The sequence below is a fragment of the Talpa europaea genome (genome assembly GCF_964194135.1).
Source record: "Talpa europaea genome assembly, chromosome: 15".
NCBI classification, from domain to species: domain Eukaryota; kingdom Metazoa; phylum Chordata; class Mammalia; order Eulipotyphla; family Talpidae; genus Talpa; species Talpa europaea.
This window is the reverse complement of record NC_140083.1, coordinates 6,172,844-6,241,072: the sequence shown is the minus strand read 5'-3', so window position 1 is coordinate 6,241,072 and position 68,229 is coordinate 6,172,844. Positions and strand designations below refer to the sequence as shown.

The 68,229-nt window shown below is 59.7% G+C and overlaps 4 protein-coding genes across 5 annotated transcripts in view; 2 read left to right on the top strand and 2 right to left on the bottom strand.

The window, feature by feature from the left end:
* Positions 1 to 595, top strand: part of MPST (mercaptopyruvate sulfurtransferase) — a 3,878-nt gene extending 3,283 nt beyond the window's left edge. Inside the window, exon 2 of the mRNA XM_084255780.1 lies at positions 194 to 595. Coding sequence (XP_084111906.1) covers positions 194 to 492 — 299 coding nt within the window. The 3' untranslated portion in view covers positions 493 to 595. The remainder of the gene's footprint in view (positions 1 to 193) is intronic.
* A 10,113-nt stretch (positions 596 to 10,708) lies between these two features.
* On the top strand, positions 10,709 to 18,779 carry KCTD17 (potassium channel tetramerization domain containing 17; the record flags this gene model as incomplete). Its single annotated transcript, XM_084254901.1, has 9 exons — positions 10,709 to 10,918; positions 12,047 to 12,155; positions 14,333 to 14,424; positions 15,142 to 15,237; positions 15,660 to 15,785; positions 17,006 to 17,102; positions 17,285 to 17,359; positions 17,713 to 17,803; positions 18,710 to 18,779. 9 exons carry the CDS (start codon positions 10,709 to 10,711, stop codon positions 18,777 to 18,779), a joined length of 966 nt encoding a protein of 321 aa, XP_084111027.1.
* Positions 18,780 to 21,940: 3,161 nt separating this feature from the next.
* Positions 21,941 to 45,048, bottom strand: TMPRSS6 (transmembrane serine protease 6; the record flags this gene model as incomplete). Of its 2 annotated transcripts, none has more annotated exons than XM_084254951.1 (17): positions 21,941 to 22,099; positions 22,592 to 22,728; positions 23,587 to 23,894; positions 25,165 to 25,333; positions 25,625 to 25,741; positions 26,925 to 27,038; positions 27,934 to 28,032; positions 28,274 to 28,419; positions 32,985 to 33,094; positions 33,404 to 33,516; positions 34,769 to 34,905; positions 37,443 to 37,647; positions 39,065 to 39,106; positions 39,345 to 39,529; positions 40,060 to 40,127; positions 41,190 to 41,323; positions 44,853 to 45,048. In XM_084254951.1, the coding sequence occupies 17 exons, from the start codon at positions 45,046 to 45,048 to the stop codon at positions 21,941 to 21,943; spliced, it is 2,439 nt and encodes an 812-aa protein (XP_084111077.1). The 2 variants fall into 2 exon arrangements, with proteins under 2 accessions (XP_084111077.1, XP_084111078.1); XM_084254952.1 differs by having other exon boundaries at positions 23,623 to 23,894.
* A 13,754-nt stretch (positions 45,049 to 58,802) lies between these two features.
* Positions 58,803 to 68,229, bottom strand: part of IL2RB (interleukin 2 receptor subunit beta) — a gene marked incomplete at both ends in the record, with an annotated part of 11,494 nt that continues 2,067 nt past the window's right edge. The window contains 6 exons of the mRNA XM_084254900.1: positions 58,803 to 59,549; positions 62,326 to 62,410; positions 63,741 to 63,864; positions 64,255 to 64,453; positions 65,447 to 65,595; positions 66,934 to 67,042. Coding sequence (XP_084111026.1) covers positions 58,803 to 59,549; positions 62,326 to 62,410; positions 63,741 to 63,864; positions 64,255 to 64,453; positions 65,447 to 65,595; positions 66,934 to 67,042 — 1,413 coding nt within the window. The remainder of the gene's footprint in view (positions 59,550 to 62,325; positions 62,411 to 63,740; positions 63,865 to 64,254; positions 64,454 to 65,446; positions 65,596 to 66,933; positions 67,043 to 68,229) is intronic.

The following is a 68,229-nucleotide window of genomic DNA, read 5'->3' as shown; positions in this document are numbered from 1 at the left end:
GAGCCTGAGGTCCAGATTCTGGCTGGCACAGCGTTGGCAGTGTTGGACCTCGGCCTCCCAGGCCTGGAGAAGGCAGGGGCCCGCGGCTGGGTGTGAGGACACCAGGCGGCGATGCAGAGAGGCTCGGCACCTCAGGGGAAGCGGGCCCTTCCTGCGGCCCTGGTATTTGTTCCTTCGTCTGTTCCTTCCGCAGGCATCGAACCTGGTCACATGCCCGGTGCCATCAACATCCCCTTCACGGACTTCATGACCCAGGATGGCCTGGAGAAGACCCCCGAGGAGCTCCAGCGCCTGTTCCAGGACAAGAAGGTGGACTTGTCCCGGCCCCTGGTGGCCACGTGCGGCTCCGGGGTCACTGCCTGCCACGTGGCGCTGGGGGCCTACCTCTGCGGCAAGCCTGACGTGGCCGTCTACGACGGCTCCTGGGTGGAGTGGTTCATGCGGGCCAGGCCGGAGCACGTCATCTCTGAGGGCCGCGGGAAGACAGAGTGAGGCAGGCAGGACACACCCCCCGCGCACTGGGCCCCGCCTGGGCTCTGACTCAGCATCATCAGACTCAGGTGGGGTGCGGGGTGACTTCCCAGAGGCCAGGAATTCCGAGGACTTGTGGGATCCCAGGGGAGGCTGGGCAGGTGGCCGGCCTGGAAGAGGGGAGCTGCCCACGTGCTGAGCTAGGGCCTCCCCTCCCGCCTGTTAGTACTGAGGAAATAAAACAGCCAAGTGCTAAATCCTTCTAAGCACGGGGCTGCCTCTATTTCCCTGGTGGTGCCAGGATGCCAGGCCAAGGGTGCTTCTAATGCCCAAGGGGGAGAGGGGACAATGGGGGTGGAGGTGGGGAAGGGCCTCTGAGCAATGCAGGGCCAGAGTCCTTCCATTCCTGTGACATCTCCCCCATCCCCCCAAACCCATCCTCCACACCATGATGCTGGACTCTCCTGGTTCCCTGGCCTTTAAGGTGACTTGTGACGGTCTGTCTGGAGGCCTGCACACAGCCCCCATAGGTAAGCAGTACATCTCATTTCAAGAGAATGACGGGTCCACAGCTTAATAAAAGGCTGTACTGTGCTGTGCTGGGGAGAGCTATCCCACCCTGCCAGAATATTCTAGAGGAGGGTCGAATCTAGTTTTGACTGTGGAAGCTTCCCTTGGAGGCTGATCCTCCCTGCACCAGGACCTCTTCCCCCGGTTGGCCCAAGGAGGGGCTCCGCTTCCTCCCTCTGTGTGGGTGCTGTGTGTGGAGTGGAGGGGGACAGAGGTGCCTTGAAGGCCCCGTGTCAGAAACTGGGACACCCCTCTGCATCTTAGACTCCCCAAGGAGCTGGCTCTGTGGCCGTGGGGCAGTGCTGTCTGGTGTGGAACCCAGGAAGTTACGTTGTCCAGAGAAGGACCTTGATTTTAACCAAGGTCACAGGGATTTACGACAGTCAGGACCAGACCCAGGTGTTCTGACCTGCGTTCACTCATCTTTTCACCTACAAGCCCCATCCCACTCTGATGCTGACGGGTCTCCCAAGCCCGAAGGGGTGGGGGGAACCCACAGGAATCCTGGCTTTTCCGTTTAAGAGCTCCAAAGTCCCGGCCTCTCCAAGCCTGTTTCTTCAATAAAAATGGGAGTCATACGCGCTGGAGAAGGAGGGGATTCCGCGAGGAGCTAGCTGAAAGCCCACTGCAGAGCCCCGTCTTCCTAGCTCAGCTCTCAAGTTCAGCACCCCAACCCAGCTGCTTCATGCCCCCTGGCCTGGGCTGCCCTGTGCATTGCAGGGGTGTAGCTGCAGTTCTGGCCTCTCACCACTAGGTGTCAGCAGCACCGCCCAATTGTGACCAGAGCAACAAAGCCACCTGCAGACAAGACCAAAAGTCACCCCCATGGAGAACCAAAGCTCTAAACGCAACACAACGCACTTGGACACAGAATTCAGGAACAGTGGGAACAGTGTAGAGGGGTCCCAATGTGGAGGGGGTCTCTCTCTCCCTGTCAGGGAGGCTTTCCGCGGAGGCTGAATTTAGCCTTTTGGAAGCCTGCCTGGCCAGCTGCTCTCAGACAGTCTCCTGTTCCCTCTGTGGACACCCCTGGCTCCCGGTGGTCAGGGCGTGTCTGCAAGCGTGACACCCGACCCCATCCAAGGCCGCCTGACCTCAGACGCACTCCCCAGGCTCCATTTCTTCATCTTTAAAAGGGGAGAAATAGCACCTCTCTTGCGCACTTTGGGGTTACGTGAGATAATCCATAGGAAGGTAGGAATCCGCATGAAGTGTCACTGTTCTTTCAAGCGTTATTGTCACGCCGTGTGTCCAGTGCCGCCCGCATTTCCCCCATTGAGAGAGAGAACAACGGATAGGAGTTGTGAGCCCACCCTGGAAAGCTTCCCAGCGGAGAAGGAAAACCAGCGGTGGCATCTTATTTCCAGAAGAAGGGAGTCCAGTGAAGCGATGCTTTACAGGTGGCTCATTTCACAAGCGAGGAAACAGGTCCAGAGAGGTCGAGGGATGTGTCTAAGGGCACGCAGCTAGCTGAGAGGAGTCTAAAGGGGTTGGAATTCTCCAGGGGTCTTGCCTGCGGTGGTTTTGCAGATTTTGGGATCAAGGGGAGGGTGGGGTTTGGAGACTTACGTGACAAGCCCTTGGATGGTGACCAAGTGTCTCCCCAGCTCCATGAGGAGACCCCTTGGTTGTGGGATTTAAGCACCCCCACCCCGCTCCGTCCCCCAGGGAAGAACCCAGGCTGGTCTGAGCGGGGACTCTTTCCTCCTGGGAAATGCCTTTGAAGCTGACAGCATCAGAGGAGACCTGCCCACAGGTGGGACAAAGGAGATGGAGCCATGCCTTCTAGAATTCTTGGAGCTGGGGCTTAACTTTGCAGGAGCTGGCTAGGGATCACCCTGGGCAGCCTTGGGCTCCACCCTCTCTCCCTTGCAGCAGGAACTCCCAGAATAATTAACCACTCACTACAGGGTCCCAGCCAGCCCCTGTCCCACCCACCCCTATCCCTCCCACCCCGTGTGATCCAGGCAGGAGCTGGCAGCAATGGCAAGAATGATGAAATCCTCTTCCACTCACCAAATATTTGCTGTGCAGCTCCTGTGTCAGGGACAGTTGAAGGTTTCCCAACCTCATCTTACCAGCTGCGTGTGCTCCCTGAAATGCTGGAATGCGTGTGCTCCCTGAAATGCTGCCTCCAGAGTCATAGTCCAAAGCCCCCACCCCACACAGAGGACTGAGTCACAAATCCCTGAGCTGAGCTGATCCTGGTGCTGTGGAATCCACTCTGCACGGAGGCCCCAGAAGGTCTGTGTTCCGGACTCTTCTGGTTGGGAGCCTCAGTCTTCTCATCTGAAAAATAGGAGCCAACTGCCCTGCCAGGCACAGGGTGGGGGGTGAGGGCAAATAAGGTAAAGCTCACGACATAAGATGTCACACTTCCTGGAATAACCCAGCTCTGTAGGCATAATGCAGCCTTATTATCCTTAGCAAATCATTTGGGAAGAGATGAAATTTTCAGGTTTGCTAAAGCTTTGTCATTTTAAGCACCCACACCTTTAGCACATTAATAAATATCATAGACAAAAATTCTCCAAAGTGGAGGTAATAAAAGACAAAAATCTAATAGCTCATAAAAGAATTGAATGAACAATACACACGATTTTTCAAATGGCCCCCAAGCATGGGGAAAGGTGTTCAGCATCACAATTGGGATCTCACAACTTCAGTGAGATAAGCAAATAAGTAAAATCAGAAAAGATAGAGCAATGCTGACACTGACTCCTTGGGAGAGGGAAGAACGAATTTGGGACGGGAGACAGTTAAATGAACTCTGCGGGGCTTGGAGATTTCCATGTGAACTCAGGGTTTCTAAGAAAGAGTGTGTGTGTGTGTATGTGTGTGTGTGTTTGTGAGTGTGTGTGTGTGCACGTACGCCCATGCTTCTGCTCTGTTCTTTGGAAAGGCTTGGAAGCAATGAACCGTGGAAGATCCTGGAAGCAATGAACCGTGGAAGATCCTGGAAGCAATGAACCGTGGAAAGTCCTGGAAGCAATGAGCCTCCCTCGCCTGAGATCTTGGCTCTGAAGCCACTGTCCATCAGAGGGAAGCGGGGCTGCCAGGGAAGAACAAGTGGCAGGCGAACCACTTGCTGTTCCAGAAACTAGGGAAGGGCTCCAAGAGAGAGGGGAACATGGCAAAAAGGGGCAGGAGCCAGGGAGGGAGGGGGATGGTATTTCAAGGGTACAGGCTTCAGTTTTTCTAAATGAAAGAGATGGTGCTGGCACAGCAATGTGAACGCGCCCAACACTGCTGACTACACTTCCAAATGGTTAAATGGGGAGTAGCAGGAAAGGCTTTTTCTCTACCTCTTAGATCCACTGTTTGGGGGGCTGCAAATTAAATGGATATTAAAGGCAAATTAGCCAGAAAAAGAGGAATTTAATTGCAAAGGTACATGCATACGGGATTCAAAGACGTATCTCAGAGAGGGAATCTGGGGTTTCTACCCCAGTTAACGGAGAAAGGGAGGAGGGCGAAGGGCATTTAGAGGAAAACACATGATTTCTTAATTAGGGGGAGCAGAGCAAGAGCACTTACGGGAAAACAAATTACTTTTAGGAAAAATAAATGGGTCTTCAGGAGCATGGATGGGAGCCGGGAGAGTTTGTGTGAATTGGTTCGGCCATCTTGTCTCCAGTGATCAAAGCCAATCTTCTAGTCTCCGGTGATAAGAATCACTCTTCCCTGATTGCTACTGGGCTGCACATTGATGGCAGTTAGGATCTTCTGAGTTTTTCTGGGAGACTCTGCTTTCAGGATGATAAGGAGCTTCTGGAACAAAGCCTCTCCTCAAATGCCTTCAGAACAAAACAGGTTTTGTTGCCACAGTGGTGATTCTGGACCATGTCAATGGTAGATACTATGGTAGGTGTATTTTACCACAATTTAAAAAAATAACTAGTTTCATTAATAAGAACCTGTTTTTCTAAAGAATACAGGCGGTGGTGTGGAGGGGTTCCCATAAACCCAACCTTAAGACAATGTGAGCATCAAAATACATAGTAACAGATTATAACCTACTGAATAAAATAAGAACCCAACACTGCAGTCTGAGATGAATGAGTGAGTGAGAAGGGAACAGGCTCCCTGAAAATAGAAGGCCACCTAATAAATCCAGAAGTAAAGATGGAATTGTAAAAGGCACAATCTGGCTATCACAGCAATAATTATTTTCAGCAAGAATCATCAGTGTATATTAAAAATGTATGATGAAATAAGCTTGTTGGATGGAAAACAGGATATTAACATGGTTTCAGTGTCTCCCACAAGACCCTGATTAATTCAAGGAGGGGAGATGTCAGCAGCCAGCAGATACCACCTTCACGAAGTGAGCCGAGGTAACCGCAGCGGTGACAGAGCGAGCTGACAGGGCCCCCCGATGACACACTGAGAGTACAGCACCACTATTCGGTGTTTATTTGTAGGATGGGTCACACAGGCATCCCCCAGATGTCCAGAGCTGGCTTTTTCCAATAGGGGTCACCTTTGCATGTGGGGCTGAGGTCGCTGATGGCCCTGTGGGCCTTGGGAGAAAGTGTTCCTGTTACCTAAAGAATGCAGGTTACCTAGACTTAACCTCCAAAAAGAAGATTTTTATCAGAGAAGCCTCTCAAGGCAGGACACATATCTAAAGACAAGGTTTTGTCATAAGAAAATCATCTCCTCATGCGAGGCCCCTTTCTCTCTCGTTGACACCCCGGGCCCCTATCCCGTTCCTTAGCTTGGGATATAACCACCCATCCCCTTTGGCCCATTCACTTTAGAGTTGACAGCTCTGTAAATTCTCCATAGGCAGGTCACTGCATTTGGTCTTTTTCTCCTACTAATCTGTTTGATGTTGATTTGCTCAGTCAAGTCCAGGAAGAACGCAGGTGGGGTGAATGTTCTCCTGCACCCGACAAATTCCCGATAAAAATGCATACAATGAAGCTAATCCTGGGGCCTGTCAGACCCAAAGTGAGGACCATTCTACAAAATCAACAGCCTCCATTCTTCAAAAGTGGGAGAAAATGGGGCCTCCCTGGTGACGCAGGGGTTAAAGTCACAGCACTATGAAGCTATCACCAGCCACTGCAGCACAAGTTTGATTCCTGGAGCCTCCCTGGTGGCACAAGGGGTTAAGACACAACCTATGGGGGCCTCCCTGGTGGCGCAGGTGGTTGAGCTCAGCGCTGTGAGGCTGTCTGCAGCTTCTGCAGTGCCGGTTTGATCCCTGGCGGCCTCGGAGCAACCCACATGGCCAGCAGACCTCTCCTGCTGCTCCCCTCAGCAGCATATTTCAGTCAGTCTGCCAGTTCTGTTTCCTACTCTGTCTCTGGTGAATCCTCTCACCCTCCCGTACATCTGGCCTGTACACCGGTTCTTGTATAAATAAATAAAAATCTTTTGAAAAAAAAAAAAAGACACAACCTATGAAGCTGTCTGCAGCCACTGCAGCATGAGTTCAATCCCTGACCAGGGAGCTGACCCACATGGCGCAGCAGACCTCTCCTGTCTTGCCTGCTGCTCCCCTCAGCAGTGGATTTCAGTGGATCTGCCTGTTCTGCTCCCCACTCTGTCTCTGGTGAATCCTCTCACCCCACACACACCTCTGGCCTGCACCCCAGCTCTTGTGTGCATAATTAAATAAAAATATTTTTAAAATGGGAGACGGCAGAAGACTGGGAAGCAGATCCACTTGGAAGGAGGCTACAGAGAGACAAATTAATTCACTGTCCCCTAGACTGGATCCTAAACCAGAAGATTTTGTTTCTTTTGCAAGAGTGGATGTTTAGTGGGACAGTCAGAGATCTGAGGACATCTGTAGATAAGCTGACGGAATTGTCTCAGTGGGCATGTCCTGACTAGGGTTGCTGTTTTGTGGGTGTATAAAAGCAGGCCCTTATTTTCAGATCACTGGAGAGTTAAGGAGAAAAGTTCACTAACTGCAGCTCACTCGTCAACAGAGGGGGGATGAGGCAGGAATCCTCAGAGGCTGAGCTGGACCCGCACCTGGAGTTGCCTGCAGGCAGGCTGCTGACCTGCTGGTGGTGGACTCCAAGCACAGGACCAGGCTGTCAGTGGGGGGCCCTCCCAGCTAAGGCCCTGGGCTGGGCTGGGGTAGGGCTGGGGGCTGCCGGCATGGGACGGAGTTCCCGAAGCCTGTGGGCAGGGCGGGAGGGGAATGGGCAGTGTGGCCCTGGTGGGGTGCTCCAGGCAGCCGACTGGGGAAGGAAACTGCAGCATGAGCTGCTCTCAGCAACTGGAGCTCCAAAGAGCCCCCCAAACAATCCACCAGAAAAGAAAAGAGAGCAACATAATTCATCTGTCCCGCCAGGCGAAGGCCACAGCAGAGGGCATGGGCACCAGATGAGGAAACCGTGTTCTTTAGCCCCATCCCCCTGCCCGCCCTCCCCCCTTGGAGGAGGCATGGAGAGTCGGGGGAGGAGGAGCAGGAGAAAGTGGGGGGCCCTGCGGTTCCTCTGTACATGGCGATTACAGTCGCATCGCCCCACTGGGTTAGGATTAAAATAATCCCCGCCGGCGCTCGGCGCGCAGCGGGGCCCGGGGAACGCCCCGTGACGCCCCAGGGACAGCCGGGGTCGGGGGACGGTCCGCGGGGCTCAGGATGGGCCACAGATTCCCGACTGCCATCACAGGGGCGCAGGGGCGTTCGCGAGCAGAGAGGGGTGCCTGCAGATGGCCACTGCCGGGGCCTCCGCGCCGGGGGGCTGAGCTTCTGCAAAGGAAACCAAACCGCCCGCGTGGGCTGCGGGGGTCGGGGTGCCGCGCCCGAGGCGCACCCCCCAGGCTCGGGGAAGACTGGTGCGCCCCCCTCTCGGTGCGATGCGCCGGGCACCCCGCGGGCGGGCGAGGATCTGGGGTCGCTGCGCCCGGCCCGCTGTGTAGGAGCAGCGCCCGGGCTGGGGGTGCCGCGGGGCGCCGCTGGGGGAGCCTCTCGGCGGCCGCCCTTTGGAGCAAACCGGAGAGAGGCACCTCCCTCCCCCAGACCCTGGGCTGCCATTTCACGAGGCGAACGGTGCGCCCTGGAGTCTGCAGAGAGGAGGGGCCCTCTCCGAGCGTTCCTGGGGAGGGGGTTTCTGAACCCAAGCCCGCACTTGGGGTGCGCGTGGCGAATGTTTGTTGACACTGGAGGAAGATTAGGCCAAAGCCCCCCGGCTTACGTGTCATAAACATTCAAGTCTGTGATCCAGCGAGTGCTGCGTGCAGAACGGAAAGCGGGAGGCAGAACATTATGATTTAATGTTGCAGGTGGCGGGACAAGAGGGCTGCAGAGTCCAGGCTCCCCCCCAGCCAGGGTCTCACGGCCGGGAGCAGGTTCCAGCCCTGCTCCGAGGGCCTCCCCGCGCCTCTTCGCCTGGATGTGCCTCTTTCTCGCCTCAGGTGACCCCGCACAGTGCAGCAAAGAGCCAGCGAGGTCAGGACTGACAGGAGGAACTGACAGGCAAGACAGTGACGCGATCAGATTTGATGCAAAGAACAGCAACAAACCAAAAGAGAGCCAAGATGAACGAGAACGTTCTGACATGCTGACTGGGGAAGAGCAGGACTGAATCCCCAAAAAACCCTGCGGGATGAATGACGTCTTAGTCATGGAACTGACAGCAGGAGGGAAACAAGCCACACAGATGTGGGAGCTGCTGCTCAGGGGGTTCAAGGCAGGTCGCTGGGCTCCGGGTGGACCTGGAACTTCGGGCGTATTTTATGTTCCTTCAGCTCCATCTGGTTGTAGAGGGGCTCCTGGGTCACTTTAGGTCCCCGGGGTTTCGCTGGAAGAAATGGCAGCTGCTCTGCTCTGGAGGCTGGGGACTTGGGGTGACCTTCCTTCTGCCTCCCCTCCAATCCCAAGCCAAGGGGAAACGGTTGCTACCGGGCAGCCTTTGGCTCAGGCGCTGATATAGGGTCCAAGTTCAACAGAGAGTGGCCGGATGGGTTTCATGAAAGTCAGAATTCACTGAGGTTTTCTCAGGCAGTGTGCCGAGAGCTCCCGGGGCCTCACAACTGCATGAATTAAGAACTATTATTGGGCCTCCCTGGTGGTGCAGACGGTTGAGCGCAGCGCTGTGAAGCTGCCCACAGCCTCTACAGCATGGGTTCAATCCCGGCCAGCCTCAGAGCAACCCACATGGCGAGCAGACCTCTCCTGTCTCGCCCGCTGCTCCCCTCAGCAGTGTATTTCGTCAGTCTGCCTGTTCTGTTCCCCACTCTGTCTCTGGAGAGTCCTCTCACCCTCCCGCACAACTGGCCTGTACCCCACTTCTTGTATAAATAAAGTAAATCTTTAAAAAAAAGAACTATTATTATTATTACCCCCAGTTTAGATATGGGGAAACTGAGTTTCAGAGAGGTTAAGTGAATTTCCCAAGGGCGTGCCGCCGGGGCGCCGCTTGCTGACTTCAACCAGCAAGAAGTCAGCAAGCTCAGGCTGGCATCTTTATCGGGAGCCTGTATCCTTCCCCACCTTTCTGCCAGTTCTTGTCCTGTCCAAGCCCAATTCAGAATCATTTAAAAGCAACCCAGACTGCTCTTCCCAGGAGGGACAGCGGAGGGCAGTGTAACCAGCAAACATCTAGAGTTCCTTCCACCCTCCTCCAGGGTAACCACCACCACCCAGAAAATGTCTAAGGAATGTTTGTTTCCGCTAAACGGAGAGGATATGAGAAAAACCCACTGTGACACCAGGCCTGGCACCACCTCCACACAAGTAGCTGAGGAAGTGGCCGCTCCTGCTGTGGCTGTCCTGGCCGGGCACACCGGCACACTCGGCTTTACACTCAGGAAGCCCTCGAGCAGCTGAAGAAGATGCAGGGTCGCTGGCCTAAAGGCGGTCCCAGTGTCTTGGGGTCTTGTTCCAGTAACCGGGTTCAGCAGGGGGCCCAATGCCTCCTCCCTGCTCCTGGATTGCACACAGGAAACCTGACTCCCCTCTCACCACCTCATCTGCAAAAGTCAGGCTGACGAGCTAGTCCTGCTGACTTGGGTGCAGTGCCCTCTCCAATCTTTCTAGGGCACCGACACCCTCGCAGGGGAGCAGGCAAGGGGCCCTGGCAGTGGACATGCACGTGGAAGGACTGGGCGGGAACTGCCGGCCACCAGCGCTGGGGAGGCCAGCGGTCACTGCAGCGCCCGCCTCTGCACAACGGGTGGTAACACCCACTCTCAGGGCCGCGGAGGGCGCCCTTCAATATTGCAGATGCACAAAACATCTGGAAATCAGAAGGTGCCCATCAGCGGGACACCCCAGCCCCCTGGCCCCCCAAAGGGCAGCATGCAAGAATGAGAACGTCGGGAAACATTAGTTTCCCACCAGATGCTATGGAATTCCGGAAGGAAACATTTCTTTCCCATTTCGGCTGTTTGAGAACTCACATTGGGAAAACGATAATGCAGAACAAATGGGGTGATGGCCGTTTCGGGGTGTCACTCACTACTTTCCCTGGACCGCAAGCTTGACCTTCCCTACCAGCCCAGGGACTGAGTCAAGGGGCTTCTTTGGGATCCGGGTGTGGGGGCCTCCCGGGACGCGCCAAGCAGGGCGGGGCGCGGGGGCGGGGCGGGGGCGCCCGCGCGAGCCCCCCCCCCGCCGCGCCGCCCGGCCCCGCCCCGCGGACTACAACTCCCGGCAGGCCCCGCGCGGCCCCGCCCGCGCCGCCGGCGCGCCCGGAGGATGCAGAAGCCGCGGCGGGCGCTGAGGATGGAGGCCGCGGAGCCAGCGCCGCCGGCGGGGGCGGGCGGCCGCGCCGCGGGCGGCTGGGGCAAGTGGGTGCGGCTCAACGTGGGGGGCACGGTGTTCCTCACCACCCGGCAGACGCTGTGCCGCGAGCAGAAGTCCTTCCTCAGCCGCCTGTGCCAGGGCGAGGAGCTGCAGTCCGACCGGGTGCGGCCCGCGGCGGGCGGGGGGGCCCGGGGTCCGCGGGGTCCGCGGGGTCGCGGCTGGCGGGGGTCGCGCCGCGCGGCCGCGGGCGGGGGTTCCGCTTCGTTTCCGAAGCCCCGGAGGCGGGAGGAACGGGCCGGAGACGGGGAGGAGGAAGTGGACCTGAGAGGGAGGGATGTGCCCATCGCCGTGGCAACCGGACAACGCCAGGCCCGGGCCGCGGGGCTGCTGAGCGCTGCGCTGAGGGCTCGCGGGCCTGGGGGCTGGTGCGTCGGGGGTCCCTTGGGGGCGCGGGGGTAGACGTGCCGGGTCTTCCCTCCGGCCCAAATGGGGATCTGGATCAGAGGGAAGGAGTTGCAGCGGCTGCTGCTTCTGCCCGTTGGGGACTGGGTGACACGGGGCGTAGGGGGTCCTGGTGGAGGAGGCCCGGGGTGCCTTCGGCCCCGGCTTCATCAGGGACCTGTGCTGGCCTAGCGGGCACATTTCAGGGTTCCCCTCTGGTTTTGCTGCAAACTGCCTGGGTGACCTTGGGTGGGACCCTCCCCTGTTCCAGGCTCAGCCTCCTCTCGGGAACCCCCGAGGGCTCCCTCTCTTCCATCCCGCGTGACCCTCTGGAGCTGTGACCTTGGGCAAGTGCCTTCTCCTCTTCGTGTCTGTTTTCCCTCTGTAGCTTTGTGCTGATGCCCGCCCTGCCTCCCTGCAGGCTGCCAGTGTCCAATGAGATAGCAACTCCTTTGGAAACTTGTAAACATCCCCAGAATGACTGGGGCTCTGGCAGAGACACTGTGGGGCTGGCTGGCTTCAGGGGAACAAACTCCCAGGGGCACGTTCCCTGAGCCCTACTCTAGACCCCCCCCCCTCACTACATGCTCACAGTGACCCCTAGTTATGGGGGAGAGGAGTGAGGCCCAGAGAGACCAAATCATTGGCCCAAGGTCACACAGCCGGAAAAAACAGAGGCAGGATTGTAACTCAGATGTATCTGACCCCAGAGCCTTTTCGCTCCATCACGCCACTTCTTTTCAGGGAGGAACCGTCTCTCCACTGTGTTTCCTTTCCCCCAGTCATTGACTGCACCCCAGGTAACGGGTTGGCACGGGAGGCCTCACACTTCCACTCTCACCTCCACAGGATGAGACTGGGGCCTACCTCATTGACCGTGACCCCACCTACTTCGGGCCCATCCTGAACTTCCTCCGGCATGGCAAGCTGGTGCTGGACAAGGACATGGCTGAGGAGGGTGAGTTGGCCCACGTCCTGGACCCCACGGGGTCCTCCATGGAGCTCCAAAGCTATCCCTCCTGTAGAAGGGACATATGCTGGCGCCCATGCTCCCTGTCCCTCCTCATCCCTGGCAGAGCTAATCCCAGAGCATCTGCTTGGGCTGAACTGAGGGTTCTACCAAGCGAACAGGCCCAGGTTTTCCCTGGGCACCGTTGGGGCAGTGACAGAGCACATGGGCAGATACTAAAGGAGCCAATGAGGGCCGCAGTATGGGCAGGGCTGCCCTTTCTCCCCAGCCTCCTGGCAAGCCAGGTATGAAGAGGCAGAGATGGTCATGGCCAGAGCTATGGCTCTTTCTCTTTGTGAGATACTAGGTGAGATACTGGGTCACCCAGTATCTCACAGTCCCCGTGAAGGCTTGCACTGAGCAGGTGGGTGGAGAGGGTGCCTGTTCCCCAGATCTGGCAACCTCTGCACACAGAACTGGCTGTGGGTGGAGATGGGGAGGAGGGACCTGTTCTTCAGTGGTGATTTGGTTCCTCCCAAGTCTGGGTGGTGACCCGGCAGATGGGGAAGCTGTGCCCGGGGCATGGCCTCTTGGCAGATCTCCAGCCAGGGGCAAGGACTTCACTGGGTTCCAAGTCCACCTTCCCGGGACACAGGGTGTGGCTCTGGGTCAGCTAACCCGGCCAGGCCAGCTTTCTGACACTTATCCTCCCCAAGTCTCCACTCATGCGTAAAGTGGGGCTGGGGAGCCAATCGGGAAAGCATGTTTGGGAACAACAGATGTCGTGCGTCTCCATGGGCATCTCCCACTGCCTGTCCCTCCTCACTCTGGTACATGGTCTCCCCTCCCTCACCCCCAGGGGAGACCAAGTGACTCCCCAGCGAATCAGAGCTTCCACATCAGCCCACTGTAGACGCCCGGCTTGACAGAGCCCCACAGCTTTCAGCTTTCTGGCAGCCCCTGGGGAGCACAGATACCAGGGCGTGGCCAGGGCCCAGGAGCCTGTCCCATAGGGAGGGGAGGTAAACACCGGCTGCGTCACAGCCAACACCTGTTTACAGGCTCAGGGGTTCTCAAAGTACTGCTAGTCCCAGCACCTTCAGGCAGGGCTGTGGGAATGTGGGGTCTGGGAGGGGACTCACTAGCTGTGTGACACTAGCAAAGTCATTTAACCCCTCTGTGCCCACATCTGTGGCATGGGGGACAATAGCACCCACCTTACTAAGCTGCTGTGAGGATAAAAGGAGCTACCAGTGGCCCTTTAGCATAGAGTCGGCCAGTGACGCCACGTTAGTTTTCTGTCGTTTGCAGGACTGCGTGGGGCACTCTGGCAATGACTGTCACTGACTGCTTACTCAGTGTTAGGTCCCTCTGGGCATCTGCCAGTGAAGGGTGGGTCACACATTGGCCTTGTCCCCAGGGAGTGCAGAGGCCAGTCATGGAAAGAACCAGAAAAGTTCCTGTCCTGCAGGAGCTTAGGCCCAGGGCCCTTCCACTTCACTGGAGAGAGGCAACTTGCTGAGACTCTCAGTCCTTTTAAATGGCGGGGACAGTAGTGCCAGCTTTGCACTGTCCCGGGGCTCACGATGAGCAGGGGTGCTTTGAGATCGGGAAGCATGATAGCTGGGACATGGAGCTGCCAGAGACCGCCTCTGCGCGAGGCTTTAAGCTCTGCCGCTGAGGGGCTTTGTGACTTGGGACAAGCTGCTGCCCTTCCTGAGCCTCAGTTTCCCCATATTTTTCAGTGGGGGCAATGGAAGTACCAACTTCTAACTCAGAATTAAATGCAGGCAAAGATGAGCTGTGGCCGGTGCAGTGCCTGGCACTTAGTGTGTGCGTCACAAATGGGGGCCTGGACTGAAGGTTCATGGCCTCTCCCATTGTGGCATTCTAGGGTTCAGTCCCTGCGATCCCGCCCTCTCTGGACAGCCTTGGCGCAGCCCCAGGGCCTGGACTGGAGGACTCAGCACAGTGGAGATACTGGGCCTGCTGAGTGGCAGCATCCGGCCCTCCCATGGGGAATGTGGGGTCCAAGGATTGTCCCTCTTTCTTGACCTCCAAACTCAGGGATGCTTGGGTCATCCACCTTTGTGTGACTGGGTCGGGAGGTGGGCTTGCGGTGGGGGCTTGCAGGGGCCTGGGGCCACGGGCTGCGGCAGCAGGAATGACAGCCGTCCCTGCACCAGGGGTCCTGGAGGAGGCGGAGTTCTACAACATCGGCCCACTGATCCGCATCATCAAAGACCGCATGGAGGAGAAGGACTATACCGTCACCCAGGTGGGGGAGCACTGGGGGCCTGGCAGGCCAGAGCTGGGGGTGCCGGGGAGGGAGGGAGGCAGGCAGGAGAAAGATCAGGAGAGCTGAAATTAGCGGATTCTTTGGGGTGGCCCAGCTAGCCTGTTCCTGCCTTGACTGGACTCGCTGTGTGACCTTGGCTGAGTTCCCCCGCCCCTCTGGAATATAGAGGTGCTGAGAGCTGCCCACACCCCAACCTCACAGGCAAGGTGGGGTCAGTGTGGAGGTGCAGGGCCCCTGAGGGCGGGGGGTAGAACAGGAAAATAAATTATCCATTTCATAGGATCAGCCCGGCCCCTGAGGGGCCCCCGCACAGGTTGTAGCAGCTGGGCCCTCGGCTTCGGGCATCAGTGGTAGGAAGGGCTGGAGAGTATCTCTGCCCACCTTGGGGGAGCGGGGATTGTGGTGCTCAGGGAAGAACCTGCCGGCGTGAGTGACTCTGAATGCACCCCTTACCTCTTGTATCACCTGTACAATTCTGGCGCGCTCACCCTTTAGCTGGGTGACCTTGTGCCAGTAGCTGACCCTCTGTGAGCCTTAGTGACTCACAGGGGTTGGGGAAGGAGCGAGAGAGGCCATGTGTGTGGCACGCCCCTCCCCTCTCTGGCCTGCCTCTCCAGGGCATGTGTGGGGAGGAGTGGTGTGGGCACGGGGTGCCGGTGTTCCCACGGTGCCCTCCACGTGGCACTCTGCCCGCAGGTCCCGCCCAAGCACGTGTACCGCGTGCTGCAGTGCCAGGAGGAGGAGCTTACGCAGATGGTCTCCACCATGTCCGACGGCTGGCGCTTCGAGCAGGTGAGCGGGGGACATGGGCGCCGCATCCAGACCCCCGGCTTCTGGACAAAGCAGGCCCCTCAAACTAAACACGATGAGGGAAGGCCACGCTTGGCTGCAGGTGGGCCAGAAAAGGGGAGAGGCTGCGGCCTGGGTCTGGGGCTGCTTCAGCACCACGGCATGCCTGGGACGGAGTGGCCAGCCTGCCATCCCAGGCTTCCGCCTGCTTTTGGAAAGCGGCCTGCCGAGCCCGGGGCTGTACACCTTCCCGCAGGGGTCAGCCCAGGCACGCCGGGGGCAGCTGGTCCTGGGAAGGATGGGCACGAGGGTTGGGGTCCTCAGGGATGGGCCTGAGCAACAGCAAGATCAGGACATCAGTTGGTACCTTGTTGGGGGCGGTTGCCCCCTCAACCCTACCCGTTGTCCCTACTTTGTCCCTCCAGCTGGTGAACATCGGCTCCTCCTACAACTACGGCAGCGAGGACCAGGCCGAGTTCCTGTGCGTGGTGTCTAAGGAGCTGTACAGCTCCCCACACGGGCTGAGCTCCGAGTCCAGCCGCAAAACCAAGGTGAGGGCCCCAGCCTCAGCCCCCCCACCCCCTCCCCGCCGTCCATCCAGCCATCCCTGCTTCTTCTTTCTCCTCCCCGCTGCTCACGCATAGCCCCATCACAGCCCATGCCATCCATCCCATGCCCCGCGGTCCTGTCTGCTCATGCAGCTACCCAGGCCCAGGCTGGGGGGCAGTGAGGTGGGCCATGCAGGGGCGCTGAGAGCATGGACTGGGTGTTGCCTATGTGGTGGCCACATGGTGGCACCAGGGGTGGGGGATGCCTGGAACTGGGAGTCTGGGCACGGTGTGCCATGCTCTATGTGACGCTGGACTTGTCCCCACCCCTCCCTGTCTTCGCTGTGGCCTTGTCCTCTGTGGTGCTGTCAAGCTTGGAACTTCTGGGCTCCAACTCACCACTTTATTTCCCAGGGACCTGGCTGGGGCAGGAAGGCCACACTGAATCCTGCCCCCGTCCCAGGCCCCCTCCTGGGGCGCTCTGCAGGAGAGGGGTCAGGACCCCCCCGGGGTCATCCTGGCCTGGGAGGCCATCGTGGGAGTGGGCTGAGCAAAGCCCTGGGTCCCAGGCCCAGAGCTGACCAGGAGCGTCAAGGCCTTGGGTAGGACCAGTGGGGCAGGCAACCAGCCAGGCCGGGAAGAGGGGGAGCCGTTTCCTCTGGGGCTTTTCCCTGCCCAGTGGAGGCATGAATTCCTGCTTCCTGTCTGTCTGTCTGCCTCTCTGTCCTGTGACTCCCCCTGCCCACCCCACCCCTGTCAGCGCCAGCGTCTGGCACTGCCTCGCCAGGGTGCAGAGAGCACACTGTTCCACCAAAGCCCCGGGACCTGGGCAGCCAGAGCCCGCTGCTGGCACCCCAGATCTAGGCGGCGGTGGCCCTGGGCCTTCCCCAGCCTCATGTCTGTTTGGGGTCAGTCTTCAAATGAGGCCTTTCCAGGTGGCCCTGGAGGATTCCCCAGCCATTCCCCCACCCTGTGCTGCCCCTCGCCACAGCCCCGCTCCATGTACAGCAGCACACCAGCCATGAGCACGCCCAGCGGGGCCCTCAGACCTGCCCATGGGACAGGACACACTGCCCCAGGGGCTGTCGCCCTCCCCCTGCCTGGAGACCCCAGAGCCACCTGCCTGCCCCGAGAGGGGGCCCGTGGGGACCGCTGCCAGCAGGCCTTGGTCCCCCGGTTAGCTCTCCACTCTTTCTTCCCTGGGTCCGCCGGCTGGTTCACAGAGCGCGGAGGAGCAGCTGGAGGAGGAGCAGCAGCAGGAGGAGGAGGTGGAGGTGGAGGTGGAACAGGTGCAGGTGGAGGCAGATACCCAGGAGAAAGGTGCAGCCCACCCCCAGGACAATGATTGCTAATAAAAGCGGAGCCGCCCGCCCACTCCCGCTGGAGCCAGCTGCAAAGCCCTGGGGCCCTGGCCGAGGGGGGCGGGCCCCCCAGGGTTAGCTCAGCCGCCCGCCTGGCGCCTCACCTGCATAACCATCCCCTCTCTCACTTTCTCTTTGCAGCCCAGTCATCTCAGGATCCCGCTAACCTTTTCTCCCTCCCACCACCGCCTCCTCCTCCTCCGCTTCCCGCTGGAGGTCCTGCCTCATCTTCATCCACCTCCTCTTCCTCCTGGATCTCATCTGCACCCTGTCTCCTCCCTCTCTGCCCCTGTCCGGGTTTTCTCTCCACCTGCTCGCACCTCCATCCCGGGGCTGCCCTGGCCCCCGCCTCCCACGCCCTCCACCCAGGCGCCCCGGCCCTGCATCCCAGAGCCTCCTGCCTGCCGCCTCCTGCACCCCTTCTGGCACCTCCTGCCTCCCGGCCCGGGGAGGAGGGGCACAGCGGCACCTCCTCTGTGCCCACCCACCCCGCCGGGCACCTCTGAGGCCAGGCCGGCCTGCCCCCGAGCCTCGCCGCGGTGCCTCCTCCTCACGTTTCCTCCTTGCAGGTCCCCGTCTGCGCCCTCTCAGACCTGAGGCTGCGCCCGCAGTGAGGGCTTCTCCTTGGCCCCTCGCCCGCCCCCAGAGCTGCCATCCTTGGTTTGTAGCTTGGCGGAGCTGGAGGGAGGGGCGGAAGCCAGGAGGGTGCTCGTCTCTCGTCCTTACCCTTGAGCCAAACTCGTGGCTGATTTTTCTCCCCTCGCCACAGTTTCTCAGCCTGTCTTGGCCTTGGGTGTGAGGCTCTTTGAGAAGAAGATATTTAAGGGGTGGCGGCTCTTCCCCACTTGCTGGTCCACGGTCACGGCCAGAGGCAGGCTGGGAAGGCGGGCAAGGGGACCGAAGCCAGGCGCCCTGGCCTCATCCCGAACACCCAGAGCCCCCGCACCACAGCCTCGTGGTGCCGGGCGCCCTGTCTCTGCGGGGTGGGAGGACAGGCCACGCTGCTCTCCCCTGGCCTGTGAAGAGTCGGCCAGAGCCGGCCCAGGATTGGGGCAGGTGCCCACAAGCCCTCGCTCGGTCTTACCTGCCTGCTGTGACTTTGGGCAGGTCACTGGGAAACCGTTCGGGGGCACGGTTTCCTCTACAGTGGGGTCAGACAGCTGCTCTTCGTGACCCTTTCTGTCTGAGCTGGTGGTGACCTGCTTCTCTCAGCCCTGACCTCCCCAGCCAGGGTCTGGGCAAATCTGGCCTCCTGGGGAGCCAGCACCCAGCCCAGGATGGGCATGGGGCAGATGGGCGAGCTGGGGCTCCCTCCTGCTCCCCTCTCCTCCTAGGCTCTGAATCACCTTCTCTGGGCCTCAGCCCCCTCCCTCCTCCGAGGGACCCTGTGACTCACCTGCCTCTCTCTCTCTCTCCCTCTCTTCCCCTCCCCCCCTCCATTTCAATCTCCTCTCCCCCCTCGGCCCTGCATCTTCCTCCTCACTGGCCCCACCCTCTCATCTCCCTCCTGGTTTTCTGACCACCCCCCACCCCATCCTTCTGCCCCTTCCCTCTCTTATTTTCTAGCTGTTACAAGCCAGAGGCGCCCGGATGTGAGGCCCCAGATCACCTCCAGGGACTTGGGGTTCCGATCTGAAATCCTTTATTTTTGTACCATGGGGTGGGCCCCCGACCCCAGGGGGAGGAAGCTCTCTCCCTCCTGCCACCTCTGTCTACACCTGCCTCTGGGGGCCCAGTGGGGACCCGCTGGGACTGCTCAAAGCCTAAGGTGCCGGGCCCTGGGACCCCTGGACAGGGGCTCCTGCCCGTGGCCAACGTGCGGCACCTCCCAGCTGTGTCTCCCGGGCCCCTTTGTCCCCTCCCCCCAGGACCCCCGCTGCATGGTGGATGCACCTCCTCCCGCCCCGGTCACATCACCTCCTTGAGCCTTAGTCTCCCTGTCTGTCGAATGGGTCGACTCTTCCCACCCCACCCCACCTACCTCACAGGGTTGTTGTGAGGTTACTAAGAGGAGCAGGGCCCCAGAAAGCCCCAGGGGGCGTATAAGTGCCAGACACAGGGCGACCCTCCTCTGGAGGGAGGACCCACCTAGCCCCGGGTGGAGATTCAGGTATTGGTGCGGGGTGGAAGATATGGGGGGGCTGGCCCTGTGGGAAGGAGGGGTGGCAGACAGTGGGGCCACTCAGGAACTTGTGGCGAGAGAGGGGACACTCTCCCTCTGCCCTGGGGAGAGTCTGGGGCGTCGGGCCGAGCGAGGGACCCTGCTGCGTCGTCACCTCTGGGACGGGAACTTGCTTCTCGGCTGTGTCTGCTGCCCCCATGTAATAAAACCCGAAGAAACAGCCCGCTGAGCTGCCTCCCTCTTTCTCTGGGTCACTTTTGGGGACCGGCTAAACGCAAGGCGATGTGCAAGACCCACAGGTAACAGCACTTCTTCCAAAAGCCCAGGGACCGCCACTCTCCTGTGCATGTTAGGGCGCTGGGGCTGGGGGTGGGGCAAACAAGCCTTCGGGGCTCTAGCAAGTGCCCGTCCCTCTGCGCTGCCCTGCCGTATCCTCATCTGGCCCAGAGGGTGTCTAAGGCCCAGCCCGGGAGTCTTGTCTTTCTCTCGGCAGCCCGGACCGAGTGGAGACACTGGCTCCCTGTCCTCCAATTCCCAGCCTCACCCCACCCTTTCCTGGGCCCCATCAGCTCCCTCGTATCGTTGCTCCCCCCTGTCCCAGGACACCCTGCTTTCTGTGATGACCCCACTCCGTGACCTTCACCTCCCCCCCCCCATTGTTGCCTCCCTCTGACCCCCAAGTCCTGGAAAGTGAACCTCAGGGTCCTGCTCCACCTTCACTCGGGGCCTGCTGGACCCTGGGGCTTCTCTTTCCTGCCCAGACAGGGCCCTGACCCCCACCCACCAGCCGCTGCCCTGCCTCCCGAGCCCTGCTGGGCCTGCCCTGCCAAGCAGTACCCCTCAGGCAGAGGTTCCCAGAGGGCCAGGTGAGGCTCAGCAGTCCTGCCTCTGGCTGCACCCCTCTGCCTCCAGCCCTGGGCCCGCTTTGCAATTCCCTGCTCTTGAGTCTCCCCCACGCACTTCCTTGGGTAGTGGCTCTGAAATCCCTGCCGACTGGTCAAGCTCTGCCTGCCTCTTGGACATCTCAAAGATCCCAAGGGCACCCCAAGTTCATGACCTTCCCAGAGTTTTTGGCTCCCGAGGTCTTCCAGTCAGGCAGTGGGTCTCCACCTCCCAGCTGCTCAAGCCAGTTCCCGAGGAATGTTCCCGGGAGACCCCTCCCTCATCCCACGCGACCTACTGAGGCACCTGGAGGACACTGAGGGGCCTTTAAAAGACCCACCAGCTCATCCCCACTGCCCCTCTGGGTCAAGGGCCCCCATGGTCCTCCCTCCTGGTCTGCAGCAGCCTCCTCGCTGGCCTCCCTGCCTCCCACTCCCTCCACCGTGGTGCCAATGGTAGTTCTAAAATGTGAAGCCACTCGGGTGTCACTCCCCTGCTGTAGAACCCTGAGTAGCCCCCAGGGCCCCTAGTCTTTAGCTCCACCCTCAGCTCTGGAACCTGACCTCAGCTTGCTCCTCTGCTCTTCTGGCCTCTTCCTCGCAACCTCTGTTCAACTAATAAACAGCTACTCTTACTAATATGCATGTTCTTTTGGGACTCTATGCCTTTGCACATGCTGTTCCCCTGCCTGGCTGCTCTTCCCCACCTTGGCAACCTCTGAGCCCCTGCTCAAATCTTCCCTCCTCCCGCTGTCTTTCCTGACTTCTTGAGTTTCACGTTACTCCATAGCCCCTTCAACCCCACCCCTTTTGAGATCAGGAGCCACATTCCGTTCATCCCTGTGACCCAAGGCAGTACCTTGCACACAGTAGGGCCTGCGGGATGCTCGCTCAGTAGTGCCTTAGAGAATGCAAAGGGAGCAGGGGACAAGGCCTTTGCGCTGTCTGCTGTGATCATGCAACTGACTCTGCCCTTCCCTCTCCGAGCCTGTTTCTCCCCACAGTTCCAGAAGGAGACGGTCACTTGCCCTGTCCCCCGCTCTGGCCCGAGGGTCACCACACTGTTGCCTTCCTGCGACTCTTTCTCCACTTGGCAGGCAGGCTGGGTGGGAAGCAGAGTCTGCTTAGTCGGGGCGTGAGGTTGGTTGCCCGAGTCCCCATTCACACTCCAGCGCAGGGCCTTGGGTCAGACGGCTTTATTCCGTAGGGCGGGCGAGGTGGGCAGTGGATGCCCTGGGCAGAAGGGGCGGGGCGAGGACCCTGGAACTGGGGCTCCCCCACCCTTTGGCTTACGATGGCAGCTGGCCCACTTGGCTGTGTCGGGGGCTCCGAGGGTCCCTCCTGTGGGGCACCTTCTACCCCCACCCCTCAGGTTGGGCCAGGTGGCGGGGGGCTTCACAGGCTGGAATCTTGAGTAGAGGTGTCCTGGCAGCCTCTGACTTGGGGGGTGTTGTCTCAGACACTCCTACTAGGACCTGGGGGCTGCATTATTGATGCTGAGCTATTTCCCCCCAAAGTCAGCCTTGGAGGAAGTTTGGAAAAGGGAAGAATCCAGAGGTGACACATTGGATGCCAACTCCCTGGCCACGTCAGGTGACCAGCCAGGCCCCGAGGAAGTCTTGACCACCAGCTTGTGACCCTCTGCCCTCCCCTGCCCGCTCCGGGGCGATGGGGGGATGGGCTGCTGCTTCTGCCTCCTCAGGTCCTGTCACCCCCAAAATACTTGCTCTCTGCCAGGTGGAGGCCCTGGGCTGAAGCCAGGAGGTAGGCCACAGTTCTTCAGGGGGCAGCGCCTCAAGTCAACACCTGCTGGATCCAGCCAATCACACCCGTGATTCGAGTGTAGACACCAAAGTAGTTGGGCCGGCCACAGCCCAGGCCCCAGCTGACCAGCCCTGCCAGGAACCAGCGGCCACTGGGCGCCTTGCACACCAGGGGGCCTCCCGAGTCACCCTGAGAGGAGAGAGGAGCGTCAGGGTCAACTTGGGATGAGGCACCCCCAGGGGTTCAAGTCCTGACTGCTGGGGATTTTCTGAGTGACCCCAAGAAAGTCACATCCCACTTGAAGCCTGTCTCCCCCACGCCTGACGGGAGAAAGGGCAAACCGGCCCTGCCTGGCCCCGGCCGCTGTCCTGCACTGTGGGTGTGTGCCCGTGCCCCGCCCTCCCTCCGCCCCCTCCTCAGGCTCCCTCTGCGTGCCCTTGGGCACAGTGCCTGGAGGTGGGCGAGGAGTGAACTGGAGCCTGAGAGCTGCTGCCCCAAGGTCTCTTCTGACCCGCTGTCTGTGACGGGGACGGGTCACTCCCCACCCCCCAGCCTGGGCGGCGTCTGTGAAGTGGGGACAGCCACCCCTGCTCACTGGGGCGTCCTGAGGCTGGTGTGAGCAGGGGGCCAGGCCTGGGGCAGTGTGCGGGGGGGGCCTCCCTCCTCAGCCCAGGGAGTCACCTGGCAGGCGTCCTTCCTGCCCTTGCGGTAGCCGGCGCACAGCATGCGGGGTGTCACCTGGTAGCGATAGGCCTCGCTGCACAGGTCCTGGGGGATCAGCTGCACGTCCACCTTCTGCAGACCGTTGCTGGTGGGGCCTGCCGGTGGGCAGAGGGCGGAGGTGGGAGGATCGGAGGCGCTCGGGAGCCTCGTGCTCCCTCCACCATCCCCCTTGCGTCTCGGGGCTCCCCCCAGCTCGCCTGCTCTCCCCACTCTTGCCTCACCAGCACTGTTTTGGCTCATTCTCTGTGGGGACAGAACCCTCCCCGCCAAAGCCTGTGTGGAATGGTGTCTTCCTCCAGCTTCTCCCCCACCCGTCTGCCCTGCGACAGTCCAGGCTCTCCAGAGCACACGCACGACCCCTCCTTCCTGCCCCTAAACCCTTCAGCCTCTGTCCGGCCCAGCGCTCCCTCAAACCGACCTGCAGGCGGTGCACCTGCCCTCCCTGGGGCGGGGCCCTCCCTGGGGCTTGGGGCCGGGGCACCCAGGCTCCAGGTCTTCCTGGACGCCTCAGGTGGGTGTGAAGTGCAGGGGAAGAGAACTCCGTCCCAGATCCTTCGAGGCTGCCTGTCCTCCCCGCCGACCCCCGCCAGCCCCACGCCTGCAGCCTGTGGCGCTGCCCTCATCCCCCTCTCAGCTTAGCCTCCTGAGTCCTTCACCCCCGAGGACACCTCCCCATCACGTCTGCTCCCAGCACCCTCCCTCCCCCCAACTGTTCTCTTTTCATCTTTCTCTCCTATTTGCCTGTCACTGTCCGGCACATAGTAGGTGCTCGTAAGTGTGTGGAGGGAGTGGAGGAGGGAAGAAGAACCGACCCCGGCTTGGCCACTGTCCTCCATCATCCTCTGGGGGCTCACTTTCCTCTCAGCCTGGGCCGGGTCTTTCACTGATCTCAGTCCTGCCCACCTCCAGATTGGGGGTGGGGGTGAGGGGTAGTGCCTTTGCCTGAGGCAGACCGCAGGGGTCTCCCCCCCCCACCCCAGGCTGCTCACCTCCCTCACGCTGGGCGCCCCAGCCCGTGATCCAGCAGTGCAGGCCGGGCTCGAAGGAGTGGGAGCGCGCGGGCAGGCAGACGGGGCGCACGGTGGCCGAGCGCACCACCGGGTGGTCGAGCTGCAGCAGGGCCACGTCGTAGTCGTGACTGTCCTCCTCGTGGTACGGGTGCAGGAGCAAGCGGCTCACCTTGAAGGACACCTCCCCCGGCCAGCGCGAGCTCTGCCACACCTTGCCCAGGAACACGGTCCACAGCGCGGGGGAGGCCATGCTGGGGGCGGGAGGGTGGCCTCCTCAGCAAGGCGCCCCCCCCAGGGGAGCCAGCTTCCCCAGCCGGACTCCCCCGCTGGCACGCCCTGTCCCCGCCGCCCTGCTCTGCCAGGCCAGTGGCCAGCGGGTGACAGTGCCCAGTGTGTCGACGCTGGAGTCTGCGCCTGGAACCCCCAGCCTCCCCGTGTGCGCCTCTCTAGCCTGCGGGCAGCTCATCTGGGAAACGGGAATTGTCTCTCTCTCTCTCTCTCTCTCTCTCTCTCTCTCTCTCTCTCTCTCTCTCTCTCAACTCACATATTCCTGGGGAACTCCTAAGAACAGCAGGTGACACACGTGGCTCTGTGCCAGGCCCAGATGGTGTCTCCTTTATACCCGAGCACCTGCTAGACTTTGTGGCTGGCTGGGGCTGGCAGACCCCACCAGGAGGGGCGGGAATGGAGTGGGGGGGCTGCTCAGCTGGGCTTCGGGTGCCAAGAGCCCCGCATGCCGCGTCAGCGTCCAGCTCCGGGGTAGTGGGAGCCGGGGACGGGTGAGAGAGCGGCGTGGACAGACCGTGCCCAGAGCTCCTGGGCTTGGGGCACAGGCCCCAGAGAGGACCTGCTGGGTCACCAGGGGTGCGGACCGCCTGGGTGGGGAGTGCTGAGGCTCCATCTGCCCAGGGAGGAGCTGCCGCCGGCTTCTGGGTGTGAGGGTGGTTTGCTCTGGTGGCTCCAGGTCTTTGGCTGGGCTCGGTGGAGGCCCAGGGCCAAAAAGAGAGGTGTGGGGAAGGGAGTGGGGGGGCCATGCCGGGGGCGGGACCTGAGGCAGGGCGGGCCCAGCCGAGCAGGGAGGGGCATGGTCAGCCCACCAAAGATGGGGAAGGTGCGTGGATCTGGGGGAGATTGGGGGAGATGCCCCTCCAGGAGGCTGTTCTGGGGCTCCACCCCCACAGAGGTACACCTGCAGGGGGCACAGCCTCTGGGCGGGAGGGGGCAGTCTGTTCTTTGCTGTGGCCCGTGTCTAGCGCAGCCCCGGCTCCAGCAAGCACGGTGAATGTTGCTGGGTGGACGAGGAGTGAGTCACTGACCCAGCCGACAGCAAGATATCCAAGGCGGAGCTCCCGTCTCGGCCCAGAGCAGGCTCATGGTGGAGCCTGGACCGCATCCACAGGAAAAGCCGGTCTCGGGGGCTCCCCACCACCCTTCCCGTTGTCGCCTAGAGCTCAGACACCTGCACCTCCCTTCCACCCCCCTGCCCCCATCTCTTCGGGTCTGGGCCCTTGCCCGCCTCACCTGTCCTCTTGGAAGCAGTGGGCAGCCGTGATCACCCAGCGGTCAGCGATGAGGGCTCCCCCACAGATGTGGTGACCCCGAACCTGGAGACTGGCCTGCCAGGGCCACTCGCCCTCTGAGGACACGGCCCCACCCACGATGCGGCCCGAGGGGCCCTGGAGGCCACAGTCTGGGGGTGGGGGATGCAGAGTAAGAAGGGGTGATGCCGGAGAGGGGCCAGTGGGAAACAGACGCAGAAAGAAACAGGAGGGGAGACTTGGAGCCAGAAGAGAGGGCAGGGGGCGTGGGGGGGGAATGAAGGGGAAGGAGGCGGGCAGAGGCCCGGCCCAGTTCCGGATGGCAGAGACTCGCAGAGTGTGGTGGCTCCCTTGCCCTCTGGGCTTTTCCCCGCCGCCCTCCCCGCGTCAGGGCCCAGCGGGCTGAGGGGGTCTGCCCACGTGCCCGGGCCAGGCGGGCTCACCGCAGTCCAGCTCGTCGGAGCCGTCCCTGCAGTCGGGCCGCCCGTCACACTGCGGGTTGGGCTTCTTCACGCAGCTGCGGTCCTCACAGCGGAAGGTGAAGGTCCCACAGGGCACCCCTGGGGTGGAGAAGGTGGGGGCAGGGCACCAGGGTGGGTTCCTACACTCAAGGGAGCCTCCAAAACAAAACCAGGGAAGGTGGCGCCCCGAAGCCAGGAGGTGGCCGGGAGGGATCTCCCTTGACACGAAATAGTCCCCCGAGGGTCCTCAGTCCCCTCCCCCCACCGTCTCCCCTCTCACACTGGGGCTCCTGACCAGGTGTGGCACCTGATGACCAAGCGGTGCCGCGGCTCTCAGGCTGGACTCCAAGAGCAGGGCAGTGCCTCTGCTGCCAGACGAAGGCTTCCCACCTGGCCGGGCAGTGCCCCCCGGCCTGGCCCCACCTGGCTGCCCTCCTGCCTCGCCCTCAGCCCTTCACTGGCCTCCTACTCAAATTCCACCCCTCCTCCAGGCCCGGTTCAAGGCCTGCCTCCCCTAGGACGTTCCCCTGCCTGATCTCCCCACCACAGCAGTCTCCCCACGCTACCAGACGTGACGTCGCAAAGGCTCTGGGTCAAAAGGAGTCGCCCAGCACGTCTTCCTGCTCTCGGATGACCTCCGAGCCCAGGGCCCACATCTCTGGTGCCTTCTGCGCCCAGTGCCTCACTGCCCTGCCTACCACCAAGTTGTCTGCGGATGTTGGATGGACGAGGGGGTGGGCGGGTGGGTGGAGTAATGGACACAGACGAGAGTTACGCAGACTAGCGCTTGAGTGCATGGGTGGCCCGGTAGGGACACTGACGTAGCTGGAAGGTCAGATAAATGAATGAATGTGAGGACCGATGGGCAGGTGAGAAGTTAGGGAGATCAGCGGCTGCATGGGCCCCCGTGGGCACTCACGGGGTGCATGGATGGAGGAGTGAGCAAGGGGTGCACAGACAGGCGGTTGGGAGAACCAACACATGGTCAGGCTGATGGCCCAGGGGCTATGGAGGTAGGCGGTTGGGCACGACGGGATGGTGGGATGAGTGGCCGTGTGAGCCAACCGCAGACGGGTGGTTGCAGAGACTGCAGGAGGGAGGGCTGGGTGGGTGGGGGGATGGATGGACGGGCAGAGAGATGGACGCATGGACAAATGGACATACAGAGGAGTTGTGGGTGTTTGGGCGAGAGGGAGGAAGCCTTTGCTGAAGAAGCATGCAGAGGGGCTGGACTCTGGCTGAGGCCCCTGCTTTGGTTCCCCTGGTGTTCACGCCGCCTCACCTTCCTGGCACTGCTCTTCGTCACTGCCGTTGAGGCAGTCGGGCTGCCGGTCACAGACCCTGTCCAGGGGGATGCACGTGCTGTCCTCTTGACACTGGAATGTGGCTCTGCACACTACAAAGACACAGAGGGGGGCTGTGGGAGGAGGCCGGGCACCAGGCTGGACTTGGCGACGCTGTGGCACGCATTGAAGCGCACGCACGGCACCATCACAAGTCTTCCTTGGCTGCGTCATGCCTGAGTCTTCACAGGGGCCACTTCACTGGTGGAAGCAGGTGAAGTGGCTCGTCCAAGCGAACTTGTCCTGCCTGAGGCAGACCTTGGCGCTAGAGGGGTTCCAAGCACGGGCACCTTCCCCAGGCCCGAGGCTTCTCCAGAGGTCAGCACACCTCTCCTCCTGCCTGCTGCTCACCCCACATGGTTGCTGAGATGGGGAGCAGGAAGGTGTCAGTCGATCAGACCGGAAGAGTCGGCCCTAAGGGTGAGTCAGGCCCAGAACCCAGGATTCGGGGAGAGGGATTGTTCTGAGAGCCCAGGCCGGGGGACCGGGACACTGTGCCCCTTCTGCCAGGACTGGGCAGCATGAGTACAACCTCAGTAAAGACTGGAAGTTCCAGTCTGAACCCCTGCAGTGGAGGGGTGAGGACCCCACTCAAGGGAGGGAGATGAAGGTTTTTCTCTTTGGCCGGGAGAAAGGACCAGGGCCAGCCTGTCCTTGCTTAACAGCCCTCCTGGTCCTGCTCTGGTCCTGCCTCTCTTTCTCAGTTCCTTCCGGGATGCCACACTGGGGGTGATGGCCTGGTGGGGAGATGCCCTGGGCTGGGGTCAGGCGACCGCTCCCAGGCTGCCCCATGAGCCTGGCCCATGGGCTTGCCCTGCAGAGGTCACAGAGGTCGCATGTCCGCTCTGCACTCCCACTTGCCCCGAGTCCCAGACACAGGGACCCGAACCACACGTGGGGGCCCAGCTGGAAAGTGTGGGTGGGGGCAGGGGCGGGTGGGCGGCTCACCACAGTTCCTCTCGTCCAGGCCGTTGGGGCAGTCCTTGACCCCGTCGCAGGCGGGCACGCAGAGTCCGTTCACGGAGCAGAGGAACTCTCCGGGGCAGGCTGCACGGGACACTGGCGTCATGGGTGCAGCACGCACACGGCACCTGCGTGCCCACACGCATGCCCGGTGCAGCACACGTCCACATGCAGACATGCAACCGCACACACATGGGCAGGCAGGCATGCTCCTGCCTAGGGAGCACTCTTGGGTGCCTCACACACGGCACCACACTCACTCCTGGGCCAGCTCCCAGGCACGGCCGGGGCAGGGCACGCGCGGGCGCCTGGGCCCCGTACTCACGGTCCGACTGGTTGTACAGGCTGTAGTGTGCCTGCACGCCCGGGCCGGTCAGAAAAGTCTGGGAGGTGAAGTTGATGGTGATGCCGGCGGAGGCCACCACGGGGATCCTCTCTGCGTAGGGCTGCAGGGTGCGCAGGCCGCACAGCCTGGGGGACAGAGACACATGGGCTGTCCAGGGAAGGGAAAGCCAGGGTCCTGGCCTGCAGACAGCCAGTTGAGGGGCCAGGGGAGTCGCACACCCACTCCCCTCCTCTGTCTTGAGCTCTCCCTTGCGTGAGCGCTCACCCCAGGGTCATCTGGAAAGCAGCCTGCCTATCTCACTTGCCTGCCCCCAAACCTCCAGTGGCTCCCCATGGCCTGTAGGACGAATGCAAAGTCCAGAATCTAGCCCCAGCCACCCAGGAGCTGTGAGCCCCCGCCCTGGCCGAGCCTCCTTGCCTCCCTTGTAAGACAAGGGGACTGTCGTCTGTTGGCCTGAGAGCTGACAAGCAGCTCACTGCGTCCTAGAGGCTGAAGTCCTTGACTGGTCTATTCTGTGTGCATGGAAGTCGAGCCCCTTGCCTGGGGCTGGGGTGACAGACAACCCCCTCCCCACTCAGCCCTGTCCCTCCCACAGACACGCAGCCACCACCAGTGGGCTCCCCACACCCTCCAGCTCCCAGGACCATAGCCAGTGCTGTGGCAACCTCGTCTCTGCCCATGGCCACATCCAGTGGGGGGCAGTTCAGGGATTTTGGGGTTCTTGCAGCCACTCCAGCCTGAGGGGGGAGTTATTCTCACCCCATTTTACAGCTAAGGCTCATAAAGAGAAGAGCCACACGGGGCGAGTCCGGCCTCCTCAGGAGAACCCACCCAGCTTGCTCGACTCCCTGCAAGATGAGCTCCAGGGCCGAGCTCTCCAGTCCTGGCCTCGGCTGTAGCCTCCCTACACTCTCTGGCCATATTCTCACCCTCAGACCAAGAAAAAGTCTTCAAAATGTGGTCCAGGGAATCCGGGAGGGTCCAAAGTACAAATGACTTTCATAAAAACGCATAGATGTCGCCTGCCTTTTCACAGGACACTGGAATTTTCCAGAGACCTTGAGGTTTGGAAAGGGAAGTAGGTGCGGGGGCATCTGGCGGTCGTCTGCTATTCCAGCCGTTTAAGAATGTGGCGAAAATGTAAAGCAATGATTACTTTTCTCATCAAATGCTAATTTTTCATAAAATACGTTATTTATGTTAAAATGTAATGGGTTTTTTATGATTTTGAATGAATTGATTTTTTTAAAACTTTCTCAGTTTTTGTTGCTAACACTGCAAACATAAATCATAGACTCTGTAGCACACATTCCTAGGGCGTATGGTCCTTTCAGAGGGTGTCAAGGGTGCTAGGATGGAAAATTTTGAGAATCTCTTCTTGAAGTTGCCCGCTGTCCCCCGGGGACCACACTGTACCGCGGGCCCCGCCAGGGGGCGCCCGGGTGCAAGCCTGGTCTCTGGTCCTTTCGAAACAAAGTCAACAAGGGTGGTTGTTTTTAAAGTGGATAAGCCGATGTCATAGTGGTCACTATCCCCAGAGAATTGCCCTGGGAAGCAGACACGGACCTGAGCCTGGGAAGTGCTGGGCAGGGGGAAGAAGTCAAGCACACTGGACATCCTTACAGGTCAGGGAATGGACTGTCCCCAGGCGGCCACAGGGAGATTGTGGAGACACTGGGAGTCACAGGGATGCTGGTGGGGATGTACTTCCATTTAGAAGAACCTGAAAGCTGTGCGGTCACCCAGAGTGATGGCCAGGGGTGGTCAAGACTGCACACATGATATTTTCTCTACCGGAGACCCAGAGAGAATTCCAGAATCAGCCATAGTTCAGCCTGGCACCTCAGGAAACTGCCCTGCTGGTGGTTGGGTGGGTGGGTGGGTGGGAGGGTGGGTGGGTGGATGGATGGATGGATGGATGGATGGATGGATGGATGGATGGATGGAAGGAAAGTTGGGTGGGTAGATGGATGGCAGGATGGGTAGATGGAGGGGTGGGTGGATGGCTGCCTGCATGCATTCCCTTTCCCAAGGACAGGGTAAGTGGAAAGAAGAAGGTGAGCACTGAAGAAGGGAAGGTTTCAGCATGTGCCATGGTGGCAGAGCCCTGGGCCTGGAGCTGCAGAGCTGAAATTCAGGTACAGCTTTTCCCCATGAGCCAGCTGTGTACCTTGGGCATAGGGCTCAACCTCAGCAAGCTGAATTTTCACACCTGTGAAGTGGTAGTACTAACATCTCACTTGCGGGTGTTTGAAGGAATATGTGAGAAATGACTTCCGTGAAAGTGGCAGCTGGCATTGCCAAGCCATGAGCTCATCTAGGGCAGCAGCTGGGCTGTGCCTTCCGCAGGACCAGCGTGTGCACAGGCTCTGGCGCTCAGCAGCACCCAGGGAGCCTCCGTGGCTGCAGGAGCGCCGGCCGCCCAGGGGCTCCGAGAGCTGAAGGGCTGCCCCTTAATCAAACCGGGCTGGGGGTCTCTGGGAAGGCTCAGGAGCCCAGAGGGGAGATGGCCTGGGAGGGCAGAGCACAAGAAAAGTGACGTCACAGGAGAGGAAGCTGGCAGGAGGCAGGTTCTCAGAAAGGGGGAAGCCAGAGTGGGTTCTGTGAAACAGCAGCCAGTGGCCGGATCTCACAAAGCCAAGTTCCCAAAACGCTTTCAGGGCACTCAAAGGGCATGAGTTCTTGGCCAGGTCAGATGGGCACAGAAGAAGCTGAGCAGGAGACCGGGAGGTAGGGGTTGTTCCTAGGAGTGAGGTTTGATGGCCAAGAAGGCCCAGGAGGTGAAGGGAGCCTGCCTTCCTCATCACTGCGCTGGCACCTGAGGGCTCAGACACCTCTCTCCTAAACCATCCCCCGGGGTTCCCACCTGTCGTGTTCTGGACCCAAGATTAGTGCCCCCTCCCCCCACCGACACACACACCCTGTGCTGGAAATTGACACTCCTCTTCAGACCTCTCACGTCTCTGCCACCCACTCATCTAGATTTTCCAACAAATGCTCATTCAAAGAATTTCCCAGCATCTGCATAAGATGATCATTATCAGGCCAGCCCTAGAGGAAGCGGCCCGCCGGGGCATCCGCTGCGGGGCACCTCCGCCCTCCCTCCCACAGCCAGACCCCGCAGAGGCTGCAGAGCCTGGGGCGGTCACCTGGCACCCTGGACCCTCAACCAAGTCTTGAGAGATGGAGCTGGGGACCGCCCCCCATCCCCACCCAGTGCTCTCAGAGCTGGTCAGCCCTCGCCCAGGATGGAGAAGCCTCGGCCCTCACACAAGCATGTGCGCCCACACACAGCCGCGGTGTTAGCACGCTGGGTGACAGCTGACCTTTCCAGTTACAACCTGGGTGACGGTCACTGACTGCTGCTCTCTGCGCCCCTGGCTCCTCAGTGGTCCATGAAGGCAGGACAGGCACCTGCTCCTCCAGGCCTTAACTCACATGATGCCAGGGGCCAGCCAGCCCAGGCTGCAGCGGCAGATGTGCCCTCTCTTTATTCCATCCAGGCCTCCCCAGGACCCGGGGAGTGGGGCTCATGTCTGGTTTTTTCCATTTCTCAGATGAGTTACCTGAGGCAGTTTTCCTACCTGTACAGTGGGTGGGGTTGGGCTCCATGGACTGCCCAGCCCACACGTCTGAGAACTTGAATGTGCTTTGTGACTCTGGGCAGGGAGAGCTCCTCCAGCCCTGTTAGAATCTGTCACTGTGCCTGAAACGCCACCCTGGCAGCGATATCCTTTGCAGCTAGGCTCTGCCCACTGGTGACCCCTATTAGAAGCACACGAGGTCCCCAGCCCAGCACCCAGTGCCCAAACCTTGCGATCCCGCAGCTATGCTGGGGAGGAAGAAGGCCCTGCTTGGGGAGCATGGGTGGGAACGCTGTCTGACCGCTGCTGGTAGTGGCTGGCGGGAGTATGGGGTGGCCCTGGCTGTGGCCCTGCACCCCTAATCCTGCTGAGCCTCAACTCCCCTGCTGGGAAATAGAACTATGATGCCATTGACATCACAGGCTGCTGGGCCAGTGAGCTGAATGCCTTGAACCGAGCCCAGCTAGGAGCCGCCCTGCCCCATGCCAGGACCCTGCCTCAGCCAATGGCAGAGCCAGGGGCCTGGGGGTGAGGTCAGGTGTCTAACTTTGCACTCCCCCCCAGCTCCTCTCTGGGATACTAGCTTCAGCTCAGGATGGAGAGAGCAGGAAAACGCATCCCATCACCCCAAGTGTGAGTTGTTGGCCACGCTCAGGCGCCCTGTGTAGTCCTGGTGCCAAGGCAAGACCAACACCCGGCCCACCCAGCACCCTCCGCCTGGGCAGGCCCAGGAGGCAGCAAGGGCCTGAGGGAGCCCTGAGGCACATCAAGGAGCGTGGTCAATCTGCCCCACTTTGGCTGATGGGTCAACCAATAAACCAATTGCAAGCGCTGGTGAATGTGGGCACAAATCCCAGGATCCAAGCACCCTCCAATTTTAGTGCATTGGAACCAAGAAGTCTAGAATCTTGCACATTGGAACTCCAGAATCCTGGGCTCCACCAGGATGGAGTTATCTGTTGGGGGCCTGGGGGCTCGGAGTGGGGGGCAGGTCCAGCACAGGGTCAGCCCTGTCCTAGTCCTGCCTCTGCTCCTTTCCTATGCTTCCCCTGAGGTCTGGGATCTGGGGGATACCAGTGGGAGGATGGGGTTCAGAGGGTGGGTACCTCCTGTTCTGGATGGTCCACTGGCCCTGGGTGCAGGGCAGGTCGTACTTCTGCCTCCGCAGTGCGTATGCATCAAACCAGAGGGCCAAGCCATAGTCCAGGGAAGGGACCTGGGAGGGAGGAGTTGGTTACCAGGTGGCGTTCAGGCACAGCAGGGCTGGTGGGCCACCTCCCACGGCAGCCCTGGGAGGAGGCTTGCCATAGCGCGCTGCTGGGCTGAGGTCTGTCAGTCAATCAACAAATAGGCCAGACCTTGGCCACACTCACCATCTGCCTAGTACTGGCGGGATTTGCACCCTGGGCTCAGCCTGTGGGCGCTTCAGCCAAGGCAGGACAGCCCTCCCCTCCCAGCCGGGGGTCCCCGAGCCCTGGGGGTGCTCTGGGCACAAGCAGGTGGACAGGAGGGGAGTGGGGCTCACCGTCAGGTGCCAGGAGCAGTGGGTGGTGGGCGGGTAGTAGCTGGGGAAGTACGGTGTGCTGAGGACGCCCTGCGACTCCAGCCGGCCCTCCAGGGTCAGGTTCACCTCACAGGCTGTCCCGGAGAACGGCCATTACACAGGGTCCCCCCGACCCTGCCCCGATGCACCGCCCTGCAGGTGTCACCTCGGGGGCAGCTGTCACCCCACCACGCCTACTGCCAAGAACAGGGTTGAGTGTGACTTTGTGGCCTTGGACCTTTGTTTTCTCCTCAGTAAAATGGCAGCAACAGTGCACAGCAGCCGATGGGATTAAGCGGACACAAAGCACTCACAGTGTCAATAGGTGTTGCTGCTGACATCTGTGGTGCCGCACATGGCTGTTTACTGGGTGTTTTCAAAACTGCAGGAGAATTGGGGGGACACGGGGGTCGGGGAAGGAACAATGACCCCCTTTTCAAAGATGAGGTTCACAGAAGAGCAGCCACTTGACTGAGGGTCACGCAGTGAGAAGGGGAGGGATCAGGAGTGCCCCCGGCTGCCCGCACCGCCCCACGAAGTCAGGGTCTCTGAAGCCCCTCACCCCTCTCGCCCCGGAGCTGTCACTGACCCTCCTGGGACTCAGCCAGCACAGCGGCCTCATTGGCCCCAGGGGCCCTGGGAGGGCAGCTGGCACCCCAGGTCACGATCAGCTGGGGACCAGGGTCACAGCCAGCTGACCTCAGGAGTCACCCCCAGGAGAAGGGGGGAAGCTACCGCGAGGGGAAGGGGCAGGAGGAGAAGCAGCAGCGCCCCCTCCCATGAGCTCTGCAAACTGCAAGGTTTGCTTTGCCTGCCTAGGGGTGGGGCTGATCCAGGCTCAAGGATAACATGAAAGGTGAGGTGTGGTTACCCTGAGAAGGGGTGCAGGAGGGAGATAGGGGAGCAGGAGGAGAGTGGGGGCAGCGGATGGTCGGTGCAGTGTGCATAGGCGTGCTGGCCTGAGCACCAGAAGACCTCAGGGAGACCTGGGCTCCAGTGGGTCCACAGGCCTGCTGACAACAGACCCGCCCCAGATTCAGTCACCAGCTGGGCAGAGAGAAGGGGGTGGAAGCTGGGGTGGGGAGTAGAGACAGATCCGGATGGGGAGAGAAGGAGGGAGTGAGAGTTGAGGGGAGAGGAGAGTGAAGAAGGAGGGAATGGAGTAAGAGTGGAGGAAGGAAGAGAAGGGTCCGGGATGAGACAGCAGGAGCAGAGGTGCTTCCAGAACCTTCCCTCTCCCCCAGCCCATCCCCGACCAGAGCAAAGGAGGGGACCGGCATGTCCAGGCCAACACCCCGCTTCTGCCTCCGTGGCCCTCCCCTGCCCTCAGGACCCTGAGCCCCTCACCCTGGAAGGCCACAGGCTGCACAGAGAGCAGGAAGGGGTCGTAGTAGCTGTGCAGGCCCTTCTTCCACACCACCGCCATGACGGCGCCTGACGCGAGCACCTCCACCACTGGCTCCTGGCGACTGCAGCCGTACACCCTGCGGGCAGAGAGAGGTAGGAGCGGGCCGGGCCTGGGAGGGGCCTGGAGGGCGTCCCGTAAGAGTCTGTACATCCAGGCCTTCGGCCAGCCAGCCTGCTGTGTGTCCACGGGCAGGTTTCTGACCCTCTCTGGCCCAGAGAACCAACCGGAGGCCCTGTAAGGGTCAGGCAGGCATCTCAAGAGAGAGCGGCCAGGAAGTCGTCCACACTTCTGAGGCTGAGAGTTTGACTATGGCAGCTGACTGCAGCCCCTTGGCCCTGTCCCCTCAGAATCCCTGAGACCCTGTGTGCCTCAGTCGCACCCCCCAGGACGACCATGGCACCAGTGGGGACCTGGCTCCGGCAGGTCACACTCCGCCCCCAGCCTTGTTCTGGCCTAAGACCGGCCCCTGCCTTACCCCAGGACTCCACCCGAGCCTGCGCCTGGCGGGCTCAGAAAAATACCAGTACCTTAGGATCCGGGACTCTTAGAGATCTGGGATGAGTCCTGAGGAGGCTTTTCAGAGATTGGCAGGGTCAACTGCCTGCCTGGGCAGGGCCGCTGAGGCTCAGGGACGTGTCCAGGCCCCACCCGTGGCCACAGCAGAGCACACTTGGCAGAGCACACTGCCTGCGGCCGGCACCCTCCTCCCTGCAGTGTCTCTGGCCTGCCCATCGCGGGTCGCGGCGGGTGGTGGGGGGCTGGCTTCCCCTTTACCCTCTCGCCAACCCCTGCCCAAAATCCCCTTCCCTCCGATGGAATTCTCCGGAGTCCCTGCTAATAGACCAGTGCCAGCAACAGTCCTGTTCCCGCTCCCCCAGCAGACACCCCAGAATCTGGCAGCCGCGGATGGGGCCTGAGGGGGCTGCGCTCCTGCAGGTGATGAGGGAGAGCCAAACATGGCCCCCAGCCCTGCCAGCTATGGCGCCCCTGGAGCCCCACAGGAGTGGGGTCAATAAATCCAAGGGCTTCTCCAGGAGGGTCCTGGTGTCTTAGGTTCCTGGGGTGCAGCATTTCTCAGCTGCTCCCCCAGCACTCCCTTCCTCCTGCGTATACCAGTGGGACTGCTCTCACTGTCTTGCTCCCCAACCTCCACATAGCCCTCCTCGGCCCCGGCTTATCTCCCCAGAAAGCAGAGTTAGGGTTCAGGGAGAGGGAGGTCCCCTTTAATGGTGGCTTCAATTTTCAACTTGAAGGTTTTCTTTTCTTTTGTTTACTTAGTAGGGGGGTCTTTGTTGTAACAAAAATGTCCCCCAGGCAACCAGGATGTGTGACACAGGAAACAAACCCAGAGATTGAAGGTGGGCCAGGGTCTCTCGGGTTTTTTAGTCCCCCACTCATGGCTCTGGGGTGCAAGTTTGAGGATCCCAATCTGGTCTGAGCCATCATTTGAAAGCTTCTCCAAGCACGGTGTTGGAATAGTGCTGAGTTGGCAGCCAGCCTCCCCCCCAAAAAAGCAGACGGGTTGGGGGGGGCACTCAGAAGCCCCAGGGAAAGCCCGTGAGCACCTTGACCCTCATCAGTCTAAGAATCAGATGATATCTGGCTCTTTGCCTTCCAAGGAACTCAGCCCACGCACTCTCCAAATTGAGGTCACAGAGCCTGGCAGCAGGCACACAGTGGGGAGCATGGGTGCAGCCCAGAGCAGGGTGGAGATTCAGGGACGGGCTGGGGAGGAGCTCACCCTCAAGGGCTGCCCCTGAACTCAACACCCAGGTTGCCCCCACCCCTGACCCCTGCCTAGAAGCTGCTGGAACCCAAGCAAGCCCACCAATCTGCCAGTCCCCCACCTCCTACAGTGCCCTATGGGCCCCATTAGCTGTCCCCACCCTATGGGGAGGTAACCAGGCTCCAAGGTCATTGCCAGCCCCTTTATGGCATCCTCACCCCACTCCTTGCCCTCTGACCCTGTCACTCCCCGATAGAGCTCGTGCTCTCACTCCCTACCCGTCTCCTCAAGAACTCTCAGCATTTCCCTCTTTACCAAAGAGGCAATGTGCCCTTTGTGACCCATCCCCTGGCACACCCTGCGCAATGAGAGCCGTCGTGGGTAGCAGCTCCTGAGTTTCTAGTGGATAAAATTCCCGAATAGGAATAATGATGAGGGAGGATCTTGGCACAGAGGATTTCATTTCCAGCCTCACAATAACTCTGCAAAGGAAGCACGATTGTGCACCCATTTCATGGGTGAGGAATCTGAGGCTCAGAGAGGCCCAGTAACCTGCCGTGGGGCACCCAGCTAGGGAGCAGCAGAGATGGAATTAGAAGTCAGGGCTGCCAGACGCGAAATATTCTACTAAGCCATGCTGTCCCTTGCAGCTGATCTTGGGGGTCCTCTAGTACAACTGTTTTGTTACAAATGGGGAACCTGAGGTAGGGGAAGGGGACTGGCCCTTCCCCAGGATGCAGCCATGTCCAGCCTCCTCTCCCTGCGTCCCTTTGGGTCAGCTGTCTCCCGGATCCCGGGGCCCAAGGTCAACCAAACCTCCGCGCGGGATGCTGGTGGTGGCCTGGATCCCATACTCACCCCTCCCGCCCCCCTTCCCAGGCACTCACGAGGTGATGAGCCTCCTCTCCAGGGGCCCAGCCGCGTCGTACATGGCCAGGCGGTCCCGGCAGTCGGCCCGCGTCCACTCGAGCCGAAGCTTGAGCATGAGGTCCGCGGGGCCCTGCAGGTGCCACAGGCAGCTGGTGGCCAGCTGGTCGGGCCCCTTCAGCCGGAGGACCTGGCCCTGGCCCACGTAGCTGTAGCGGTAGCAGCCTGGAGGGGCCGGGGAGATGATTTGTTTCAATCGTTTAGAAATGTCAAAGCCGTTCTCGATTCATGGCTACAAAATCAGGGGCGGACTAGGTGGCCTGCTGTTGGCTGGCCTTGTACTAGACACCCCACGGGGCCCCCGAGCCCCTCGGGAATAATAACACTGATTGACTGTTGACTGTTGATGAGGTCCCAGACTCAGAAGACTGAGAAGCAGTGAAGGATTTTGGCTCTGTAGGAGGGTAACCCCCAAGGTGATGGTGGGACATCAACCAGCTGTGGTCTAACTTGACAATCTCACCCCAATGCTCTTTGTGTCCACTGAGGACAGCCAGATGCTAAGTAGCTAGGCAGATGCCACATAGATGATGAGCAGATGACAGAGAGAGAAAGATGCTAGAAGGTAGGTAGATGATAGATCAATTGATTGATTGATCGATCGATCCAGCAGTTTCTTGTGCTGTCTTTTGAAGCAGCTTTACCATCCTACGGGGTCCCTCATTCATAAGTTAAATAAATCTCTGCTAGGTGCTCCCTGCATCATTGTATAAGAATCACCACTTTAAACTATCTGAAACTTCACTTGGACCATATCACCTCCACCCACCCAGGAAGGAAACATCTCACCAGTGAGATAGAAGGAGAGGAAGTCAGAGAAGGTGTGACCAGGATTTAAACTGTCTCCCTGAGAGGAGGCTGAAGCTCTGAGCTCTGAGTAGAAACTCTAGACCGATTAGGAGAAATCAGGGTATTCAGGGGTTTGCTCAGGGCCGGAGCACAGTTGTGCACGTGGTGCACTGCACAACTCCAGGAGCGGCCAGCCCCACGGACCACAGCTCAGACAGAACTCCTTGTGTGGTGCGGTCTAGTGGCCTCTGTCCTTTACGCCCCAGGGCTGACCAGGAAGACTGCAGCCCTCTCAGACAGACGCAGAGATCAGCAATACGGCAGCGGCTGGGGGAGAGGGCACATTAGCCTGGCTGGCTGGGACAGGGAAGGAACAGGTGGCGGGAAAATCCTTGAATGTCACGGCCATGTTATCTCCCAGAGGCCAAGCCAAAGTGACTGGCTACACCTTGAATTAGCCAGACTGTTTTCTACCGTCAGTGGAAAGGGGACTCACAGGCAAATTGATGGAAAACAGAGTCTTATTTAAGTGCAATTACACTTGCTACTCACACTCAGCCCACACAGACCACACACACACTCGTGTGCAAGATACGCACACCTGCTCACAAACGCACACCTCCCCCACAGCCCCACTTGGGAGCCCTCCCGAGTCCTCCCTGGCATCCCCTGGGTAGGTCTAGGTCTGCACTCTCGTGCTGCCACGGAAGCCACCTGCCCACCCCACCACTCAGCCAAGTCAGGAAAAACACAACTCAAACAGAAAGCAGAGAGGAAAACAAAAATAGCGTACCCAGCGTGGAATTCAGGGCAACTATCTCTTTCACGCTGGCTTCTGTTAAAAGGAAACGAACAAACAAATGAAGACAAAAATAAATAAATAAGTAAAATGAAAGAAAATGAAAATAAAAATCGAGGAGACCATCAGAGCCAACCTGTCTGAGATGGACCCTGAATGCTGACCCTCCCCCTGCCTGGGCCACCTCGGTCCTGGCTCCTGGGACACTGGGGGCTGGGGCCCCGGCCCACCCTGAGTGCACCCCAGCCCTGGCGGGCATCATTCCTATACTGACCCAGGATCACCAGGCCCTCGGGGTCCACCTCATACTCAGCCCTGTAGGGAGCAGGGTCCGAGCTATTGACGGAAGACAGCAGCTCCTCCACCAGCAGCGCCTGCACCACCTCAGGGCTCAGCGACGGCCGGCGGTGCTCAGGGATTTGGAGAATGAACCAGAAGAAGCAGGTGAAGGGCCCCTCCCTGAGGCAGGCAGAGGAGAGTGGGACTGGGGAGGGTGGACAGTCCACCTGCGCCCAGTCCCTGCTCCCCTGGGGGAGAAAACCCAATGCTGCACCTACACTGAGCGCTAACTACCTCCCAGGTGGTGGGCTCCATCTTGGCGGGGAGGCCTCCTACCTGGCTCTGAGGGAAGTGCTCTCATCACCCCCATCTTGCAGTTGAGGAGCTGAGGCAAGAGAGGCTGGGTTGTGTGCCACAGACCACATGTGAGTGGGGCAGCTGGACCCCTGCCTTGGCCTCCTGGATTCACCAGGGCCTGGATATGCCTGTCATGCCCTGGTCCAGTACCCCCTCCATTGCGCAGGCCCAGCCCCCAGGTGCAGAGACCCCGCTCAGCAAGGGAGGCCACACACCAGCCAAGTGGCCTCTCCGTGCCTCAGTTTCCCCATTTTAAAAAATTGAGGGCTTTATAGCAGAAATTGACAGTGACCCCAACCCCCAATCTTGAGTGTGAGGTGCTAGCACGGGCTGGGAGGGGCAGGGTAACTCACCCAAAGGAGTAGACCGAGCTGGAGTTGTAGTAAGTGCCCAGGCGGGTGCTGGCAATGAGCTCCTTGAGCTAAAAGGAGGGGGAAAATAGCCCCTGGTGACCCCCTGGGGGTACATAGCCCCACTGTCTCCCAAACCCCCTCCCACCCCGGGATGCCCTCCAGCCCTTGCGGCCCTGCCTGAAGAGGAGCCCCTGGGCCGCGGGTAGACAGGCTGGCCCAGGCCAAAGTCACACCCGTTCCCACCCTCAGGCTCTGCCCACCCTAGCACTCACCCCCCAGACCACAAGTGACCTCTCTCCCAGTCAAAAGTCACTCCTCAACCCTGAGGAGCCCCAGGGGACTCCCAGACCCCTGCTGGGTCTATAGCTCAGGCAGTGGGTCTGCGCCCGTGACTGCTCTTCACAGTCCTGAGGGTGGACCCCGGCAGGCCTCCTGTCCCCAGGCACTTAGAGTGGCACAGAGAGCTTCCCCCATCCTGCCCTTGCACAACCTGGCTCTGCTATCACCCCCCTGACGAGGCAGGAGAGAGACTTGGCTTGGTCCCCAGAGGCAGGTCCTGAGCCAGGGACGGGAGGCCAGGGGCTTATTTGGAGGTGATCCAGGGGAACGCGGGCACGGGGGTGGGGAAGAGACAGGAAGGGGGGCAGCCAAAGGGCTGTGAAGGAGCAACTGTGCAGGCAACTGAGGGGCAGTCCACCAGGAGGGCCCTGAGAGAGGCGGGGCATCCCCAAGGCTAGAGGGAGCCGGGGCAGCAGCCACCTTCTCCATCTCTCCTGGCCAAGCGTAGCAGCAACTTCTTGGGACCTCCGTCCGGCCTGCCCTGCTGGACAGGGTGTGGTCCAGTGGCCTCCGAGAGGGAAGTGCTGGCAGCAAGAGACCACTCCCCCCTCCCCCACAGAGTAAAAGCCATGGGCCTGGAGGGAGGGCTTGTGGGTGGGGCCCTGGCAGCACCCCTGCGCCCCTGCTAGGTGGCACAATTAGGATTTAATCCAAGGGCACAGGACTCCGGAGTCCACCAACTTTCCCACCATCCTATGTCATGTCCCCTTCTATCGTGGGCACAACAGGTTCTGCTCCCATCAGCGCCCCGCTTCTTGCCCCATGCCCCCCCCCCCCCGCACCCTCCCTACCATCTTCTGGGCTTTGGCGGTTTCACTGCGGAAGGCACTGGACTCCCGGCGGGCCAGGTCCTGGGAGAAGTGGCGGTTGAGCACGCGGAGGCTGCCCGAGTACACCTGGCTGACGGTCCCCTCTGCCTTGTACCCTGCCCAGGAAGAGACCAGCAAGTCAGCACGGGAAGAGCCTGGGGTGGCTCCCCCGAGCCTTCCCTGCCTCCTTGAACCCTCAGCCCAGTCTCCAACAGCTTGAGCTCCCATCGTCCTTGTCATTGCCATCAGCATCATCTAAGGATGATTTCCTGACAAACCGGCCCCAAGGTGCCGGGGAGAGAGGCCGCAGACAGATGGTGTCCCAGAGGCTGACGCAGTGACCAGCCCAGCATGAGGGTGACATGAGGGCCAGGGAGCCCACATGGGCCCGGAAGGTCAGGTTCCTGGCACCCACTCTGGGGTACTCTAGCAAATCAAGACAGACGTGTCCCTGTGGGAAGCTGACAGTGGTGCGTAAGACAGGTGCCACTCCCGTGGCCACAGCAGGCAGGCCTCACCTGAGGGGTGGCTTCAAGGAGTCACCGAGGGGACAGGACAGAGATGCTGGGTCTGGGCCAGGGTGACCCTTTAGCCAAAGCAAGAGGGTTGAGAAGAGGGGAGGAAAGGTAGTGCCTTCGGAAGCGAGGAATAGCATGTGCAAAGGCCCTGAGGCAGGGACTTGTCTGGTATGTTTGAGGAAGAGCGGAGTGATGGCAGGGGGTCTGGCAAGATGGGAGCCACCAAAGGTTTTAAGCAGAGGTGACGTGATTCCATTCGCTGTATGAAAAGACCCTCCTAGGAGGCACGGGCAGAAGCAGGGAGACAGTGAGGCGGCTCCCGCTGAGAGACCTCCCGGTGACAGCCCAGGGTGCCTGGCCGGGCTGCGCGGTGGAGAACGAGAGGCGAGACTGGAGGCAGGAGTAGGCTGGAGGCAGAGATGACTGGGTTTGCTGGTAAATTGGGGCCAGAGTGAAGCAGAGTAAGGAGTCAGGGGGAGCAAACAGAGGGATGAGATGCACAGACAGGTGGAGCGGGGAGCTGCATCCTGAGCCAGGGGTGTGTGAGATCCCTCCGACATCCCGGAAGAGGGACCCCCCCGCAGCAGCCAGGGAGAGACCCAGGCTGGAGATGTGCATGTGGGAGTCACCAGGGTATAAAGGGCATTTAAAGTCGAGTGCTCCAGTCAGAGCACGAAAGAAGTGGGCAGAGGTAGAGAGGAGCATCCCCCACCTGGGAGAGCAAAAGAGGGGGTGCTGCAGGGGCCAGGGAGGAAAGGGTTTCAAGGAGGAGGGGTGTGGTGCCTGTCAAGGTCAAGTGCTGCCATGGGTCAGAGGCGATGAGATGAGGTGAGGCCTGGCCTCCTGGTCCAGAGCCGCTGAAATGGAAGGGGATGCGGAGCCAGGCTGGAAAGGGAGGCAGAGACTGGCGCGGGGAATGGAGACAGCAGCACCTTGAGAGGGCTCTTTCGAGAAGTTTGCTGTAAAGGGAGCAAAGGAGGCACAAAGGGGTTCAGCGCAGGAGGCGTGAGAAGGGCTAGGAGCATCGCTGGAGCCCCCACCCCATGAGCACAGGGTGCGATCTGGAGGGAGAACAGCTGGCGTTAGACACGGGGTGGTTCCCCCAGGAGGGCAGAGCACCTGGGTGTAGCTGGGTGTAGCCAGAATCTAGGGAATCTCCCCTCAGCAGTTCCATTTTCTCTTGAAGGTCGGGTGTGAGAGGGGGCCCGGGGGTGGAAGGTTTAAGATAAAAGCATAAAACTGCCTGAGGGGAGAGAGAGGCCCAGGAATCACAGCTGGGCAGCATGAAGCACCCATGGCCTAGGGAAGCCAGCCCTGCCCTGTCCTCCCAGGGGTTCCTGGGCCCACCCTGGGCCCACTTGTTTGTCCTTTGCTCGTCAGGTGGGCGAGCCCACTCCAGGTCAGCCTCCTGCGTGTCTGTCTCCAGACCCCACCTCCCCATCAGGGGCCTGGAGCACAGCCTGGCCTGGGTGGAGGAATCCTTCAAACTTCTCCTGAAGTACCTCCTCTACCCTAATCCCTGCGGGTGCCAGGCGTTAGCTTCCCTCAGCTGAGACTTGGGAGCACTCCCCCTGAGACCTCAGCCCACAGGGCTCCCGCCCCCAAGAGGGCGATTTACTCCAGTTGCTAATCAGGAGGAATTAGACTGTCTGCAAAGAAAGACAACTGGAAGATGAGTTCCTGGCCCTCCAGCCTGCTGCTCCATGGTTTACCCTGAAGATTAATTATCCTGCAGCCCAAGGAGGCCTCAGTAGCCCGCGCTATTTGGGGCGCTGGCTTCCTGCCGGTGGTGAAGTGCACACAGCTTCCATTCCCTGCCGCGATGCTCGGCTTGGAGCAGCGGAAGGATGATGCACCTGAGTCAGGGTGAGTCCATTTGCAACAGACCCCAGCTCTGAACAGCACAGCGTCAGCCCAGGGCCAGCTCTGCACAACGCCCGCCCTCTGTGCCGGAGCTGGGTTGACCTGGTCTCCCCATGATGGCTCCAAAGTGCCCCCCTGCGATGTGAGCGAGAGCCAGGGAGCACTCTGCCCTGGGCCGGGTTGAATGGGAAGCCTCTGATCAACAACAGCTGGTGTCCCAGCTGTGCTCCCTGCGCCTCAGCCTCCTCTATCCTGGCACACTCGTGAGTTATGGGAAGGGCAGAGCCTGGCACATAGTAGGTGACTTTATCTCCAAATGAAGGAAGGCGTGAGCCTCTACGGTGACCAGGGAGTCTTCCCATGGGCACGTCTGGTCTGGTGTATCCCTTACTCCATGGCCACGGGCCGAGGAAAGCCATGGTCTCCATCAATTTCAGAGATGTACAGTCGGTGCTCGAGAGAGTTCGCGGGACGCATGAACGGCTGCACGGACCATGAATGAACAAAAGGAAGGGTGGACAAATGGACCCAGAAAATGGACCAGTTGTTCCTGGGGCCCAGGGACTGGTTGAGGCTGTGGTACCCGGCAGGAGGACCCAAATTCAGGCCCTGGCAGAGGCCCTGGCTGCTTGCTCTGAACACGGCAGATCCCCAACCCCTTCCTCACGTGTGTTGAATTCACGCTGCTCAAGTGTGAAAGTCGATGCTGTGAGGAACCCCCCATGCCTGAGGACTGGGTCCCCTCCGCTTCTTCCTCCATCCCTGCCAGGCCCTGGAGACCCAGAGCTGGTAGAGCTGTGGTCCCCACCCTAGAAAAGCTCCCGGGCTGGGCTCAAGTGAGCAGAAGCACTAATTGGTGCAGGCACCAGTGGCGCCACTGGGCCTCCTCCAGCAGAGCCAGTTGGCTCTGAGCCCCGGGGCAACCCAGGGGGGCTGCTGGCAAGGGGAGGCATTGTTTACGCTGCTTCAGCTTGTCAGTTCACAAGAACAAGGTGCTCTGAGACACTCCTTCCCCTTTGGGGGCCAGGGAGCTGGGGGTTCTGTCCTGAGCAAGGAACTTCCACTTGGCCTGAGCCATAGGACCTGAAATGTAGGTACAGCAGCTGCCACCTCATAGGATGGGGGGAGACTCGGAGAGAGGAAGAGCCTGGCCCAGCTGAGTTGCTAGGTATCCATGGTCGGGCCTTGAGTCCTGGTCCTCTGTGCCCCCACTGCCCCCCAAGTCCCCCCCAGGTGCCTCTCCCTGGTGAGCCCACATGATTACCTAGGAAATACCAGAGCAGGACCCCCACTGCAGCCAGCACGACCAGCGCCAGCCACAGGGGCGCCAGGCGGAGGTAGTCCCGGACTTTTCTCCTCGATTCCACGGGCGCCTTGAGCATGCCCTCCGGCTCTGCCTCCTCTCCATCACCTCCGTCCCCCTGCCCGCCTGTCACCTGCGGGGCCTTGGCCATGGGCATCCTGGTGGGGAAGCAGAATAGGAAGTTGGGAACAGCCTGGTATTTGTGCGGGAGCCTTTGCTGAGAACCACGGGTACACGAGAGCTGGATAGCACCCCTGCCTTTGGAGGAGGAGGCAAGCCCCAAGTAGCAGTGACTCAAAGTGGGCGCTGCCCGGCCAGCTTGCCAAGGGGGAAAGCAAGTCCGAGAGCAGCTCCCCAAGAGGCAGCAGCAGCGTGGGGTCAGCGCACCCCTCAGCCCTGCCTCACTGCGGCCACTGCCAGATCTCCATGGTTGAACCCACCTGCACCCGCTACCCCCAAGGCTGCTCCCAGATGGAGCTGGAGTATCTGGGGTACAAATTTCTGAGCCAGCTTCTCAGCATTCCTTCTGGTAGGAAGGGGAATGCTCTTCCTCCGCCTGCTTCTCCATAGTGGGGTTTTCCGAAATGGGGACACCAAGAACCTGCCCCTCCCCAGCCAGTGCTGTGCGGGACCAGGGTCCCGCCCCCTCGCCCATCCAAACCTCTTAGGGGTGAAAAAAGGAGGCAAAACTAATATTCATTTCACGGTCTAATCATTTCACAGACGTCATCTCGTCTAATCCCCCAGTGTCCCCGGGGTGGCCACTGGCCCCCACGGTGCTGCCTCAGGCCACTCTGCGGACGCTTTCCACGTATTATCTTGCTTAAGCCTCCAAACACCTGCCAAGCTTCCGCGCCCGCTGGACAGATGAGGAAACCCACCCAGCTCAGTCCAGGGGGTGCCTGACTTCATTTCCCCAAAGTGATTTGAATAGAATATCTGGCCCTATCTTGCAGCTGAAACATCCAAAGCCCAGAGAAGCTAAGCCTCGCGCAAGGTCACACAGCAGGGAGCGCAGGTGTCAGACTCTGCCTCCTCGGTGTCTCCACGGCTGCCTCCCCTCTGCAAGCTGTTAATTATACATTGTGATTAAATAATAACTGAATGTCACCTCTCTCGTGCTCAGGTCTACAGATTATCTTCAGAGCTCCCCCCACCCCAGCACACTTCCGAGTGTGATTTAGGGCCACGGAGAAGACCCCTCCCCGTCTACCACCAGCAGGACAAGGTCCCAGGGCCCTGAGAAGTTAGGCTGCTTTTACTACTGCCACTAACACCATTGTGATTTTATAATCCATCCCGGCTGTGTACATGTGTGTGCACGTGTGTGTACTTGTGTGTACATGTGTGTGCACGTGTGTGTACTTGTGTGTGCATGTGTGTGCGTGTGTGTGCGTGCGTGTGTGTGTCTCCTGAGGGTTATTTCTGGCTACATAGTGGGTTTTGGAAAACAGAGCTCCTCTTGCAGTCTTCCCATCTGGAGATAAGGCTCCCCACCCCCGTCTGTCCCCCCCCTGTTCCCGCTCCCTACCCATCACTCCTCTTGGCTCGGCTCCCAGTCAAGGCAAGGAGGGTAAATCTCCCTGATGGGTGGGCAGCTCTGCCCACTGCCTGAAGTGTCCACAGCACTCCTGGTGAGAAGCTGGCTGTCCCCCCGCCCTGAGGGGGCCTCCATGGGGGAGCTGGGCCCAGGGCAGAGCCTCAGCTCTCTCAGCCCCAGGGGCAGCCACACTCCTGTTTTACTCTTGAGTCTGGGTCACCAAGGAGCTATTTCGGGATGACTCATAGAGCCGTAGGGACTTGGGGGCACAGAGGTGACAATAGTTGACATTTCTACTCACTCTATCACGTAAGCCCCGCAGGCCCCTATGCGCAGGTTCTCTCATGACCCCTGTTTTACAGATGAGTAAGTTGAAGCACAGAGAGGGCGAGCAGCTTGGCCCAGGTCAGGCAGCTGGTCAGCAGCAGCATCAGGCTGCACCCCTAGAGGTTTGTCTCCAGAGCAGCGCCCTGACCACTAGGCTCTACTGCCTCACACAACATCACTGCGGGAAACTGAGGCTCACAGGAGATCCCAGAGCATTAGAGGAGGGACCAGGAGGAACAGCGAGGTAGGACATGCTCCACCCGCTCTGCATCCCCCAGACTGGGCCTTCATGCTGCTGCTGCCTCCCTCATAAACACCCTTGGTACCTTCTGGGGGGACCGAGTGTCCCAGAAACCCCATCGTGTAAGAACCAGGGCTTAGACAGGGTGGGACAGTTCGCCGGGCCTGGAGCCTCTCCCACCTGCGCTGCTGGCAGCCTCTGGCTGGGTGCCTGCCTCCCACCCCCTCGTCCACCTCGTCCTTCTCGCAGTCACTGAGAGCGTCCCCTGCCCGCCTCCAGCCGCTCACCCACTCCCTTGCTGCGGCACCCAAGACCCCCCACGGCAGGCTGCTGACCCCTGCTGTGGCTCCACCACGCACCCTGCGGGCCCGCGAGACGTGTCTATGCAGCCGCAGCCTCTGCCTGAGGGCCAGAGGCCAAGGAGGCCCCAAGGTGCCGGCTGGGCAGTAGGTCCCTGGCCCGGGGAGTTGAGCCACCTCATCCCTGGGCAGCCCTTCATCAGACAACACACGTGACTTCTGACTTTGCTGCTCACCCTACCAGGAAAGTGTCTTTCTGGGTCTTGTTCACCCCCGGCTCCCGTGGAACCCGGCCTGGGCTGCCGTGTGAGTGAATGCTCCACAACAGGATGAATGGATGAGAGCCCGGAGTCCCCGGCTCCCAGACCATAGCTCTGCCCCATAGGCGTTGCCTGCAGGAGCAGGACCTGGCGGCTGGGAGCTGGCAGAGGCGGAGGCCCAGGGGCCTGGACACAGCGGCCCGTCCTGGGTGCTCGTCTGATTCGGGTGCTGTGCTCCCTGGGGAGCCAGAGGCGACTAAGACCTAGAGTTATGCAGGGTGAGACCTGGGAGGCACAGCGGTGGACGTGAGACCCCATTCTTGTCCTCTCGGAGCTGATAGCCCAGCAGAAGATGGACGGCGGTGATGGTAGACTGAAGCTCCCCCTGCCAGGCCCGTCTTGTGATACAACTCCTCCCTCCTCAGCACCTCCATGGCTCCCCCATTGCCCACTATAACTCTTGCACCAGCCAGTGGCATCACCCTCCAGCCCCCCCACCCCATGAACTACCCCCCAGCATGGGTGGGCCTGGCTCTGCAGGCTCCGTCCTCCTAGGAGCAGAACCAGGGCCCTTATCAGGGTGCCGGAGGCCCTACAGCCTGTGGCCTGGCATTTCTTTCCACCCTCTCCCTCCCTCTGTGGCAGCGGCTCCAGCGCCTTGCCAGAACTTCAGTTTATCAAGTACCCCCTGATTCAGGCTTTGGCCCTGGCTGCTCCCCCCAAAACGCTCTTCCTTTAGCTGACCTCATGGCATACTCCTTTACCTCCTTCAGGTCTTTGCTCAAATGGAAACTTCCAGAGGTCTTTCCTCACCACTCCCTCTCACAGCTGTACTTATCTTTCTGGCACTTCTGGAGACTCCACTGGGGAGAAGCTTCAGGTGCCCTCTGTCTCTTCCCTGCTGTGAGCTGTGTGGAGCAAGGGCTCCTGCCCTTCCCACCACTAGAGGATGCCAGTCTGCCCACTGGCAGCTGAGCTGGGGGCCCAGCCTGCGCTTCCTCCTCATGCCTGCCCTGTGCTGTGCCTCCTGGGCCTGGGTGATTGCTTTCTGAGCTCTGCTTGGAGGAGCGGCAGTACGGACTGCTGAAACAATCTCCCCGAGGCCAAGGAGCCAGGGCAGGGCAGAGCCGAGCGCGGCAGAGCAGCGACCCTGACCTAGGGCCTACAGAGAGACGGCGGGGGCCTCGAGTCGGTCCCTGCCGCCAGCCACCATGACTGTGTCCGAATGGGGGGAGTGAGTGAAAGTCCCTCCCCCATGAACGCTTGGAAACACACAAATGGAGACACAGTGAGGCACACCCATCTAGCTGCAATGCACGAACTCTCACTACACACACACACACACACACACACACACACACACACAGACATGGCCAACTGCCCACCACACTGAGCTGTGAGCTAAGGGTCCATGCTGAGCACAGGTTGGGGCTCTGCCCTGTCTCCCTCATCAGAGAGCCCAGGGTGGGGGGACTGGATGTGGAGTGGCGCAGGGGCAGCATGTCCAGTTCTGCCGAGTAGGGTGGGTGGTCTGCTAAGAGCTGGCCTCTGCCCTGCGCTGACCCTGCCCCAGAGTCCACCAGCCCCACCTGATCTCCAGGCCTCCCGGTACCCCGAACCTAAAGCCGCCTGCTGCCCTGTGCTCATCTGCACGCTAGGCCAGGCTCCACCCTGTCCTGCCCCAACCCCTGCTCTGTGGACCCCTCACCTTCGGCTTAGCTGTCACTCTCTGGCCGGTGCAGCCCAGCAGCCCTGGTCTCAGAACCTCAGAGATCCAGGCCCAGCTCTCAGAGTGGACACTATCACCGGTCATTCATAGACCCGGTTCCCTGTCCTGGAGCCCCCCGCTTACCTCTGGGAGTGGCAGGTGGGTCCCCGGCCTGCAAGCAGGCCTCAGAGCCTCTGTTTGTCCAGGTCAAGGTCTCCCCACCCCCACCTAGCCAGCCTGGGATGGATCAATGGCCCGGAGCCATGAGCAGGGTGTCTGGCCCTTGTCCCCTGTGGCCTGTGGCCCCAGGCTCCATGGGCCTCTTGCCGGCTTTGGAATGGCACTGTGACTGAGCACAGGTAAACAGGCAGGAGGCGGGAGACAGCGGTGCCTACCCGGCCCCGCCCCACCCTGCCCCGCCCCATGGGCACCCGAGAGGCTGGCAGGCAGGTGTGGAGATCTGAGCTCTCCCCCGAGGCCTGTTGCCTGGTGACATCCCTGCCTGGTGACAGCCCCCTCCGTGAGAGGACGAGGTAGGGGCCGCTGAGGACGGGGGCTGTGCAGAGGCAGGGTCTCACATGGTCTTCTTACCTGGACAGCTGAGGCCAGGGAGCCACCAGGCCAAGAAGAAAGGAAGTTGGCCTGTGTGGTCTGGGGACTGAGAGGCTCACGGGGTGGGGGCGGAGCCTGGTGCCATTTTCTATTTAGCCGGAGCTGCCTGATTCTATAGAGCTGTGCTGTCCATTTTGGTGGCCACTGGCCACATGAAACACTCAAGCACCTGGAAAGCGGCCCCTCTAACTGGGACGGGCCGTGCAGGTGAGATGAATACCAGGTTTCCAAGGTGTGGTGCCAAGAGCGCAAGGGCTCGCCATGCTTCTGCCTGTGACCACACCAGAAACGCAGCCATGTCGGCTGTCCTGGGCTAAATCCAACACACTGTTGGGTAGAGTTGAGCGCACCAGGGCTCTGGGATGACATATGGAAACTGTTATTAACATTTATTTAAACGGCTTGTTTTTGCATTTTTTGATGCATCTACTAGAACATGGACATTGCTAGAGTGGAGTCGAGGGCCTCCCCGGTGGTGCAGCGGGTTGAGCGCAGCACTGTGAAGCTGTCTGCAGCCTCTGCAGTGTGGGTTCGATTCCCGGCCAGTCAGGGAGATACCCACATGGCGTGGCAGACCTCTTCTGTCTCACCTGCTACTCCCCTCAGCAGTGCTTTCGGTCCGTCTGCCTGTTTTGCTCCCCACTCTGTCTCTGGTGAATCCTCTCACTCTTCCGCGCCTCTGGCCTGTACCCCAGCTCTTGTATAAATAAATAAAATCTTTTAAAAAAAAGAAGAGTGGAGTTGAGCAGAGCCACCGGGAAGGGGGTCTGGCCAGGGGCCCCAAAGCACATGCTGACAGCCAGGCCTCTCTGGCTGTGTGAGGTCAAAGGGTGCTCATGCCAGTGAGGAGTCACACACCTGACACTCTGCATGGCATGTGGGTCCCAGAGTCTGTGTGTGTAGTGTTAGGTGTGTATATCAGTGTGAAGTGTGTGTGTGGAGCGTGAGGTGTGTGTGGAGTGTAAGGTGTGTGTGAGGTGTGTGAGGGGTGTGTGTGGACTGTGAGGCATGTTTGCGACATGTTGCCATGTGCACTGAGGAACAGGTGAAAGGGAGAAAGGTTGCTGTGTGTACCTACCATGCAGCACCTCGCATGTGTCACTCATGCATGCCAGCGTAGGCCTGCACTGTCCTTTAGGGTGTCTGCTGCAGGCCTGAGTATCCCCGGGTGAGCGTGGGGGTACGAAGGTCATGTGTGTCCTCAGGTTTTGTCCATCGTGGTGGGTGTGGTGCCCAGGGGACCCCAGGCAAGCCCTGTGCAGTGACCCCCACCTCGGGGCCAGGGGGCTGGGCTGGGGCAGGAGGTAGCTCCGGGTTTCTGGGTGGGGACCACCTTTCCCTCACCTTCTCCTGTTTCAGCCCCCTGCCCACCACAACCTGGGACCAAGGCCCAGCCTACCTCACCCCAGCTCTAGCAATTTCTCCTCCTCCATCCAACCCTGTCCCCACCCCTCCTCCCACGCCCCCCAGTCCTTTAGAAGGCAGAGCACCCCAGGCCCTGGCCTAGGCAGGCAGGTGCTAACAGTCTGAAAGGCAGATCTTGCTCAATCACTGTCCTCTGTACTTGTCGGCCACCTGGCCTTCGGCCATCGATCAGCCACGGCCCTGGGGGGCAGGGCCTGGTAAGGGGGCGGGCAGAAAGCCAACTCCCCAAGAACTCGGGGGTGGGGGTGCAGGCAGCCTGTTCTGCCATGGGGCTTCCCTCTGTCAACAGGGCAACAACAAGGCCTGGATACCCTTGTCCTCTAGAAGTAACACACTCACACAAAAATAGGGGACAAAGACCTCGCAGTTCCCTGGAAATCTGCATCTCACCCTGATGCTGTGTCCTGGCCCCCTCAGCCCGCTCAGTCTCCAGAGAAGCCACCTGGAGGCCTGGCCATGAGGCTTGAGTGGGGCACAGCATACTTGACCAGAAAGGAGGCACAGGCCTTGCATGGACAAGTGACAAGGCTCTGGTGGGAGCTGGCAGTCAGAGAACCTGGGCAGCATGCCAGTCCCTCCGCTGCTTGGTGACCCAGCAGACATCACATCAGTTCCCAAGCCACCACCCCTGGCCCGCGGAACGGGATGGTAATGCTGGGCTGGAGAGGGCCGAAGACGAAGTGGGCCTGACTCGCCCGGTACCAGGGAGGCGTCGGGGCTGGGAGGGCGCCCTGCCCTCGCCTCCATGCCAGGGGTGTGCTGACACCGTCAGGGTGGCTGACACTGTGCACGGCACCCACTCTGTGCCAGGCCCGAGCCCTGCTCTACGGAGATCTTACTGCCCACAACAACCCTTTCTGTGGACGCCATTTTTAACCTCCACATGCAGAAATGAGGCCCGGTGAATTCAAACTCATGTATTTGCTGCCAGAAATGACCGTACCTGATGCCTGTCACCTCCAAAAAGAGGAATTAAATCTATTTTATAAATTAAGTCTATTTAGTTTACAGGTCGCCAGTGATCTGAGAGAACACCAGACATAACCCTGGGAATCGGTCTGACATCTCTTTCGCTGGCTGCTTCATAGTGAGCTTCACAAAGACAGCCAGTCACAGTGAGCCAGTTTGTCACAACAGCCCATCATGGTTGATGTTCCTGGATTGGGCATGTTTAGCCCCCAGAGTTTCTTATCCCCCTCCGGGCCATCTCGACCCAGGTACACCCTGGCCTGCTGAGCCTGGCTAATCAGCATCCATGTCCCCCACTCCTTTGGGTAATCAGGGCAGGAATCTCAGTTCCAAGCTGGAGTTTTGGTTTAACGGAAACATCAGGCACCTGTGCACATGCGGCCTGTGCGGTGAGTGTGAGCAGATTCCAGGGCCAGCTGTGCCCCTTCCCGACCCCCCAGCTCCCGGCATATTCACCACCCAAACCTGTGGTCCTTTTCCACCTCCCGTCACCCCCTCCCAGGTCTGTACCCCTCCCTCCCTGATGCCCACCACTCCTAGACCCCTCACCCTCTGCCCAGCACCAGGTCCTGGTCTCTGGCCTCTACTGATGCCCCTGGGCAGAGCCCCCAGGCCCCTGGGCTGCCCCTCCCTGTTCTTTCCACACGTTCACTTCTTTCCTCTCGACAGTCCTGGTAGTTCCCCCGTTCCCAGTCAGAAAGCTGAGACGGAGAGGTAGGCTTTAGGCATTTGCCCAAGGTCCCAGCTGGTAGGTGGTAGACCCGGGCTTTAACCCAGGCTGCCCAGCGCCAGAGTCAGTGCTTCAACCACCACACCTGCCACCCCAAGGGGGCCACTGGGGTCTCAGGGCAGGACGGCCCCAGCGCTATTCACTCCTGCACGCCGTGGAATCTCGTGAAGGCGCACGGTGAGCGAATGAATGAACGACTCTAAAACACTTGCTTCCTCTCCCAAGAGCCATTCCTGACCAGCAGTATCCCAAACTGGCTGCAGCGCCCTTAAGCGCCTCTTGCTAGAGCCCATAAGATGCCCATCTCTCCCGCCCCGCCACGTTAGAGGAGCCCTCCCGAGCTGGGCATTTCCAGCAGAGGTTGCGCTGATGGGGCGCTGGTTGGTTTCCTTCCACGCAGGGCAGGTGTGGTTGTGGGTTTAGTTGTCTGCCCTCCACAGTCGCTCCCCTTCCCGCACGGCTGCCCCAGGCCTCCTCTCCGGCTGCGGCCCGCACGGCAGCCGGCACAGGTCCTGTGTCTCCCATCGGCTCCTCCCTCCCCTCCACATCCTGGCTTCCTGGAATTCAGATGGGCCACCTCTCCCCCCACTCTGTCTCTCCACTCAGCACTTCCTGCCTTGCTTTCCCACAGCCCTGCGTCACCCCTCCCCGGGCTGTAATGGGAACAGCGAGTCTGTCGTGCCTGTCCGCGGCAGTGGAAACTATCTCTGCGCAAGCAGCCAAGGGGATGTCCCGGGGCTGCCACGGGGCAGGCCGCGGTCACTGGTACTGAGCTCAAGTTTAATCAACAACCCAACCCCCAATCCCACCCCCCATGAAAGAGATCGTGGACAGCAGGGTGTGGGGGTGGGAGCCCAGGTTCCAGGCCCCTCCTGCCCCTTCCAAACACGCTGCATGTCCTGGGACATGGGGCCGTCCTCCCGCGGCCTCCTGTCCTCCTCTGGACAGAGCGCATGGAGTTGTGGCCACTCCTCTCTTGCAAGGCGGCCGAGAGGCTCGTGAGCACGGCACGCCCTTTCGGAGCAGCAGAAGCGTGCCTGGTGCCAAGGACCACCTGGTTCAAATCCTTGCTCCACCTGGGCCAGCAGGGCAGCCTCAGGCCAGTCAGCCCCTGTGTCCTCACCTCTGGTCTGAGAGGTGGGCAGACGTGGACCTCCCTCGCCCCCCATGGCCTGTTCTGAGGATTAAGCGGCTTAATAACACCGTGCGCTTGTTAGAACAGGGCCCGGTGCGGGCGCTAAATGCAGGGGCAGGATGTTCCACGGGGCCTCACAGTCCTCGAGCCCACAGCGCGCCATCCTCACCGCCTGCGGATAGGACCCCAGTGGCCAAACAGTGGTTGCTCATCCACAAAAACAATGACTTTCTCTCACAAGACTCTCCCCCGCCTGTTTCCAAAGCCTGCCGAGCTCTGGCTGAGCCCCCTCACTAAAATCCCCCACACTCCACCTTCCTTCTTCCAGCTCAGAGACCCCGCGTCTCCTCACCCGCTACTGCCCAGTGACGGTTTGTGCCAATGTGGCTCCGGCTGCTTCTCTTCGTGGTTATTATTATCGCTGCTTTGTCCCCAGAATCTAGCACAGTGTCTGGCTCACAGCAGATGCTTATAACAGAGGTAGCTCGGGAGAGGCGAGCGGGAGGAAGGAATCTACCCCACTTGGAAGGGCTCAGAGGGTTCCCAGAAGTGCAGAGACTTGGGTGGGTCCCCAGGGAAGCGTAGGAGCCTGGGAGTGGAGTCCTTGCTTCGGCACCGTGGTGCCTGCCCGCATCCCCACATGCCCTCCCCCCGCCCAGCCCAGCCTTTCACTCGTGCAGTGAAGAGCATGAAGGCCCAGCCACAAGCCACGTTCCGTGTGACACCTGAACCACAGAATATCAGGGCCAGGAAAGCATTTAGAAATCATCCAATCTGAATGCCCCATTCATGCATGGGGAGGCCGAGGCACGAGAGCAGAACGGCCCCGCCTGAGGGCTCCCAAGTTATAAACCATCACAGCGGGGCAGCGGGCCATTGTCCTCAAAACAGAGAGAGTCACTGCAGTTTGGGCAGGGGTGTGGCGGGGTGAGTAAGACCACCCTGGCGGGACTCAGAGGGATCAAAGGGGCGGGTGGCTGGTGGAATGTGGCTGCGTTTTTTTGATTGCTTCTCAGGAAGCTTAGAATGAGGTTCTCTTCCCTTTTATTATATTTCATTGACTTGATATAACTGTCTCCCCCGCAGCCTTGCATGTGGAAAGCACCAATGGCCTGAGCTTGAATGCCGGCTCTACCAACCATCGGCTGGTGTCTTTAACCTCTAGAGCCTCAGTTTCCTGATCTGCAAATTGGAGAACATAACACCTGCCTCACAGCGTCCTTTTCAGGTGACGGAGGACGATGCTTGGGGAGTGCCTGGCAGTGTCAGGATAGAATTGTTAGCGTTCTTGCCACTTTTCTCTCCCTTTTTTTTTTTTTTTTAATATTTGGTTGAGTTAATCATTCTTTTTTTTTTTTTTTTAAAGATTTATTTATTTATTTATACAAGCACTGGGTACAGTCAGAAGCGCGGGAGGGTGAGAGAATTCACAGAGCCAGAGCGGGGAGCAGAACAAGCAGACTGACGAAGTACACTGCTGAGGGGAGCAGCGGGCATGGCAGGAGAGGTCTGCACACCAAGTGGGACCCTCGCTGGCTGCCGGGGATCGAACCAGCACTGCAGGGGCTGTGGGCAGCTTCGCAGCCCAGCGCTCAACCGCTGCGCCACCAGGGGAGGCCTCCCTTGCCACTTCTCAATGTGCTTCCTGACCATGGGTGTTATGCAGATGTCAATAATTAGGAGGACAGTGGCAGGTCACCCATCCCAGTCACGGACTGTTTCTATCAGACTTCTCCCCTGGCTATTAGGACCTGCTTGGAGAGGGAGCCAGCCAGTAGGGGGAGAACATTAGTACGGAGGAGATGCAGACGTAAAGGGACAAACACAGCTCAATAAATTGGCAACCAGACTGGCTGGAAGTCCTCTCATCCCTCCTCCCTTTCTCGTATCCCCTAATCTGCCTCCTGTCCCCCTTCACTTTTCTCTCCACACCTGCCAGCCTCTCCAGGTCCCTCGGCTGCCTGGTCCCCAGCTGGTGCAGCTCCTCGTTCCTGCAACCTGACCCAGGCCAGCCCGTACCCCCTTCACCCCTCCCACCCCTGTCATCTGCACCCTCCCCGGACATCCCTGTCCAAGGCCCAAACTCTATCCACCCTGGGCATGTCACACTAGGGTTTCTGGCCCATCAGTCCATCTCTGCCTGGTATAAGGCAACCCTTTAATTGGCTCACTGCCAGCTGGTGACTGTCATTGGGCATGGTAGTGACAGCTGGGTTCCCTGGACACACCTGCTCATAGGGCCCTCTCAGCTTTCCAGTCTCCATTATCACAGTCTCAGCTGTCCTCCCTGGAAAACTGGACTCTGGAAAAATAGCCTCTATCGTGGAAGGAAGCCGAGGGATTATCTGATGCAGAGTTGGCAACAGGTGAGCGCTCAGAACCTGCCTACAGGATCTAAGGCTGCACTCCTCTGCAGGGAGAACTGTGATCCCTTAGCAATGTCTGCCATGCGTGTGCAGTCAGTTAGCAATGTCTGCCGTAAGTGTAGCTTTATGGAATACCAGAGACTGCCTCCTAGGATCTGGCCCAACTTCTCAGAGTCAAGGGCACTGGTGAAAAAATTGTGTGTGTGTGTGTGTGTGTAAGAGAAAGAGAGAGAGAGAGATACTTTCCCATAATACCATAAGATTGTGCAGAGGGTGCTAGATACACAATAAGATAGATCTGACTCCTATTGGTGAAAGCCTGTTTTCTTTACAGTCCTTTGGCTTTCTCTGGACATCCCTGCCCAGGGCTGGCGTGTCTTCCACAGCTTTCTCAACATCACCTTTAAACAAAGTGACAGAACAGACCCCTCAGCAGGCAAGCAATCAAAACATTTTGTCTTGTTGTCTTGACTTTTCACAATTACCTTTAATTAAAGTGAATATCAATTTTCGGTGTACAGAAGAAATAAAAAGATTTTTCTTTAAATAAAAGTATCAAAAAAAAGTGAAATGATTTGCAAAGACTCTTGGGTATAAACCATAACAGAACGGCACATACAGATCATTTAAAAAACAAACCAACACATAATACAAGTGACCAGGGCTTGAGACATGTAACCTTCCCCATAGCCCTTCAAGTAGAGACCAACTTGCCGAGGAACTTCCCAGTTTGCCTCAGGACACAGAGCCAGGGTGTGAGTGCTCAGACGGGGTCTGGCTCAGGCCGGACCGAGGGGCCTTGCCAAGCAAGACACATAGCGTCGTGGGGCAGGAGGTGGGGTGTGAGAGGCTCTGACAATGATGCTCTTCTGTGGTGAGGATCCAAGACGTAGACAACCTCGGGAAAGGGGGGTTTATTTCAGTTTTCAGGGAAACAGGATTCCTGAGTAAAAGCCCAGTCACCATGGGGCAGGAGTTTCTGTGTCGGGAGCCAGGGCCCCCTGTTAACAGTCCTCAACTTTTCTCCAGCATCTCCATGTGCACCAGATCTTCGGGGTGCCCCTGCCCTGGACTGAGACACAATTTAATCTGCCTGCTCAGGCCCCACCCCCCTGACTGAACAGGGCTTCTGTGCTAAGCCACCTCATAGGCCTCTGGTCAGCCTATTGGAGGCTTGTGCCCAGCTACCAGCAGGGTCTATAAGTGTGGGCGCGGTGGCCTCACTGCTCAGTTGGCTGGGGTGAAGTCCCTGCCCTTTGTGGTCGTTGGTAGAGGGGAGAGGTTGTGACAGACATCACAAGGGTCATCAGTGTCTGATTCAGAGGGGCGGGCAGTGAGTGGGGCGGTGCGAGCACCGAGAAGCAAGTGGAGGGCTGCGTGGGTGGGGCAGGACTGCCCCGCAAGGGGGCGAGCTTCCCCCTGCAGCCGGCATGCCAGAGCCAGTGCCCACGCAGACCTTCCTGAGTCTGGACTCAGATACACTCAAGGCACCAGGGACCTCCAGTGCGGTGGCGGCGCCCCTTGTGTGAAGGCAACCTGAGTTATCTGCGAAGCCATTATGGAAAGATCCAGCTAGAGTCCACTTTGGGGGAGATTCATGCCCACACTGAAGCATAACATGAGGGATGCCTAGCCAGGCTCACCGGGGTCACAAGAGTCCCAAGGGGGTAGTGAAAAGTCTCTCCTGGCCAGCTGCCCGGTGACCCTGAGAGCTGGTCCCTCCAGCACTGAATCTCCAGTTTCAGCACCCTCAAGGAGACGTGCCCCCCAGGGGGAGCAGAACTGACACTTGAAGGGTGGCAGAATTCATCGCTCAGATGAGAGAAGAGTGAGCACCCCAGGTGCAGAACAGCTTGTGCAAACAAGGCCCCAAGCGGTCGGCAGGACCCCTGGGAGGCTCCAAAAGCGGACGTCTCCACGCGACGCTGGAGGGCCAAGGGCCAGGCGAAGAAGTGGTGCGAGGTCCGGGAAGAGTCATGGTAGGGGTTAAACAGGGGCAGCGGAACCCCCTAATTTGCAAAGAATCCCACGAGAACTCTCCCTGAAGAGAGCAGCTTCTCAAACAAAACCTGGGCGCCTCCAGGACGGACGGGGGCAAGGAAGTCACAGAGCCACCTCCCCTGCAGGTCCTGGTTGGGAGCAGCATGGAGGGTGGGAATGGAACAACTCGAGTGTGCGGGGTTGAGTTAGATGCTTTGGGTGGAGACACTCAGCCACAGACAAGCCTTGAAGGCAGAGTTCCCAGCTGCGCCCGGGACAACAGCGGGCAGCCACCTGCCTCCCAGCCTGGGGCATCTGTCTACGCCGAGTGAGCCGGGTCTTGATCCTGGAGCTCTTGGAGGGATAGGTAGGCATCGGTGTTCAGGGTCAGGCAGGAGGTGGGGACCCTGAGCTCACCTTGCCTGGGAGGGCTGACCCAGGGGAAGCCAGGCCTTTCCCCAGAGTCGGGGGCAGGGACCTCATCTTCTGTATCCCCCAATGCAGGCCCCAGGGGCGAGTGAAAATCCACCAGGTCAGGGGTTCCTGGATTGAGAGGCCCCAGGGGCTGGGGGACCCAATGTCTGGGAACCCCTGCCTGCAGGGAGGGGGGCAGGTTCTCTTCACCAGCCCCAGTGCACTCCGGGACAATAGGCAGGGGAACTGGGCCACCAATGAGACTGGGGGAGAAGAGCAGCAGGTCTTCTCCGGGGGGGAAGGTGCAGTAGGCATCGTCCTCGCCCGGCAGATGCGGCAGGGGCGGGAGGGGAGACTCTTCGGGTGTCTCAGGCCTGCCCTCGTCCAGCTCTGTGCACGGGTCATAGGTGAAGTAGACTTGACAGGACTCAATCTCCAGCGCATCCGGGAGGTGGAAGAAGAAGTAGCCCTGGTTGGTGAAGCAGCTGGTCAGCGAGTGGCCACTGGGCGAGGGTGAGGGCACCTTGTCCTGCTGCAGCCAGAGCAGCTGCATGGGCTTAGTGTCCCGGTCCAGCACCTCCAGTGGGGAGATCTCGGGCACCTGGCCGTTGGGGCTGAAGGAGGAGGAAGGGAAAGGCGAAGAGAGCCACTTCTGCAAGGAGAAAGAGCAGGGGGAGGGTGAGTGGGATGCCGGACACTGCCTTCTCCTCCTCCAGCAGGCCACGCAACACTGCCTCCTCTGGGAAGCCTCCCTGATTGCACCCCCGACCCGTGCACTGGCATGGTCACCGTCTGGGCTGGCCCCAGGAATGTGTTTTCTTCCCAGTCCCCACGCAAGCCTTCCTGGCTCACAGTACGTGCTCAGGGAAGATGCTGGTTCAGTGTGGGGCAGGATGATGTGTACCTACTATGAGCCCGGTACTGCTCTAGGTACAGGGACGTAGCAAAGGGGGAGCCCCAGTGTTGGGCACGAGCGTGCGAGTCAGCCCACCCAGGCCAAAGCAGAAAGGCCCTCCGAGACGTCGTGTTCACGCTGCGAATGCCCAGCGCTGGGTGAGCCCTGGTCCTGATCACACAGCCGGCTATAGTGGGGACCCCGACTCCCCACTCACTGCCATGGAGACCCCTGGTGGGAAGCTGATGCCCCTCCTTCACCCCGCCCCCCCACCCCCTCCCTGCAGAGAGAACCTTCTCAGCTCTGGAGTCCAGCGGGCCCCGGGCTCTGCTGGGAGAGGCAGATTCCGGCCCTGTCCCTGCACTCACTAGCCGTGTGACCCCAGGCCGCTCACTGCACCTGTCTGGGCCTCAGTTTCCACTGCACTTAGCCCCCTCTTTCTGGACCCTCTTGCTGCAGCCAGCAGGGAGGGGTCGAATCAGAAAATGAAGGTGGGATGCCCAGCACAGGCTGTGTCCCCGAGCACGCAGCAGGGGGCAGCAGGGCCCCCAGGGCGGTGTGCGGGGAGACTCAGGTGGGACATTTGAGAGCCACAATAGCCGTCTGCCCTGGGACCCCTCAGCAGCTGGACTTTCCCAGCCCGGTGCACTTTCCCAGCAGTCCCAGCGCAGGGCCTGGGGCCCAATCAATCGACTCAGACAAATGAACGGACGGGTGGAGACATGTCCTGCTTCTCCCTCCTGGAGCGAGTTCCCGGGGCAGGACTGCGATGTCACATGCACGCACACACGCATCCACACACATACACTTGTGTGCATGTGCACACACGAGCATATATGCACGTCCACACGCATGCGTGCACACACACATGTACGTGTGCGCGCATGTGCACGTACGCACACACGCCTCACAGGAGAAAGTCTGGAAGAGAGACAGCAAGGGTAAACTGAGCATGGCAGCGGAGGAGAGCAAGCTAGGAAGGGAGAGGTCGATGGGGTTCTGACACAGAAGGGGGGGCGGGGGCAGGGCCAGACAGCCGCGTTGAGCCCGTGGACGGAGGGGAGGCCAGGCCTGCGGTTGGCACTCGTGTGCCAGGGCTCCCCTGGGCCCCTCAGGTGTGTGTGGTCAACCACTTCCTGGACCTGGGCTCTGTTCAAAAAGCAGAGGGGAGGGGACACAAGGAAAAACCCAGCTCTCTGTCTCTCTCTGTTTCTCTCTGTCTCTGTCTCTGTCTCTGTCTCTGTCTCTGTCTCTCTCTCTCACACACACACACACACACACACACACACACACTCCCAGGTCCATGAACAGGGCAGCAGGCCTTGGCACCTTGGAGGCAGGGGTCCCGGGGAAGAGATGCAGAAGGGGGGCCTCTTGGTCAGCCCCAAGCCCCAGCCACACTGTGCATCCCCAGGGGCTCTTTGGGATGCCTCCTCCTCAGCCTAGGTCTGGCCAGGCATCTAGATCTAGGGTGACCTCTGGCAAAGATGGGGTAGTTCACAGCTTTCCGGAAGGATCCCACTCCCCACTCCCACTCAAAGCATCCTAGAATCAGGACTGCCACCTGGAAGAGGTCTGTGGAGGCACCTAGTCCAGCCTGCACCCAGCTCCCATGCAGGAACCCCTTCCGCTATGTGGCTCAGTCAGCCAAGTGTTGCTTGGATGCCTCTCAGGGTGGGGGCTCTCTGCCTTTAGGACTGAAGGAGGGATCTTAAGGAGACAGATTCCCTCACAGCAAGAGTACTGCAGGTCAGCCGTCCCTAGTCTTGGGCGTTTCCAAGCAATCCCAGAGGGGCCCTGATCAGCCCTGACAGAGAACCCCAAAGCCAGCTCATGGTTCCAAGTGGCTTCCAGCCCCTAAGCTACTCCTGACCTCCCTCCACCCCCACCTCATACCCCTTAACCATCTAGGGAGCCTGGAGTGGGTGCCGGGTGCTAGAAGCAGCCCGCCGTATCCCCCTCCACCTCGAGGCTACCTTCCTGAAATGGATGTCTCCTGGGGGAGGGGAGGCAACTCTAAGCAAAGTTTGGAGAGTAGCTACTACGAGGTGGGCGCTGGAAAATGGGCCTGTTTGGGAACCAGGGCTTTGGGGCAGGCCAAGGGCAGCACCGTCCCTGCGGAGCAGGTCTGTGTAGCTCGTGGAGGGGAGAACGTGGGCAGCAGACTGACTGCAGGGGTGCTAGCACTGACTGCACGCTGGGCAGCGCTGTTGGGCCACATGCATGGTAACACCACCTGCCCTCCATTTTACAGGCAAGGAAACAGCACAGAGAGGTTCCACAATTTGCCCAAGGTCACACAGCCAGGAAGTAGTGGAGCCGGGATTAGAACCCAAGCTGCCTGGCTCCCACAGGAGGTGCCACTCAGCCTGAGAACAAAGGTGCCAGCTCTGGGAGAGGGCCCAGCCTGCCCACTTTGCATTCTGTCTCCTCTACAAGGTGCAAAACCGCTCCTGGAGCACCACCTCCCCACCCCTCACACGCCCTACCCTCTGGCCCGCTGCCTTCCCGCCATCCACCTGCAGGCACCTACCTGGAAATCTCCTCCATGCTCCGAGCTGAGCTTGGCAAAGAACTCTGAAGGGTCTGGGATGTGACACTTCAGAGCCTTCTTCAGCCTGGATGGGGGAGAGGGGAGGAGGGAAAGTTGGTCAGAAAGGAAGGGGACCATGGTGTCCTGCCCTGAGCCCCTCAGCTCTGAGGGCACGCACAGAACCCCTCCATATCTTTCATCCGTTTGGTCAGTCTTGATCACTAAAGGAGGGGACTGTCCCGGGTGCTGGGGACACAGAAAGCCCAACAGAGAAGGCCCCTGTTCTCAAGAACTGACATGTTAATGTGGAGACAGACACAAGTCACGTGTGTGACAGTATTATTCATTCTGTGGACAAAGCAGATGCTATTCAGAAAAAGCTGTGCCTGCGGGGACCCGAAGAACCAGAACGGAGGGAACCAGGAGGACAGAGCGGGGAGAGACTATGTGATCAGGGTGGCCATGGACGGTGGTTCAGGTTGTGCACTGCACATGGCACTTGGGTTTTTCTTTGGGGAGGGATGTCCCTGGGGGCTTCATTCTAGCCCATGCTCTCCTTGCTAACGCGAGCCCTCCAGTAGTTGTATGCTTCTGCCTCCCTGGGTGCCAAAGCCCCAGAAAGCCTGGCAGTGCCCAGATTGCAGCCTGCAGGCAGCCCTCTTCCCGACCCTCTCTGGTCTCTTGTCATACCCGCCTCCCCATACTCTCCTTCCTTCCTCCTCCCCACCAGGGCCTCTGTACATGCTGTCTCTTCTCTCTGGGATGTACTGCCACCCCCTCCACCTGCCTGGTGAGCGCTTCCTTCAGATTTTGCTAGATGATCACTTCCTCTGGAAGGTTTCCCCTAGTCACCCCTCTGCCGAGGCCCTGTCCCTTCTGTCTGCTTCTGACACATCTCCTCTCTTCCTTCACCATCCTCAGCACATGTGTGATCAGCGTTTGCCTTCCCCGCCAGGCTGTGAGCCCATGAAGTGGGCCCCTTGCTTGTGGCTTGCCCACATGTCCAGCACTCGGCGCGCCTGGCATGAGTGGGCTCAGTTAATAGGGGAACACATTAATGAATGCCCAGACCCAGAGGGACTCACCGGGCGCCCCTAAACACACAGACAGCAGACACATGTGCACGCACGTGCACACACACACGTGCACACACACATCCTCCAGCCCTGGGGATACTGCTTTTGAAGGGTCTCCATGGGGCTCTCCCAACACTCCCCTCAAGCTGGTTCCAAGGGGTCCCAACTTCGGGGCTGGGTCCCAGGGAAAGGTCAGGGGCCGGGCAGGCAGGGAGGATGTGGGGAGAGCAGAGGGAGCACAGGTGTATCCGAGCAGAGTTCCAGCCAGGACCCAAGCTTCAAGGGGCACATGTGTCAAACCAGCACTGGGGGCGGGCGGGGGGAGGGGGCGGTTCTTACCAGGGCCCAATGTAACGGCAGTTGGCCAGCAGGGAGACCAGGAAGACAAAGCACAGGCTGATGCCGAGGCCCACCATCACGTGGGGAAACCAAGTGTAGGCCGGGATCTCATTCCCAGGGGCTGCTTGGTGGTGAGAGAGGCAGGGACAGGGGTTAGAGAAGTGTCCCCACGAATCCTGTCACTCCAGCACCCCCACCCTGGACCTGCGCCAAGGAACAGGTGACCTCTGACCCTCCACAGGGTGGCAGCTGTGTGCCCAGCAGACATGGGATACCGCAGCCCGCCCTGGGTACCATGGAGTTTGCAGTTTCAGGCAGAAGAAAGTGAAAAGTCTATCTGACCTCCCACTCATTTACAAGGTCACGGTCCTGCTCCCATGTCCCTGTTCCCATCTGTAAAATAGGCCCAGTTGTGCCCACACTGCCCACCCTGCAGGGTCACAGCTGGTGAGTGCATGGTAGCAGGTGACCATGCATGTAGCTGAGCACTGCACCCCGACCCAGGCCTCCCCGCCAGCATCCCCGGAGCCATGCCCAGTAGCCTTTCCTGTACCTTCGGGCCTTGTCCTGAAGGCCAGGGGTTGGCTCCAGTGGCTCCAGATCACATATCTGCTAGACTTGACATGCACCTGGAGCTCGTATGGGGTGTCAGGAGTCAGAGTCTCCAGGAAGATCCATTGCTGGTTCTGCTTGATTTGCATCAGGGAGACCTCCTGGCAAGAGACAGGGCTGTCAGAGCAGAGGGTCGCCACTGCCTACCTCACCTCCTGTGGCGGGAGACTGGGCTAAGTAGCACTTTCTTTTCTGCCTCCAACCACACCCCCCTCAGCTGTACCCCCATCCTACCTAGGCTCCCTGACTACCCAATGGCCTCCATCCCAAACCCCAGGATCATACCTTGAGCCTCCACTTCCCCACATCCCTGGCTGGCAGTCAAGCTGCCCCCCAGCCCACTCTCCTCCCAGGTCTGGGCCCCCGCCACCGCCACCTCGCAGGCCCAGAGCTAGTCGCAGGCCTCTGCTTGCACCGGCTCTGAAAAAATCTATTCACACCGCCAGAGAGGCGGTTTTCCCACCTCCTCCCCTCCGCGTGCTCATTACGTTGTTCCTGTTCCCCAGAGACACAAGCAGCCTCTCGCCCAGACAGTGGCTGCTTCCTCTGTTTGGAAAACCCTCCCTGGATCTCTACAAGGTCAGCTTCTTCTTGACCCTCAGATTTCAAGCAGTCTTCCCTAGTTACCTGAGTCTGGAGAGGCCTGCCCCAACCCCAATGAAATGTGTGGTGGCATTTCACTGTCTTGATAGCACTGATGGATACCTGCATTCCCAGACTGCCCCTCTCCACCCATGTGAATTTCCTGAGAGCAGGTGTGTCATGACGCCCTCCTCCTCCCCCAGCCCCCAGCACACGGCAGGTGTGCAGAAAATGTTTGCTGAGTGGGTGAGAGAGCAAATAAACAAATGAGCATGTGCATGAAGAGACCCATGGTCCTGACCGTGTGGATCTGAAGGGTGGGGAGGTGGCTTCCTTTCTGTCCTGCCAGGGAGTCAGCCCTGGATCTGACCCTGGGTGGGGCCCCTAGGGTGGAAGGGGGCATGTGAAGGAGGCGGAGGCAGGAGCAGACAGTAGAGGAGTGGGGGGCTGCCTGGGGGCCGCTGTGGTAGGAAGGAACAGTCAGGGCAGGCTGGGCCTGGCCAGCTACTCACCTCCCAGCTCTGGCCTGGGCACCTCAGCCGGACCTCAAACTCTAGGGTGTCTTGAAGGTAATGGGAAGACAGTGGGACCTTCCAGGTGACATTGCATCTGCGGGGCTCTATGTGAGTAACTTGGAAGGAGGTGGGAGCCATCAGGCGAACTGGAGGAGGGAGAGAGAGGAGGGAGGTTTGGGGGACACTGGGCCATGACGCAGTAATGATAAAGCTGAGATGAGTGACCCTCCTCCTTTGCCTCTGCTCCCCGTCATGCCCCTGCCCCAGAAAACCTCAGGCCATTGCTCAAATATCCCCTATTCCAAGAAGCCCTCCCTGACCACCCACCACTCTCTGTCCCATCACCCAGCTTACTTTTCTTCCCATCATTTATCACCACCTGGCATATTACATAGCGATTTTTAAGTCTTCGCTCATTTTCTGTCTTCCCCTCCAGACTGCAAGCTTGCAGAGGGCAGGGGCTTTGTTCTGTGATGCCCCTGAGATGCCTGGAACATTACCTGGCATATGACAGGTGCTTGATTCCATAGTTGCTGAATGAATGAATCAAAGCAGGCTTTCTCTGCACTCAGAACTGGAGAGTTTCACATGGGATCATTTCAATTTAATTTAATGGGATCTCCTTAATCTTCTATGATTACGCAATTTTATGATTCTGGAGTTAAATTGATATGTTTTTATAATTCTGAGACTGTAGAACTACACAGGTAACGCTAAGTGAATGTTCCTGGAATATGTGCTAAACAGCTTCTGTCTGGGCTCGCAGACTCCTTACATCGGCAAGTGCTGCAGTAACTGATTATTCCCATTTTACAGACAAGGAGACTGAGGCTCCAACATGTTCAATGATCTGCCAGTCAGATGACCCAGCAGGGCAGGGCTGCATTTACAGCCCTACCTGGACCTCACCCTCTGCCCTACTTCTTCCCAAGTGACGGCCCCCAAGGTCTGGAGGAGGACAGAAGAGCAGTAGGTGGGGCTGGGCACTCAGTCACTCAACAAACCTTTCCTGAGCACCGCCCAGGTCAGGCTTGGGTTTAGGTGCTCAGAACGGAGACAGGGATGGCAGAGTTCCTGCCCTCAGGTTGCTCACAGCCCAGTGAGGAGACAGTCCCTTAATCAGAAAGTGGCAGCCAGAGCAGAAGCCAGAACGAGGAGGTGCCAAGGGCCGTGAGAGCCTGGGAGGCTCCTGGAGGAGGCAAGGGGGTTTTCCAGATGGGAGACCCTGCTGAGAAGCGAGAGCCCGCGTGGCAGAGCTCAGAGGCGGGGATGGGCACACCGTGTTCAGAGACCTGGGTTTTGGCGCAGCGGAATCCAGGCCGCAAGGGGAGGAGAGCTGGAGGGGAGTACTGGAGGGACACCCCCCACTCAGGCAGGGTCCTGAGTGGCCTCGAATGCCAGGGCCAGGAGCACAGAAGTACCCAGAGAGGAAGACAGGAAGGTTGTGCCGGCCCCATCATAGGCCCCCCAGAGCCCTCACTCACTGTTTCTGAAAGGGTCGAAAAGCTGCGTCAGGACCATCCTCGACAGCCCCTCGTGGTCGCACATCATGGTCAGGTTGAGGATGTCGACTGCGGTCAGACTCTGAGAGTCCTAAGGGACAAGAGCAGAGAGAGCTGTCTGTCAGCAGCAGAGCCGGGCGGGAGGCCTGTGGACAAGCACACGGGAGACAGCAGAGGATGCGGCGGGGAGGGAGACCCACACTGCACGAAGGTGGCCCCTTTCCACCATGTGCCCACCACCGTCTGACACAGGGGTTGGCAAGTTTTTCTGCAAAGGTTCAGCTTGTCAATTGTTTCACTTGCCAGGCCCTGTGAATTCTATTCACCCCTGTTGATGTTGTGGGAGACATCAGCCACAAACAATACTTGAGCAAATGGGTGCTGTGCCAATAAAACTTTATTTATAAGAACAGGCAGCAAGATGAATCTCATCCATGGGCCATGATAGTTTGCCAAGCCCTATCTAAAGTGAAGTGAGCTGCCTGGGAGGGAGGAGGTTGCATGCCAAGAGGCATGCAAGCAGAGAGCGCCCCAAAAGGTCTACAATGCAATGGTACCTGCTCAACAAATTGGAGGGTGAAAGTTTCCCCTTCTCTCCCCAACTCTTCCCAGCCCCACACTCTGACTTTTCCGGAAGGAAATGTCAGGTGTTGAGCCTCTCCTTGGGCAGGCACTGCTCAGGCGCCTTAGCGTTTCTTTGGCTGATTCTCCCTGCGGGTGGGAAAGCTGAGGCTGGGTTGGTTTAGGAACATGCCCAAGGTCAAGCTTCTGGTCACGTGGGAACTGAGGCTCCAATCCAGGCCTCTGTATCCAAAGCTCCACAAAGAGACTGCAGCCCTGGCCCAGCAAGCCCCCTTGCACAGGGAGGTCTGCAGGAGGCTGGGCTGGTGCAGGCTGGACAGGCTCTGTGCTCGGGGCCTGGGGTGGGGGTTTTGGGTCCCAGGAGCAGCCCCTCTGGCCTGCTTCAAGCCCCACTAAGACAAACCTTGAACCTGATCACCCCAGAACTGGTCAGTCAGGAAGCAATTCCTCCTGTCCCGCAAGGGCCTTGCCCAGACGTCTAGCTGCTGTGGGGGTCAGGTTCTCCCAGACAGCAAGAGTGCTGTCATCTCACTACTATTACGCTGTTGCCGCTGCAGAGACATGGCTAGTATCCCTCCTGCAGGTGCTTCCTGGATGCCAAGCCCTTTTCATAGATTATCATCTCACTCTTGTCAGCCTGGGAGACGGCACTATTCTCACCTACGGTGGAGGAGACTGAAGCACAGAGAGGCTTAG